General features: G+C 40.4%; 4 protein-coding genes across 8 annotated transcripts; 1 reads left to right on the forward strand and 3 right to left on the reverse strand.

The window, feature by feature from the left end:
- Positions 1 to 1,473: 1,473 nt before the first annotated feature.
- On the reverse strand, positions 1,474 to 11,829 carry tmem147 (transmembrane protein 147). Of its 5 annotated transcripts, XM_025911700.1 has the most exons (9): positions 11,688 to 11,829; positions 11,382 to 11,435; positions 7,331 to 7,433; positions 6,154 to 6,223; positions 5,981 to 6,046; positions 5,710 to 5,846; positions 4,382 to 4,466; positions 4,038 to 4,159; positions 1,474 to 2,298 (listed from the first exon to the last, which is right to left on the reverse strand). In XM_025911700.1, the coding sequence occupies exons 3-9, from the start codon at positions 7,405 to 7,407 to the stop codon at positions 2,178 to 2,180; spliced, it is 678 nt and encodes a 225-aa protein (XP_025767485.1). In that variant the 5' UTR covers positions 7,408 to 7,433; positions 11,382 to 11,435; positions 11,688 to 11,829; the 3' UTR covers positions 1,474 to 2,177. The 5 variants fall into 5 exon arrangements, with proteins under 5 accessions (XP_025767485.1, XP_025767486.1, XP_019220613.1 ...); XM_025911701.1 differs by lacking the exon at positions 11,382 to 11,435 and having other exon boundaries at positions 11,688 to 11,822; XM_019365068.2 differs by lacking the exons at positions 11,382 to 11,435; positions 11,688 to 11,829 and adding an exon at positions 8,102 to 8,443.
- A 309-nt stretch (positions 11,830 to 12,138) lies between these two features.
- LOC106098111 (piggyBac transposable element-derived protein 3) lies at positions 12,139 to 14,018 on the forward strand. Its single transcript, XM_019365066.2, has one exon. The coding sequence runs from the start codon at positions 12,179 to 12,181 to the stop codon at positions 13,904 to 13,906; it is 1,728 nt and encodes a 575-aa protein (XP_019220611.1). The 5' UTR covers positions 12,139 to 12,178; the 3' UTR covers positions 13,907 to 14,018.
- A 5,295-nt stretch (positions 14,019 to 19,313) lies between these two features.
- LOC109204091 (macrophage mannose receptor 1-like) lies at positions 19,314 to 22,054 on the reverse strand. Its single transcript, XM_025911372.1, has 3 exons — positions 21,182 to 22,054; positions 20,456 to 21,074; positions 19,314 to 20,000 (listed from the first exon to the last, which is right to left on the reverse strand). The coding sequence occupies exons 1-3, from the start codon at positions 21,460 to 21,462 to the stop codon at positions 19,800 to 19,802; spliced, it is 1,101 nt and encodes a 366-aa protein (XP_025767157.1). The 5' UTR covers positions 21,463 to 22,054; the 3' UTR covers positions 19,314 to 19,799.
- Positions 22,055 to 26,242: 4,188 nt separating this feature from the next.
- Positions 26,243 to 37,296, reverse strand: gapdhs (glyceraldehyde-3-phosphate dehydrogenase, spermatogenic; the record flags this gene model as incomplete). Its single annotated transcript, NM_001279552.1, is given in 11 exon segments — positions 26,243 to 26,718; positions 26,821 to 26,918; positions 27,011 to 27,173; positions 27,317 to 27,468; positions 27,571 to 27,652; positions 27,770 to 27,888; positions 28,004 to 28,094; positions 29,000 to 29,106; positions 29,352 to 29,448; positions 30,157 to 30,216; positions 37,265 to 37,296. Coding segments are annotated over 10 exon segments (1,008 nt in total). The 3' UTR covers positions 26,243 to 26,648.
- Positions 37,297 to 67,440: the final 30,144 nt, after the last annotated feature.

A 67,440-nucleotide genomic window follows, 5' to 3' on the forward strand; every position in this document is an offset into this window, starting at 1 on the left:
GTACCTTATGACCACAAGTGTATCTTTCTACAAATCCAGTAAATCTTTTCTATAAATCCAGTCAACCAATCATGCAGCTGTGAAGTATTTTAAGCTTTTACTGTTATTATTGTGAGATTGCACTAATGAAAGCTAAAATCAACACGTAAAAATCTTAACTAGAAAACTAGCATGTAAAACACCAAATGATCCATTTACAATATTTAATGAAATCCTTCTAATAGTATAATAAATATTCAGTTCAGGTTTGCAGGTTGACTGGAGCCTATCCCACCTCCATTGGGCGTCAGGAAAGGTGCATCCTGGAAAGATCATCATTCTATAGCAGGGTTAGCACAGAGAGATAGCCACCTATGGGCAACTTAGAATCACCAATTAACCCAACTACACTAACTGGATGTCTTTGGCACGAGAGAGGAAGCCAGAGCATCTGGATAGAACCTATGCAAACAAGGAAGAAAACGTAACACGCTGGATTTCAATCCAGGACCTTCTTCGTGGGAGGAATTGTTGTCCCTTAAACCCAATAAGAAATCAATTATATCTGTAATATATAAACAACTCATGGATTTAGATGTCCATTTGGTGGTTAAATTAGGGCTTGGGAGTGGGAGTTAGGAATAATCTTTTCAGATCAGCAATGGGAGAAAGCAATATCCAATGTCTGTTATAGTACGTCCTGTGCTAGGTTACAACTTATTCAAGGTATTGTACAGGGTTTACTATTCGAAATCTCGTCTGTCCGAGATCTACACACAAGTGGTGGATCAGTGTGAGAGATGTCATGCCACTCCATGTGACCTGAGTCACATGTTCTTTCTGTGCCCAAGACTCCATGACTTCTGGAGTCAGTATTCAGTTAGTCTTTCCCAGACTCTTGGGACCCAGGTCTGCATGAACCCTTTTTTGGCTATTTTCGTGTTTCCAGTTAATACTGGTCTAACTACTCCTACACACCTCAAAATATTAGCCTTTACATCACTTTTGGCTAGACGTTGTATCTTAATCCATTGGAAATCTTCAAAGACACCTTCAGTTTCTTTTTGGTTTCGAGATGTTATGTCGTTTCTTAAATTGCAAAAGATTGGCCTAGCAGCAAAGGCCGAATATATCGTGTCTGGGGCTCCTTTGTCAACTATTGCAAGTCACTGAACGTTTTATCAGCTGATTAATATTATCACCCCCCCCCTTTTTTAAAAATTTTATTATTTTTTTAACGTGGGTGCGGGGAACAGGTTGTATTGTAATTGTAAACGAATAATGTATATTCCTCTTCATAAAAATATTTTTTTAAAAACCCAAAAGTGCCAACCACGGCACCCACCGTGCTGGTCATGAACGAATTCAATTAAAAAGATTTAAAACAGAAAATGAGAGTGAATCTAAAGTGATTTTTGAGCAGAGATGATCAGTTAATGCATGCAAAGCCCAAAGTGTGAATCTCTGAATACAAAAGAAACCTTTATGCTTAGATTGTTGTCTTGAGATAGCTGCAAGTGCTTTATTAAAAAAAAAACAAATTAGGCTGATTGTTAAAGGACAGTTGAGAGAAAGAAGACAATACAAAGACATTTATTTATGTCAAAATCACAGAACCTGTCATTAATTTTACAACAGGCATTTCAGATTTTTTATTTAGACCTTAAGTCTTTTCAATAATTAGAAAAAAATGTCCAAGAATGCATGTTTTTACTACTTTTATACAAACAAAAAGACACATATGTGGGCAAACAAACTACTGATGTCATTTGTTTGTTATATATTAAACTTCTTATGTTGAGCGTTAATGCTGGAAAACATTTAAAACTAAATATGCTGTTAACTAAGTCTCAATTCATTTGATATAAAAGTCACATTTCCATGAAACCAACACAGCTTAGGTAAGCCAATCGTATTACAGAAGCCTTCTGATGTCACCACCGCAGCTCTGCAACTTCAACAGATTGCCTGAAAGCACAGTTTTTAACAATGGGTTCATCACAATAAACTGGGAGAACTGGTAAGTGTTCCAGGCAGACATGCCCAACGATATCAACAGTAGTTTTTCAGCCATCTTGAATGTTGTATGGTGACATCAAGACTGATGTGGTGTCAGCTCCTGATTCAGGACAACCCCGGTCCTATCAGGACCAGAAAGACCGTCAAAGGCTTCAGCCCGGGGGGGGGCTGAGGTTTATTTAGTTGGAGTGAACCAGAGTGACAAAGAGGAAAAGCGAGCACAGAGAGATGGCCCCAGTCAGCACGGCTTTCACCAGCAACACTGTCCAGCTGCCCAACAGGAAGACATGAACGAACAACCTGAAGACAAAACCAGGGAAAATGTGTGTAAGTTTCAAATTAAAAGAGCAAAACAACACTGCTGAGACCATCCATCAAACACACAGAGGGATAACAAGTTTATTCAAAATATTTATTCAAACTCTGACCCCATTTTCTACTCACTCCACTCACACCAACAGAACAAGAAACTATTCTTTGCAAGAGTTTCTAAAGATGCCAAACTGTGAAGTCATTCATTGGAGAATTTAACACTTACATGTTGCGCAACATACAACTTAGCAATTCTTCCAATTACCTGCAAATTATGTCCTTTATATATAAAAATATTAGATCATATGCTTGTCCAGTGTTGTACTGCCATCTTGTGCTTCACAAAGGCTTCTGGTGCCACATTTTCAAATAATTTCTCTTCATTTAAAGTGAATTTAAGTCCACAAATCCTGCAGTTGTACTGCAACATTTTTTTCACGTATTTTAACCAGTAAAAATGATGGAAACAGATCATTTTGATTCCGGAACCATATTTCTATTAGTAATTATGTCTTCAATTTAAAAAAAAAGAAAAAGAAAAGATATTTCTAAATATGTTTTGCTTTGTTTTTAAGTGGAAAACTTAGGAAGCTATGTATAAGTTTGAGAGTGTAGCTCCACTCCAGGCTTTTTTCTTTCAAAAATGTCTCATTATTATAAGAATCCCATCAACTCAACAGCAGATCAATCCCAAAAGCTAATTTCAGACAATAAAGCAGCAGTTTATTGAGTCAAAAATATTTTTTCCTAAAAGCTATTTCAGGTATTTTCTACAGACTTTTTATTTTATGACTTTATGAACATTATTTGTACTAATTTTTAAAATTGATAAATATTATAGGCTTTGTGCTGATGCCTTTCATGAATCCTACACCTCCTAGATTTATATTGTTGGAGCATCATTGGTGGAATAATGCACTTTCACCTAAGGTGGACGTTTGGCTTTGATGTAAAATCAGAGTTACAAATATAACTAGAGTTCTATGAATTCTGGATAACTGCTGCAGGCAATGTGAAACACCTGGACAGTCACTGCACCCAACTGCGTCTCCTGTCATTTTGTCATGACTCTGAGTAACAGTGAACGGTCTGGTGCAGAGAGTTGTGATCGATGAAGCCTTTGGGAGATAAAAAATGAGCTCCAACTGAAGGTTCGAGGCTACTGGCACAGGTGGTAAGCACTGAAGCTAGCTAATGGTAACAATATACACAGTATGCGCTTAAAGGCGAAACGATGAAAAGTAGACGACTGCTGGGTGCTCTTCCCCTGCATCACCCAGGTTGCACATGTGACTTTGAAGTACCTGCATGCACAGAGGTACCAACAGAGACAGTCTGTTGGTACCTCTGTGCATGCACATGATGGACATCCAGGTACTCCAGACGATCTGTTGCATTAAATGAAGCACTGAAGCAAAGAATTTGCATCAAGGATTTTTTTGTAATCGAGTTATTCAAGTTACTCGAATTGTTGTAAGCGTGATCTGATATCTTCCTGTTGGTGTTGTTCCTACATCTTCATAACAATGTTAGTCCAGGATGTATGTGCAACATATTACTGTACATGCAGTAATATTGCTATACCCACACAGGGCTGTTTAAATGTTAAATATATTATTGTAGGTAAAAAATGACTTTAACGTGGTAAAAATACAACAATTCTTATATTGTGTAAGCCTATATAATATAAGAATGGTAACATGAAAGATGAAACATCCAAGACTTACTCCATTAAGAAGGCCTTGTAGACACAGAGAGCCAGCAGCACAGTCACAGGCAGCCTGAAGCTCTTTGGAAGGTCGTATCGTGTAAACATCCATACCACTGATGCCGTAGCAATGTAATGTACCTTAATAATGTACCAGAATAAACACTCATATTACAACAATGACGATAATGCCAATTATAACAGAGAAAAGGAACGCAGGAATGAAGTAGTTTAAAGTTCAAATTTCTCTGAACATGCAAAGAACAAATTGTTTCTACTGTGATGTTTCTGTAAAACCGCTACAAACAAGATGAGTCACCAGTGTGAAAATATTAAAAAGGGAGAAGAGCAGCAGTCACTCACCAAACTAATGTTTGAGTCAAAGCTCATCTGGATGTATTTCCAATCAAACTCAATCCCTCTGGCTCCGACCCACAGTGGAAGACACCTGAAAAGCAGGATAGTGAGTTATGGAACGTGTTTTCCATGTTTCACTCAGTGATGTGATTTAAACCAGGGAATTAAATTAACCAGGCTGATTGTCCTTAACTAGCAATATGATTTTTCATATATACAGTTCTTAATAAACTTTAATAGGCCACCTGTCATGAAAACAAAAGTAAATATTTTAGAAGTCTGTGAGAAACTTAAAACTGAAAGTTACCGTTAATTTTTTAGCATCGACCATTACAGAAACATTTGTTGTTTCATCTTTGCTCGAGTTTTTAAAGCTGGCGTTTATCACTATGCGACTCTATCAGTAATTTCCATCCATCATTTACTATTCCTATCATTTGGAGTGCAGCTAGCAATTTGGTGCTATATAAATAAAACTGAATTAAACTGACAGCATGTTTTTGCTTAAAGAGAAGAAACAGGTATGTTTGTTCCGCCTTTAATGGGAACAGTTTTCTTGCATATTTTTCTTGTACTTTGTACTGAGGGAAAAGTAACAGGAAACTAATAATCAAAAAGCATACTGCAGTAAGATATTCATTAACTGTTGCAACTTCTGTGTGTCCATCATGTTAATGAAGTTATCATTTACATGTTTTCTTATGTACTCTGTTAATATTCAAGGTAAGTAACATTTATTTATAAAGAGCCTTTCACAGACATGTGGCCACAAAGTAAATTTAAAAAATTAAATACTATAAAAAACAATATAAAACAGGTTACTTTAAATATTACTTAAATGTATTTAAAGTTATCAACTTTAAGTATTACTTAAATGTTATGTAGGATGTTTTTTACTGTTGTCTGACTTTAAAACAAACACAAAGAGGGCAGCAGAAAGACAAACTATACCGTAGCATTAATGGTGTCATATACTGTGGACAGTGAATGCATTTCATATCATTTATTTAAGTGGCATCTTTCTAAAAGAAATGAGTCAGGGATTTTAATGACTGAGCTATTTTCCTTCCCCTTAAATCCTCACGTTATCACTGGCTCGATTAAAACCAGTTCCTCTCACAAGAACGGCGCAGCCATGGTTAAGCAACACAGTTTTAGGTCCTCACGTAATGCTGCTTACGCTACAGAAAACGTCTCCTGAGCTTGTTTGAGCTTTTGCAGACTTCACTGTGACAGTACATTAAAGAGCTTGATCGTGTGATCGTACATGCATAATGAGCCCCTGTTGTGTAGATGTGTAGCACATTTTGATAAAATGAGACGTTAGTGCTAACCTCGACATCACGAGCTCTGCTGTTGCCCAGCCCATGGCAGCCACCATGATCTTGTACTCTCCTTTGCCAGCGTTGCGAGACATAACGAGATGGAGGCCTAAAAGGTCTGCAAGGTCCACTGTGGCTTTCATGAATTCCTGAAATGCAAACAAGAACATTACAGCCTAATGCTAAAGCTGGTATTCTGTATGCTTTCCTTTCTCTAATGATATACACATGACAAGAACAATAATCTTCCTTTTTGATGTCGTTACTGTGATTAGACACTCACCCCTACAAAGTCATACGCTCCTACTCCTCCTTCCCACGTGGGAAAAAATGTGGCTAGAAACAGCATCTGAAACCCAAAAAGATAAAGAAGCATTACTTATGTTAAGTTTGTGCTTTTTTTCCTGCCTCAAAAAATATGACACAGATTTTCATAACCACAAAAAAATGTCTCACCTTACAAAGTTGGACAAACAGGTACGTTGCTCCAGCTTGGACACATCTCCAGAAGGCATTGTACTCCGAGCTAAACAGAGAACACATGTATACATTTGTCAAACATAAGGCCCGGGGGCCAGAATAGCCCCAGCAAAAAACTCCAATTGAGCCCACTGAGCAGCTTAGATTATGAACTTATTATGATGTATTTTCACACATTTAACAGCTTTTCAGCTTTTTATGAATTAAAAAAAAAAACAGCTTACCATTCATACTATACAAAAATAACTTGTATAGTATGAATGGTACTATACAGCTCACTTTCATCTTAAGTGGGTTGGACCAGTGAAACTTCCCTTTGTGTCAGTTTAACTACACATTTAACCTCTGAAATAGCTTAATATTTTTTTTAACTGCTTAAATTAAGGAATAAATGTATAATTGTACAGAAAATGTAATGGTAGCTCATAGCCTAGAATACCCTGTAATTCTAAAAGACAAAGTTTTTGTTCATTTACGCTATATAAGAACCAGTCCATTTACATTTACTGTGTCGACTTGCATCTGGCCCTCGTACCATATGTTTGACACCCCGAAATTAACAGACAAACAATTAATTGACAAAGGTTTCTGTTTTTCCACCATCTATTATAAATGTGTTTTTTTTTAAAAAAAAACAAACAATCAATGAGGCCACAGTTTTAAAAATAAAAAACATCTGTGAATTAATGAAACTTATATTATTTATTAAATTTAATCGTAAATAATTGTAATTTTACACATTCACCATGTACTTTCACTGGTCCAGCCTGCTTAAAATCAAAGTGGGCTGAATATAGCACATGATTTAAAATGAATTTGGCATGCCTGAATTAGATGAACAGAGCTTTAATATATCCATGCAGTAATGGTGAGAGAAAGGGTTTACATTATGCCTTTAATGAATATACTATGCACACTATGCAGGTCTAAGAGGATTATGTGGACCCTCTCCAAAAGCTCGAACATTACTAAGAAGATTATTAGCAGGCACTTCCCAGTCTGGCAGCATATGTTACCACAAAGAAGAAGAATATGAAAGAAGGGTCTACGTGAACCCATGGATGAGTGTGTTACTTGTAACTGCATTTAAATCTTATACCGTCAAGCATCACTGACTGATTCACACAGAAAACTGATTCACACAGACACTTACAGGCCACTGCACTTGTAGGTTATAAAGTACGGAAAATAGGCCAGAGCAAAACAGTTCCCAAAGTGAAAAAGTGTCATGATGTCTCGTCACAAAATGCAGCTTCCTGCAGAGAGAGAAAGAGAGAGAATGATAAAAGACTGGGTCTTGGACTGGGGAAACAACTGCATTAGTTTAAACCACTCATTGTGTTAGAAAACAAGAGAAAACATCTCTTTAATTATATATGATACTATAGTGATTTAAAACACGGAAAAGCTGCTCACGCCCGCAGCAGACAAAAAGTTTGAAATAGCTCACTGACGGGTTTGAATTACTATCAGTTACAGTTTAATAATATCTGCTTTATTTGACGTCACTGAGTTTTTGGTTCATCCAGCAACATTTAAACCTGAGCCAGCGTTTACTTCTTTACTGTAAAAGTATTTTAATATCAACTCCTCACTGATGCACTGATCCCAGGAATTTAAAATTTTAAAAATTCAAAAACAGTCTGCCGTCTCTGAGTGAGTCGTTTAGCTTGTGTATTTTATATGAATATTCGCAGAGCTAAGGAGTAGTGTAGGGTCCTCAAGGAAATGAATAACCAGTGCATTAGCTTGCGAAGCTACATCCCCGTTCACCCTGTGCGGACACGCCGCGACATCCAGCTAACAAACCCTCCGGCACCTTCTTTTCCTATGTTGTGATTACGAATCTCATTTCTTTCCTTGTTTTGACGTATCAAGACTTTTTTTAAAAGAGAAAAATAGAACGTTACTGCGTTTTAAGTACCTGACAAGTGACACACCGGGTATCCAGTAGCTCCCTAGCTGAATGACAAACGCAAGTAAGCTTTGCTCCACCTCGAAATGCATCCGACAATGCTCTACTTCCTGTAGGAACCTAACAATTGGTTCCGGGGGCCTGTAGCGTAAAACTATGGACTGTATGTATAAATAATCTGTGGCCCTGCTTCCTTTCTTAACCCTCTGAGTTGTATCCTGACCATTTGTGGCCACTTTGCTTTTCGTCTTTCAACCATTTTTGTTCTGTTAATGCAAATAAAATGAAACTTCCCAAAGGTGTGTATTTCTTTCAGATTTTTTAATTTTCAACATCAGCTCCTTAATAATGTCAATAATATTCACTATACACTAAATTGTTCCTCTTGGCTGTATCGTGGCCATTTGTGGCCAATTGAAACCCATTATAACCACCTTTTTTGATTCCTTGTTACTGACAGTACTATATCATGCTTTCATTCTAAACTCAACACATGAAAATTGTAGTTTTTAATGTTTTTTACCAAATTACATCATTTACCCATTTTTGGCCAAGCAAGCAATTTCATGTAATATTCTGAGTTTTCTATAGGGGTGTTTGATGTCTTACTGCACTCCAATGGACCAAAAGAATGACACAATTTTGATTCAGGTTTGATCTTAAAGATGTTAGACAAAGGTTTGTGTTTGTGCATGAAAAAAAAAGTGCCAGTGTGAAATTGCAGCACAACTTTGCATTTGCAAGAGAGAAAAATAAATTATGTTGCCATACGTCCAAGTTCATTTGAATGTCTCTTGATGCAAGCTATTGAGCTTTGAGCTTCCTGGGGAATTTTAACTTTGATGTTCATAATGAAAGCACCTCTAACTTTGTTCTTTTCATTAAAAAAATGCACACCAAAATATCTACTCTCCCAACAAAAAAAACAGAGAAAGAAGTCACAGGACACTCTGCAAAGTTCAAAGCTGTAGCTGTAGCATAAACAACAACAAATTCTGTCCTGGGGTTTATACAGGTGCAGTCATTTGTAAAGCTATAAATAAACCCAGCAGCAGGATTTAAGGACAGGGGGGGCTTAGCCCCCAAGAGATGCACACGATATGAACGAATGTAGTGAATGAGCACAAAATTTCACAAACAGAAAAAGACTGAGAAATTGCTTTACTACTTTTTTGGACCGATTAAACATCCTAGGCCACCAATTGATCTATTGCTTTATTTCCGTCTGTTTTACAATACAGTACAGCAAGAAAACAGAGGAAATGTGTTTGCTGCATCAATAACAAGAAAAAAACTGAAAATAAAAAAATACATAATTTTTATGGCTGCAATCACCAGTTACTTGGTGGGTGGAAGCATCAAAGAGTAGCGTCCGTTTTTAAGAGTGGCAAATCGGTCAATCACTATGTTGTGACTCAGATGCTGAAGCGTGTCTTTTTCAATAGACATGACTGCAAGTCTGTGAAGTATTTTCTGACCCATTGTTTGACGCAGCCAAATGCATCTGAGTGTTTGCCCTTAAGTGTGTCACACAGCTTGTTTACAGATAAAAGCTTCTGCCAGGTCTAAAGTCTCTTTCTGCAGGAATTTGTGGAGTCCTTCGGTTACAGAAAGAATCAACTGAAACATCAGTAGTGCATAGACTGCTGAGAACTTGTAGAGCTTTGCTCTGGGACCAACAGCTATGGGGGATCCAACTGCAGATAGGCACTCCAAAATGGCTGGCAATGTCTCAAGAACTGCACTGATTGATTGCAACTGACATGCCCAGTGAGTGTTTGAAAGTTGCACAAGCTCAGTTTTTGTCAATCCAAGCTTTGCCTGAGTCTTTATGAACTTATGATGATTGACTAGGGAGGTGCTGAAGAAAGAATACACACACTCCAACAAGCTGAAAAGCTCCACAGCCTCTGGGACAGCCTTGCAAGTATTGCACAAAACCAGGTTGAGTTGATGAGTATAAAAATGCACATAGATAGCCTCAGGATGGAGCCTTCTAAAATGTGCTTGTACACCTCCAGTGGAGCCACTCATAACGGCTGCACCATCATATGTTTGTGCTACACACTTAAGTTCTGCAAGACCATTGTTTTGGATCTGCTGCTGAATCTCATTTGCAATGGACTGGGCATCAAATGATTTTATCTCTGCTAGTGCAAGGAAACGCTCCTTCACTGCCCCCTCTGACACGTACCTGACACAAACAGCTAACTGCTCTGCGTTTTCATTCCTTGCCTTATCTGCCATGATGGCATAGACTTTAGACTTTGTCATTTCAGATACAATGACACTAGTAACTTCCTGGGCACAACAGTCAATCGTGTCATTCTGGGATGTTGGCAAGAAATACTGTGTATTTGATGGGGGGTTATGTTTTTGAAGAAAAGGATCAAACTCCTTTAAAAGCTCCATGCACGTAAAAGCTCCGTTTGGGCTGTCTTCACCTTCATCACTGACCAAACTATCATGTTTGATGTTTTTGCCAAACACTCTACATGGGAAGCAGAAAGCTGCATTCTGGTTGACTGAATATTCTAACCAGTTGTGCTTTTCAAACCAGCTGTGGTTAAATGCTCGCTTCTGTGTACCAAAAGTATCATGTGGATAGCTCCTCAGCTTCACCTGTCTGGGCCCTGTGTCTTTGTCACCTAAATCAAACCCTGTAGTAGAATGAGTTGCTGCAGCTGCTTCATCATTTTCCCTCTCTTGGCCTGTTTGCTCTCCTCTCTCTGTAATAACTTGATCTTCCTCTGCCTCTTGATCCATTTGCTGCAGCTCCTCTGTCTCTCCTTGCTCTTTCTGACTTGAACTTGCCTGTTGACCTTTTTCTCCCTCAGCCTCTCCTTCTGCCTCACCCTACAAGATACATTAAAACATACTGAATTGTAATGTAAATTGCTAATATCATGACTTCTGCTCACGCGCCACAGTAATTTGTTGCTCCCAAATATTTTGAAGTTACAAACATTACATTTTGAGCACGCATGTGACTAAAATGGTTGCAATTTAAAGCCCTGAAAAATATTACTAAATTACTTGAATTGAAGTAATATTAAAATAGAACCCTCAAAAATATGTGAGTCAGGCTAATTTGACTTATATATATATATCTTTGCTCTCTCCACTTTCTAACCTTGACTCTCCTAAATAAAAGCTCAAGTTAAACAGGTGTTATATGTTGTACCATGACTGAAATGTTTCATATTTCATATCCATATTGAGTTCCATAAAATTCTAATCAGACTGTCTGCATCACAAATGACTCCATCCTGTGAAATCTTTGACTCACCTCTCCAGTAGAGGTCTCTCCCCTCTCCCTCTCTGTGCTCCTCTGCCCTGACTCCTACAGGTTAATGGGGATGGAGTGATTATTATTATTTCCACTGATGATAACCATACCTGAATGAGCTCAGCTCCATTTTTCAGAGCTAAAACGAGTGACAGAAATTAACATTATGCTAACAATTTAACTTAGTGCGCTAGCCAGGTTTTTATTTATCAAAATGGGGAGCACCTGGTTCATTAATTACATGGGACTCTCTGCTGTTAGCTGGAGCTAACTAATTGTTACTACCAGCCAGTGATGAACACTTACTTTCTTGCGTATATCCATGATTTCTTGCAGTTTGCAGCATGTACTCTAGTGTGTCCGCGGGTGTAGACGAGCGGAGTGTAAAGTAGCAGTGAAAACGAGGACTGGATTTTCAGTAATGTGGCTGTCCCCTGTGAACAACTGGAACGGATTGGATAACGAAGCACTGACGCTACCTTAACAGTGTAAAGTGAAAGGGACCTGCCGAGTTATCGTCATATTTATGTGAATAGCGAGAGATTTATATTATTATTTTTTAAACTCATATTGCAGCATCTTTATATTGAATTTGTCTGCAAGTTCTGTTAAAAAAATCGAATAAGTTTAAAAAAAAAAAAAAAACCCACCAAATTATTTAGGGGGGCTTAAGAATATTTTAGGGAGGCTTCAGCACCCCTAAAATAGGCCTAACGACGCCACTGCCCAGCAGCTTCAAGATCATTTTTGCTCTGGCAAGATGGTCATATTCACTGCTTCAAGCACTTGACTATGTGATGCACTCAGAAAGCGAAGATGACGAGGAATCCGCTGCATCTGAAGAAGAGGCTGCTTCTTCAGTCTCCTCAGAGAATGACAGCATCACTACCAGTGATGAGGATTACCATCCAGTGCCCGATTCCTCTTCTTCAGCAAGTGAGAATGATACAGAGACAGCAGTCGAGGCAGAGCGGCTAATGGCAGAGACGGTAGGAGAAGCGGCAGACGCCGGGGCGCCGGTGGCTGAGTGGATGTCTCGTTCTGGGAATATTGAGTGGTTTCCCACTGCTGAGGAGACCATGCGCTACAATCCAGTACCCACTGGTATCACTCCAGGGCCCACCCTGTATGCAGTTGCCCGCATTAGCACCCTGAGATCTGCATTTGACCTGTTTGTGACAGAAGAGATCCTTCAGCTGCTGTGCACCCACACAAACCTGCATGGGAGGCGAAAGTGTGAGGATTGGAGGGATGTGGATGATGTGGAGATGAGAGCGTACATTGGGATTTTGATTCTCGCTGGTGTCTACCGCTCAAGGCGTGAAGCATCGCGTGGTTTGTGGGCTGACAAGACCGGACGGGCAATATTCCGTGCTACAATGCCCCTCTACCGCTACGCCCAGATCAGCGCTAACATCCGCTTTGAGAACAAGCTCACCCTCCCGGGACGTTTCAGGAACGATAAGCTTGCTGCATTTCGCGTCCTGTGGGAAAAGTGGGTTGCTCGTCTCCACCTGCTGTTCAATCCAGGAGTTGATGTGTGTGTCGATGAGCAGCTGGTTGGATTCAAAGGTCGGTGTGGATTTCGACAGTATATGCCCAAGAAGCCTACAAAATATGGCATTAAAATCTGGGTGACCTGTGATGTGGCAACCTCCTATGCTTGGAAGATGGAAATTTACACAGGAAAATCACCTGGAAGTTCCCAGGAAGTTAATCAGGGAATGAGAGTTGTGCTACAGCTGACAGAGGGGCTCCAAGGACACACTGTCACTTGTGACAACTTCTTTACATCATTCAGCTTGGCAGAGGAGCTGCTCAGAAGAAAACTAGCTCTGGTTGGCACAATCAGGAGAAACAAACCAGAGCTCCCTCCCCAGCTTGTTCAGCTGAGACAGAGGAAGATTCTTTCATCTCTCTTTGCCTTCACCAAAACAACCATGGCAGTCTCCTACATGCCCAAGCGAGGGAAGAATGTGCTTCTTTTGAGCACAAAGCATAGGGAACCAGCAGTCAGTGATGGGGAAAAGAAGAAGCCAGCAGCAATCCTTGATTACAATAGGTGTAAAGGTGGAGTGGATAACGTAGACAAGGTTGTTGGCACCTACAGTTGTCGGAGGAGAACCGGTCGCTGGCCACTGGCTCTGTTCTACAATCTTCTGGACGTCTCAGCATACAATGCCTTTGTCCTGTGGAAAGCAGTGCATCCTGAGTGGGAGTCCACCAAGACCCACCAACGAAGGGTGTTCCTGGAGGAGCTGGGCCACATGCTGGTGACTCCAGAAATTGCAAGACGGCCTTGTGCCCCACACTCAAAAGCAGCCGCTGCTATTGTTGCTGAGATACAGCAGTCAGAATCAGAATCAGAGTATGACCCACAGCAACACGTTCTCACTCCCTACAAAATGAGGAAAAGGTGCGAACTGTGTATAAACAGAAGAAGAACGGCAACCACTTGCTCCAGCTGTGGAAAGAGTGTCTGCAAAGATCACTCTGCTGTGGTTTGCGTGTCCTGCCTTCCCTGAGTGCGCGCGCACACACACACACACATACACACACACACACACACACACACACACACACACACACACACAGAAAGAGGGTGTATTTTGTACAAACAAGCAATAAAAGGCTGTTTTTGGCATGACTAACAAAGTGCGAGTTTCTTTTATTGGAGTCATTACTCACAGGAATAATACAAAATATTAATATTAATAATAATTATTTTTGTTACTGGCACTGACCTGCAATGATTTAAAAAAAAAAAAGGTTTCGTCATTCAACTGCTGAAAAAATTTGAACTTTATTGCTATTTCCCCCCAAAAAACACAGTAGCAACATATAATTTGACTGGTATTCAAAGGGTATAATTTCTAATTTTGAATTATATTTTGGTTTTCATGACTAGGACTGGTTTTCATTTAAAAAATGAAGTTGGTCTAAGTAGAAAAATGTTTTAATATATATGAATTTTATAGCATTTTGTAAATGTAAACAAGGGGTGGCCATTTTTGGCCACGAACAGTCTGAGAGGGAGTTTTTTTGTTTTTCTGCCACTGCAGAAAAACACAATGTTGCATAAATGTCATTGATGCTGTTAATTATTGCTATGCATCTAACCTTCATCATGGTTAGCAAATAAATCAGATGGCATGTATTATTTAGAAAAAAAAACTGGGATTTTATGATTTTCATAAATAGAGAACTATTTATGAGTTGTTACGATTATGTGCTCTAACTGGTATTTAAAGGGTTAAATTTCAGAATTTTAATGAAATTTTGATTTTCATGAACAGCCCTGATGCTAATCTAAAAAATCATGTAAAAAAAAAAACTGGACATTTTTCTTAATATATATGAAATTTATAGCATTTTGTAAATGTAAACAAGGGGTGGCCATTTTTGGCCACAAACAGTCTGAGAGGGAGTTTTTATGTTTTTGCTCTCTCTGCACTAAAATAACAATGCATTATAATTCAATTCAATTCAATTCAATTTTATTTATATAGTGCCAAATCACAACAAAAGTCGCCTCAAGGCGCTTTATATTGTACAGTAGATAGCACAATAATAAATACAGAGAAAAACTCAACAATCATATGACTCCCTATGAGCAAGCACTTTGGCGACAGTGGGAAGGAAAAACTCCCTTTTAACAGGAAGAAACCTCCGGCAGAACCAGGCCCAGGGAGGGGCGGCCATCTGCTGCGACCGGTTGGGGTGAAAGAAGGAAAACAGGATGAAAGACATGCTGTGGAAGAGAGACAGAGATTAGTAACAGATATGATTCGATGCAGAGAGGTCTATTAACACATAGTGATTGAGAAAGGTGACTGGAAAGGAAAAACTCAGTGCATCATGGGAATCCCTGGCAGTCTACGTCTATTGCAGCATAACTAAGGGAGGATTCAGGGTCACCTGGTCCAGCCCTAACTATATGCTTTAGCAAAAAGGAAAGTTTTAAGCCTAATCTTGAAAGTAGAGATAGTGTCTGTCTCCCGAATCCAAACTGGAAGCTGGTTCCACAGAAAAGGGGCCTGAAAACTGAAGGCTCTCCCTCCCATTCTACTTATAAATACTCTAGGAACAACAAGTAACCCTGCAGTGCGAGAGCGAAGTGCTCTAATAGGGTGATATGGTACTACAAGGTCATTAAGATAAGATGGGGCCTGATTATTTAAGACCTTGTATGTGAGGAGCAGGATTTTGAATTCAATTCTGGATTTAACAGGAAGCCAATGAAGGGAAGCCAAAACAGGAGAAATATGTTCTCTCTTTCTAGTCCCTGTCAGGACTCTTGCTGCAGCATTTTGGATCAGCTGAAGGCTTTTCAGCAAGTTTTTAGGACATCCTGATAATAAAGAATTACAGTAGTCCAGCCTGGAAGTAATAAATGCATGAACTAGTTTTTCAGCATCACTCTGAGACAGGATATTTCTAATTTTAGAGATGTTGCGCAAATGGAAGAAAGCAGTCTTACATATTTGTTTAATATGTGCGTTGAAGGACATGTCCTGGTCAAAAATGACTCCAAGGTTCCTCACAGCATTACTGGAGGCCAAGGTAATCCCATCCAGAGTAAGAATCTGCTTAGATACCATATTTCTAAGATTTTCAGGGCCGAGTACAATAACCTCAGTTTTATCTGAATTAAGGAGCAGAAAGTTAGCGGCCATCCAGGTCTTTATGTCTTTAAGACATTCCTGCAGTTTAACTAATCGGTGTGTGTTATCTGGCTTCATGGATAGATACAGCAGCGTGTCATCTGCATAGCAGTGAAAATTTATGCTATGTCTTCTAATGATGCTGCCTAGGGGAAGCATGTATAATGTAAATAGAATTGGTCCTAGCACTGAACCCTGTGGAACACCATAATTGACCTTAGTGTGTGAAGAGGACTCTCCATTTACATGAACAAATTGGAGTCTATTAGATAGATATGATACAAACCACCGCAGCGCAGTACCTGTAATACCTACAGCATGTTCTAATCACTCTAATAGGATATTATGATCAACAGTATCAAACGCAGCACTGAGGTCTAGCAGGACAAGCACAGAGATGAGTCCACTGTCAGAGGCCATAAGAAGATCATTTGTAACCTTCACCAAAGCTGTTTCTGTGCTGTGATGAGCTCTGAAACCTGACTGAAACTCTTCAAATAAGCCATTCCTCTGCAGATGATCTGTTAGCTGTTTGACAACTACTCTTTCAAGGATTTTTGATATGAAAGGAAGGTTGGAGATTGGCCTATAATTAGCTAAGACAGCTGGGTCTAGAGATGGCTTTTTAAGTAAAGGTTTAACTACAGCCAGCTTGAAGGCCTGTGGTACATAGCCGATTATTAGAGATAGGTTGATCATATTTAAGATTGAAGCATTAATTAATGGCAGGACTTCTTTGAGCAGTTTTGTAGGAATGGGGTCTAAAAGACACGTTGATGGTTTGGAGGAATTAATTATTGAAGTTAACTCAGAAAGATCAGTTGGAGAAAAAGAGTCTAACTTAACATCAATGGTACTAAAAGTAGCTGTAGATAATATTACATCTGTGGGATGATTATTGGTAATTTTTTCTCTAATGATAAAAATTTTATTTGTGAAGAAGTTCATGAAGTCATTACTAGTTAACGTTAAAGGGATTGTTGGCTCAATAGAGCTCTGACTGTTTGTCAGCCTGGCTACAGTGCTGAAGAGAAACCTGGGGTTGTTCTTATTTTCTTCAATCAGTGACGAATAGTAAGATGTTCTGGCTTTGCGGAGGGCTTTCTTATAAAGCAACAAACTATTTCTCCAGGCTAAATGATGATCCTCTAAATTTGTGACACGCCATTTCCTCTCCAGCTTACGAGTTATCTGCTTTAGGCTACGTGTTTGAGAATTATACCACGGAGTCAGGTACTTCGGATTTGAGGCCTTAGTTTTCACAGGAGCTACAGTATCCAGAGTCGTACGTAGTGAGGAGGTAAAATTATTAACAAGATGATCGACCTCTGTTGGAGTAGCGTTCAGATAGCTGCTCTGCTCTATGTTGGTACAGGGCATTGAAGATGATAACAGTGGGTGGATTATATTCTTAAACTTAGTTACAGCACTTTCAGAAAGACATCTACTTTGATAAAGTCTACTCTCCACTGCTGTGTAATCAATTATTGTAAATGTAAATGTTATCAGGAAATGATCAGACAGCAGAGGGTTTTCAGGAAACACTGTTAAATCTTCAGTTTCTATGCCATATGTTAAAACAAGATCTAGAGTGTGATTAAAGTGGTGGGTGGGTTCTTTTACATTTTGGGAGAAGCCAATTGAGTCTAATAACAGATTAAATGCCATGTTGAGGCTGTCATTTTTAGCATCTACATGGATGTTAAAATCACCCACAATAATTATTTTATCTGAGCTGAGCACTAAATCAGATAAAAAGTCTGAGAAATCAGAGAGAAACTCTGTGTAAGGCCCAGGTGGACGATAGATGATAACAAGTAAGACTGGTTTCTGAGTTTTACAGCTGGGTTGGACAAGGCTAAGCATCAGGCTTTCAAATGAATTAAAAGTCTGTCTTGGTCTTTTGTTAATTAATAGGCTGGTGTGAAAAACTGCTGCCAGCACTGCTACTGAATTGCTAGTTCAGTAGCAAAAGTGGAACAAAACAAAGTGGCGCATAGAAGTTCATTCTTTTCTTTTTATCAATGTTGATGTGAATCAATTATATGCCCCAGACTCTACTATTAATAATACAAGAAATTTCAGTAGCAATGCAGTTATATAAAATTGAGAGATTTGAGGTTGTCGTCCAGCTGGTGCAGTGGACAAACAAACTGGTGTTTAAAGGGTTAAAAAATAAAAAAGTAATAATTATTTTATATTTATGGAAAGAACTGAAGTTACTTAAAAGCTTTATGTAGAAAAAATGGCAAAAAACCAAAAATAATAAAAATTACAGACCTAATCTGTAGGTGGCCACTTTTGGCCACGAACAAGCTGAAAGGGTAGTGATTTTGATCAGACTCAGAGGGTTAACCCATATCGCTCATGAATTATCGGATTTTAATATAAGTAAATAAATCTACTTTGTTTTGTTTATTGTATAAAAGGGCGTCAAAATGCAATCCTAGCTTTGTAACACTCACATTTAGAAACTGCTTACGATAAAGACGGCTGAACAATTCTTCATTGGAGCCATGTTTTATTTGCAGTAACAGACACAAAGCATCAGATTTCCTAATTTAGAGTGTAATGGTTCAAAACATGAAGGCCAAAAAAATCGTAAGTGTTAAGAAATCTTAAAAAAAAATCATAATATAATAAATGCAAATAATAATATAATAAATGAATAATGATAATTTATAGATGATGATGGAGTTTATTCCTCAGTAACATACCACTTGGCACATTTTCATTTTAGAAAAATCACTAATTAGATCTTTAAAACTAAATTATCTGGCTTATTGGATTTCAGTGGTGAGAAGTGCAAGCCCTATCTTGGGACATTGCCAACCTCGGGTAGTTTTTCACCAGTTATAACTTAATGAAAGTTATAATAATGGTTAATAATGTAATTACATTTTTTATTGATTATTATGAAAGCTTAAATGATTGTCCAAACTTTTAGATATAGTTCGTATTCATGAAACTGTAATTCTAAAGTAGAGTCAACCTAAAAGCAGAATGTTAAAATGCATTAGATTAAATTTTTTCTAAATGTTATATGATATATTTTAACATGTAGTTGTCCTCTGCTCTGCTTTTCTCTCCACACAGCAGACTTCCCTCACATTTCTTCTCTCCCTCTCTTTTTCTTTTCTGGTGCGATTTTGCTTTAATGGAGGCTTGCAAAGACCCTTCCCACCACTAGAGCCCAGGTGGTAAGTTATACTTCTCTTAATATGTTATTTAATTGCTTAAAACATCAAAATGATGCAATCTGTCTTCAGCAAACAAGAAATATATCAGTACAGACTGAGTATTTTAAAAAACTAAATAATATTCTCACATGTTTTGAGAGCTAGAGTTGTTTGAGATGGTTGTTGAATTGAAATATTTTACTATAACCTCAACAGAGCCAACATTAGGAGCCTGCACCACTGTAGCAGCAGCAAGTCATGATTTCATGGTAATGAAAAATTAATTATAAATGAAAAGCAAGGCAAACCGAGACAATTTATATGTTGGATGCAGAGGTTTAAACACAACAAGTGAAACATCATCTGCACTTCTCATTTCAAAGTATCTACAACCTCAGAGTACACCATTGTTTTCAGAGATCGTTACATAAGTATATTGCATAAAATGTGTTACAATGAAAGGACTAATAATATTAAAATCAAACTTAGAGGTATACACTAATTAAATATATGCTAAAGAACTGATAGAACAAGCATTATTGTAGCATTTGATGTTAAGCTGCCAGTTTCATTGACTATGGGGTTACTTGTATGCAGACAAAGTTTCTTCTTTCTGCGCAGTCCCTGATCATCCACATGCTGTTTGTGTCAAATTTGGACAAAGTCCCACAGTGTTCCCAGTTGGGCGGACAGTCTGGCAGCATATCTTTGGGACCTGGTTTGTCTCCATTTAACCAAAACCATTTTCCTCCCATGAAGCGCAAGCCAATCCAAGCCTGAGAAACACAGGACAAAAATGGGAGAGTCAATCCTGGCTGTGCAAGTGTTGGTAGTTTTCTGGGAAAGCTGAAAAATGCAAATAAACTGGCAAATCAATCATTTACTGACAAAAAGATTTGTATTTGCAAATTAAGCCAGACACAAATGCTGATTACTGAGGCTTTAGTGAAGCTTTTTCTGAAATGAATATTGATCCTTTAAAAAAAAAAAAAAAATATATATATATATATATGTTTTTACATGCACTTCTTTTCTAGAGTATAGATTTTAAACACATTGGACTAGAAGAGACATCTCCACAGCACAGCATGGAATTCAGCACAGCCTTAAAGCACTGAACTAGTAGAAAGAGTAAAGGCACTTGAACGTGAACTCCTCTGGTGTTTAATGCAGAATCTATGAACAAGTGATGCATTTAAAAGAACATCTGTAATTAAAAAATAACTCAAACCTCATCAGTAGTTGCTCTGTAGATCCTGTCTCTGACATAGTTGTACTGAGAGACATCGGTCAGGCTCAGGAGGTCGTACTTACAGCCAGAACATGATGTTTTCATCCTTCTGCAGTGAATCAAGGCATCCTCCCATGTCTTGTTCTCATTCACCACCACCAGGTTGTCAACAAAACAAAAAGGGTAAAACTCTTTAGAGCATGCATAGGCTACCCAGCCTCCGGTAGAAGCAACTACAGAGCCACAGTCTGCAGTGACTGGCTGTCCTGGTGCCCAGTTTCTGTAGCTAGATCCTAAACTACCCGTCCAGTTCCAGGTCTTGCCCCCCACTCGATACAGTCCAATCCAGCCCCCTTTGTCAATATCACCTGAGTTTACCTGGGTGACAGTGGCTAGGTAACCATAGTTTTCCATACAGTACTTTACAGCGTCATACCAACTGAGCATAACACTGTGGTACTGGATTACATCACCTTGGGAACAGTAGACATTATTGATACTTGAACATTGTGCACTGTACCACATGAGGTCATTTCCTACAACTGCACAGTAGTCCTGCTGTGCAGAGGCCCATTTGATGGTACGTGAGAGGTCATCACCTGAGACACCTTTACCGGTTCTGAAATCAACACAACAATCATCTCAAACTCAGCTACTCAGTTTTGTCATATTTATATAGACAGACATGGACATTCACATAAAGGTCATTTCAAAAAAGACACTCACCTTAGATTTATAGACTTCCAGACTGAGTCATCTTCAGGATCTCTGAGTAGACCAATCCAAATGTATGGGATATTCATTTTGCCCAAAAATGGTATCATAACATTCATATTTATCATGTCCCAAGTAACCAAGTCAACATAATTTGTCTGGCAGAATAGTCGTGCTTGTGTCCAGTTCTTTTTCCCCATATAAATTTGTGTGTTACGTTCAATGCTTCCTTCCAAGCCACAGGCAGCAATGAGTACGAGGTATAGTGCCAGTTTAAAGTTGCTTTTTCCCATATCTGTTACTGTTTGGACAACAAGCCACACAGATCAGTTTTCAGAGACCGTATTTGCTATCAGTCAGTTTATGATGTGATCCGTGGCTGCTGAACAGCAATCACCCTGCTTTTATAGCAACCAGCTATGTGATCAGTGCCACCTACACACACCTCAACATCCAGCTGACCAATAGGAACTCTGCACACTTTCAAATACAATTCAAATGGCCCTTAGTCACCTTTGACTTTGTTCTTCAAGATGCTTTCCTCCAAAACTCTAATTTTACTGTGACACTATATGTTTTTAGTTATTTGATAAATGCTAGTTTTATTGATGTTTGTACCAATCTTGCAGGTATTCTAGTGTGATCATTGCATACCAGTGGAGTGGCCTGCATTTGCATGAGTTTTCTGAGGTTTCTCCTGTTTCCCTCACAGTACACAGACAGAAAGGTTAGGTTGATTGAAGGGTCTAAATTGGGATTATATGTGGAAGTGAGAGTATTTTTTTCTGTCTGTCTCTCTGTGATCAGTGATATTTATTCTTTTCTGCCCCCACATTCTACTACCTAATGAATTACCATTTCCCATCTCCAAGAAAGACTGGACTGGCATAGACAGCCTCAATGACTACAGGCCTATAGTCCTCACGTCTGTAATCATGAAGTGTTTCGAGCACATAGTGTCTCTGCACATCAGAGACTGTCTACCCCCCATCCCTCGACCCCCACCAGTTTGCTTACAGACCAAATTGATCCACAGAGAATGCCATTACCATCACCCTTCACAGAGAGCTGAGCCATCTGGAGAGCAGGAAGAGCTACATGAGGATGCTTATCATGGATTGCAGCTCAGCGTTCAACACCATACCACCAGACATCCTCACCACCAAATTGGACCACCTTCAGATCCTCCCTGCCACCGGTCCTGGATCAAAGTTTTGCTTGCAAACCAGCCTAAATCAGTCCAACTCGGCCCCCACCTCTCCCCCCACTGTCACTCAGCACCGAATCCCCTCAGGGCTGCGTTCTCAGCCCTCTACTGTACGTCCTGTACACATATGACTGTACACCAACCCACCTAACCAACGTCATCATCAAGTATGCCGATGACACCACTATGGTTGGACTCTTCTCTGTTGGAGATGAGACAGCGGACAGGGTGGAGAGAACTTGTCCCGCTGGTTCTCATAACCTGAAGCTGAACGTCCTTAAAACAAAAGAACTCATAATGAACTTCATGAGGCACAAACAGGTCCACTCCACTCTCATTATAGAGAGAGAGCGTGCTCTCCTACTGCCTGGGTGTTTGGTACGCAGTGGGCACTATTGAGAACAGGAAGGCTGCTCAAAGGGTAATTAATACCGCCCCAAAAATCTTTGGCTGCCCTCTGCCACCCCTGGAGGCCATCGCCAGATCCTCCTGTCTCAGAAAAACCAGGACCATCAAAGGTGAGCCCCTTGCACCTGACCCACCACCTGTTTGTGTCTCTGAGGCACCAATCCACATCTCCAGACAAACTAACAGCTTCTTCCCCTGGGCCATTCAAACTGTAAACAAACACTAAGTTAAATAAACACACAAAGTACAACCAGCGGAGTAAAAGGCTCTGTTCCTCTGTGTCTTAAAGTTTTAAAGAGATTTTCTACATTCAAATCCAGCCAGTCTCTGCGCTTAGATGGCAAATTAAGGTTAGGTAAATGTCTGAATTTGAATCTTATTTTATGAGACATCCTTGCCTTGACCTCTGTCTCCTTGAAAACTCTTAGTGTTTCAAATGACAAAAGTGCAGCAGCTAAATGAAGATAACAGGAGAAAGTAAAAGAGCAAAGCTATAGACCCACAGCCTCATGGGTTCCAAGATTTAGCAAAACTGTTCAGATATAACTTTAAGTGAAGAAGACTTTTACTTTATTTTTCAAAAACTTTAAAAATGGATCTATTAAAATAGTTGCTTTTGTGCGGCCCCTTTTTTCTGAAATATTCAACAGACTCACGACAAAGACAACTGGCAAACGTGTGCAGGGAAAATCAACCAATGATCATCATGAATTCAGTTCAAGTCAGTTTATATAGCTGATTTAAACACGACAGGCATTCACCAAAGTGCAGCATTCAACACAAATTCCACAAAAACTGGGACATTCTTTAAATTTGAACAAAATGAAAACTAAAAGACTTTCAAATCACATGAGCCAGCATCTTATTCACAACAGAAAGTATGTAACATAACAAATGTTCAAACTGTGAAATTTTGCAATTTTATGCACAAAGTGAACTCATTTCAAATTTGATGCTTGCTACAGGGATCAAAATAGTTGGGACAGGAAAATGTTTTCTGTGATGTAGCATCTCCTCTTCTTTTCAAAACTGTTTCTGCACATCAAGGTTATGAGTTCCTGGAGGTTTGGTGTTGGAATTTGGTCCCATTCTTGCCTGATATAAGTTTCCAGCTGCTGAAGAGTTCATGGCAAAATGTTTAGCATAGTTAGATCCTCAGGTCCCCCAAGGCCTATATTGCTGTGAAGTTTGAAGACGATCCACCCCAAAGATTGTGGGTAATAAACCATGCAAAAATGAAAAATAATATCTTCAAAAGTGTGGACACTTGACTGCTAACAAACAGACAGACAAACAAAATAAGGGAACTGATTACAAACTACCTCTGTTTGGGGGGAGAAAAATGGCAGTAAATTAAAGTTATTCTGAAGCTGAAAAAACAAATGAAAATAAAATGTTTTCTGTTGGGATTTGAAGATTTTTACTGGAGAAAATAGGCAGCTAGAAAATTCATTCTTAAAACCTTAAACCAGACCTCCTTCAGTGCTGGTTAACCTGAAAAAACTGATAAAAATCCACGTTTATCAGGCAGAAGTTCAGAGAAAACGCTGGACTCAGCAGTCAGATAGCTCTCAGTCACATGGTGTGTCTGGTTCACAACAACAACAACAAGAAACGAACAAAAAGAGTCCTTTAACATAAACATTTTCAACAATGCAGATGATTCAGTATTATAGTGTGTCCCCCTCCCCTTTTGTGTTTCCATCGATCATTAAGAATGGCAGTCTACGGCCATGAGATCTAAGAAATTGTCATTTATAAAGTTAGTGCAATATTTTACCATCAGAACTTTTTTGACCTTTAAAGTTGTTATTTTATAAATGAAATGAAATCTCAAGCTTTTGCCCACTTAGCCGTAGCACTAAAGCTGATGGTAAACCAGTTACAATCCTTATGGTCATACGCATCGAATACTCGAAAACTATCTGCGTTTCTGAAGAAGGAATGATGGGAATGATATCCCTCAGACTCAGTCACAGACGTTCACTTTTACTGCCATTGCTGTAGCTGCAAGTGATATGCAGTTGTAATAGTATACACATTCTCATATCACTTCATGATACACACCCATTGATCAACCCATGCTCATGGCACTTGTTGCCCCAACTGACTGTGGTGAAAATATATATGGTTAAACAACAGGCAGCACTGCAGCACAGCTGCAGAGTTTTGCATGTCAGATGCTTTTAAGAGCAATTAAGGTTGCCAAGGCAGCGACAAGCTTAGTTGAAAAATGTTCCTGCATCACAGCAGCATGCAGACTGCTTTTCTGCAGTATTGCAAAAAAAACAGCAGGTGTCCTCAGTGACCATTCCCTATATTTGCATAGCTGACTTCAACTTTAATGTAAAAAATATGCAGTTATTCTCTCATGGCAGCATTAACTCGGTACATCAGAGCTGGCAATGTATTATTAATCTCCCACGTTCTTCACAGTACTTGATTAGTATGTTCAGACTGGCACAGACCACCTGGAGATAAAATGTTAAAATATAATCAAGAAAAGCAAAGTTTCCTATCTCCGTATACAAAACAAATTTTGACATTTACTAGCCAACTTTAGTTTTTATAATTATGACCTACTTTTCCAAATACTGACATATCAATACACACAAAAAAGTGACCAGTTTCCATGGCCACTGTCTTATTAGTTAAGAAGCCCATGTTTACATCTCAGTGTCTGTAGAACAGCTGTTTCTATTCTGCAGCGCATGAGTAGAAACATTTAAGCATGACAATCAAGTCAGGATCAAACTGAGCAGGTTTGAACTTGTGACGCTTCAAAGTTGTAACCTACGATCTAGAGTGGATTTTATCTGCATCCACGATTCTCTCGTGTGAATTAAATCAACTCATATTTTTGTTGTTAAATCTGAATCAAATATGATTTATATCCTTGACTTGTGCACAGTTCATTGAAGAACAAGAGCATCTAAACACATCTGTGTGTGTGCTGGGGGGGTTGTCTTTAAGACACATGCATGAAGATTATCCTGTGGATTAAAACACAGCTGCTTTTGCCAGAACTTTTGAATATGAAGTTGGAGTTCAAAACAAATCGTGATCATTTTCAGTGTGGAACTTTTGTCGAGTGCATCCACCATCCCTCCTTTGCATGTCCATACCCAACGATCACAGTAACAGCTAATTTAAAATGCTGTCATGACCAGGAGTAGTGGCTATGTCATGGATCTTCTTGTTATCATTGTTACAGTAATTCTACTTTTTTACTTTATCTGTGCTAAAGAGCTTTTGCAGTTTTATATGTTTCTTTCCAACGGTTAATGCCATCCATTAGTCTGCCAGTAAGAGGTAAAAATCTGCCAGTATGGCTAAACACAGTCACACACAGTCATTTGCTTACTGTATATCACAGTGTTAATGGTTGCTATTACATATTTCAGTCAAACAAGTTGTATTTTGGTTGATTGGAAGCATAAAACAGGACAACGTGAGGTTTTTCAACTTTTATTTATTCTTCAGCAGAGTTGCAGTAGTTCTGCCTCTCAGCTTCCTCCTTTTACTGGTGATAAAGCCTTTAAACACACCAACAGGGCGATGGATACAGTAGTTACCATAGTACTGAGTCATAACGACACATCTAAGGTGGCAGTGGGAGGTGGAGAGGGGCACACAGACACAAAAATTTCACCAAACGGTCGCCTTGGAATTATAAGAATAAAACAAAACCAGAATAACTCATAAACACTCAAACACACTGCTGCTGCCTACATATACTGTAGTAGAGCTAATGGTTGTGATGCTATGACTATGGGTTGGGCTTGTGTGTAAAAGAGAAGGGTGGAAGTAAAGGATGAATTAATGGTGGTCCCTTTGCTGATTTCCTTGGTGGACAGGAAGTGCCTACTCCTTGGAGTGCATGTACAGCAGCAGGTCGGCAACGCGGTTGCTGTAGCCGTACTCATTATCATACCTGGTTGGAGGAAAGGAGGAAAGGAAAATGAATTAGTCAGTGTGTTTTTTTCAGACTTCCTGTTTTCTATGAGGGGCTGGACGGGACATGTTGAAAACTCACCAGGAAATGAGCTTGACAAAGTTGTCATTGAGGGAGATGCCAGCACCAGCATCAAAGATGGAGGAATGGGTATCACCGATGAAATCAGAGGACACCACCTGGCAAACACAAAGCACACCACGAGAGCATAAAGTAAAGCAAATCACAGATCGCTGATAACAATATTAAACCAGCTGTTTATATAGAATACCTGGTCCTCGGTGTAACCCAGCACTCCTTTCAAGGGTCCCTCGGCGGCCTTCTTGACGGCTTCCTTAATCTCAGCATATGAAGCAGGCTTGGAGAGACGGCATGTCAGATCCACCACTGACACATCGGCCACTGGCACCCTGAATGCCATGCCTGTCAGCTTACTACAGAACGAAGGAGGCAGAGGACAAAAAAGTGATTTCTGCACTTTTTATTAATCAGTCTTCATTTCTTCAACTACTGGCTGAAGTGTTCACACTTTAGCTGAAACTGCATGTGTGTGTGTATGTTTTGTGTGTGTCTTTACCCATTGAGTTCAGGAATGACTTTGCCCACTGCCTTGGCAGCACCAGTGGAAGCTGGAATGATGTTTGCGTGGGCACCACGGCCGTCACGCCAGGCCTTGGCACTGGGACCATCCACTGTCTTCTGTGTGGCTGTGTATGCGTGGACTGTTGTCTACAGATATCACATGACACATTATTAACCCTTAAGACTTAAAATAGAAGATCATAAATATTACATTTGGTTATCATACTGTATAGATTTACTCTTACTTACCATGAGTGCCTCCTCGATGCCAAAGCTATCGTGGATGACTTTGGCCAGGGGGGCCAGGCAGTTGGTGGTGCAGGAGGCATTACTATGAACAGAGCAACAGGCACGATTAGTTATTTTGCAATATACTAGTAGATATGATATTTAGGGTTTCTTTTGAGGTTCTAAAGCTAAATTTAGGTTAACAGTTAAGTGGTGTTACCTGACAATAGTCATGGAGGAGGGGTCGTATTTGTCCTCATTAACTCCCATGACAAACATTGGAGCATCGGGTGAGGGGGCTGACACAACCACACGCTTTGCACCACCCTGGATGTGAGACTGTAATTGGGAGAGAGAGCGCAGGTTAGAAACGTTTCCTGGAATGTGGTTGCGTTTGTCTGTGTTTGTGTGTGTTTGTGTGTGTTTGTGTGCGTTTGTGTGTGTGTGTACTTACAGAGGCCTTCTCAACACTGAGGAAAACTCCAGTGGACTCAACAACATATTTGGCTCCAGAGCTGCCCCAGGGGATTTCAGCTGGCTTCATACTAGAGTTATAGAAGAAACTGCATCAGTCTAAAATCACCTTAAATTTGGCAAGTCTCTGTACATCAGCTTCTTTTGCTTTTGCCTGATTCACGTTACTGTATTTTATCCTAAAAAAACCCCCCTCAAAACAGGAGTATTATTACATACAGCTGGCTAAAGTAGCAACATCCTGTCTCACCCCTTTGAGTTTATCCAAACAGCTCCAATGAGAGTACTAACAGGGACTAGAAACCAAACTAGTTGTTCTCACTGGCTTTTCACATGCAAAATGCTAAATATGCGGCTCATCACATCTTGAAAACCTCATATTATCCCAACAAAGCATATCGCCCTGAGACTCACTTGTGGTTCCTGGAGTTTCTAAAAGTAAAATGGGAGGCAGCGCCTTCAGCTCTAAAGGCCCTCTCCTATGGAACCAGCTCCAAGCTTGGATTTGGGACAGAGACACCCTCCCTATAAGATCAGACTTAAAACTTTCCTTTTTCAAAGGCTCATAACTAGGGCTGGGTCAGGTGACCCTCAATCATCCCTCAGTTGTTGCAGTCATTATATCCTCAAGCTGCTGGGGGGACTTTCCATAGTGAACTGACCACTTCTTCTTCACTTCCCTTTTCTCACTCCCTGTTTCTTTATATGCCACAATTGCAGAGCAGCAACTTTTCTTACAGCCATAGTCAGTGCTTTGTACCGCTCCTGTCTACACTCTTCCCCACTCTCATCACATGCCTGGTCAGAGAAGATTGCTGATGTTCTTCCTCTAATGTCACTGGATGTTTACTTTGAAAAATGAAGCAGCTTTAGATTAAAAAAATCTGAACTGAACTGGAATGTTTTTTCAGCCTGTGTACATCTGCTCTCTGTAGCAGAAAACAGCCACGGGCCAGTTAACGTTGTCGTTACTTACCACTGGAAGACAGAGATGGCTTGGCCATCGACGACAAGTTTGCCATTATCTGCAGACACTTCACCACGGTAACGGCCATGGGTGGAGTCGTACTTGAACATGTAAACCTAGAAGCAGGAGGGATGACAGTGATGACGTTAATATGGGGAGTGCTTCACAAAGAAGCATAAAGACATGTTGTACACCCTCCTGGAATTTTCCGTTTTCAGAAAAAAAAAGAAAACACTGCGAGATTAAGTTTTCTATTAGCACCCAAACAGCATACATCCATTCCTACATGACAACATGTCATGGATTTATACTACACAGCCTGAATAATTTAGATAACTTAGCAGGCAGTAGATTTACTCACCATGTACTGCAGGTCAATGAAGGGGTCATTGATGGCCACAACCTTGATGCCCTTCTGAAGGCAAGCCCTCAGGACCAGGCGGCCAATGCGACCAAATCTGCAGAGACAGAGATGGAGAGATTAGAAATAGTTGCCATGGGAAAACAGTGGGAAACTTCCTCAGGATGTCACAGCACCCATGGGATCAGTCCATGTCCACTGCAGCAACACTTTACAGTTTTAATACAAGGAACTTTCACTACACTCTTATATGTCCATATCATGCTTTTTCAATTACTCAAAAATAGACAGCATGTGTCCCTCATTACAAGCACGTCTGTGAATGTGAGATGTGATATTGGTGAAATGTTACGGTGGATGAAATTATTTCTGAACAAAAAAAGATCATCTGTTTTTTAGTCCTGAAAACAAATATAGCCTCAAACTGTAACCACTATATAATATAATTTGAACGATGGCTAAAGGAAGAGGTGGCTCAATCATGGAGCGTGTTTACTTCTAATAATTTCAATGCCTTGCAAGAATGAAAGAGAACATACTATCACAGTAAACCTTTCAGCATTGAAACAGGCTTTACTGTGCAGTTATGACTTGTTAATAATGAATTTGTTATGGTGTTATGGTGCATTTGCCCTTTGGTTCCTCTTTAATACATCTTTACTAATCACCAATGCTTGCCCAGCTCCAGTTTTTGCTTCAATGATATCCTACTGTAACCACCAGAAATCACTCTTACCCATCTTAATAGTGTGTGTGTGTGTGTGTGTGTGTGTGTGTGTGTGTGTGTGAGGTGTTTCAAACTGACCCATTGATTCCAACACAGAGGTCTGACATGGTGGCTGCTGCTTAGGGAGTGCGGAGTAACCTGGAAGAAAAAGAAAGAAAATTAAATAAATCATCACATTTGAAATGAATTAATTTAAACAATACTGAACATAGAATGACAGAAAATACAAGCAAGTGATCCAACCCCAGATAAGGCAGATAAAAATGCCACCTGTTGTCAACACAGCCAAAAATAGCTGATATATAAAGTTTTTAAAACATCAGAGTCAGGCAGGGTGCAGGCCCAAGAAAATGAAGCAGCTTTAGGCAGGACAGATATATTGTTGGCTTGCAGTGTCAAAATGAATATAATATACCGGAAGTCAAGAAAAAAAATTGTGGCAAGTTAATACACAACCTCACACTCATACAACCACAGGAAATGAGCAGGCAAAACCAAAAAGAAGCACACATGCAATAAATCACAAATCTGTTTGTGCCAAGCTACCCTCTATCATCCATTTCACTTTGAATTTACAGATGTTTTTTGTCTTCCTCTCCTTCTCTCCTCCACGTTTTACATTGATCCTCACACTTGTTTCTGTCCTCTCCACTCAGGAGGCCATGTGGGGTGAAGTGAGGTTACACATTGTTGTATGCAACATCTTAAAAACATTTGAAATGCCCAAGTTTCATCAGCCCCTTCGGTGGTTTCAGCAGTGAGGCAACACTGTAAAAAACTGTAAACTGTCATCTCACAATACCTGGAGGCCCTCTGTGATGCATTAGCACTAAAAGCAAAAACACTAACACCTGTGAAGAACGCTTACGAAGCTGCATGACGTTTTTGAGCCGGGTACGGTGGCTGAAAGCACAGCAGAAGCCAGAAAGTGTGCAAGAGGTGTGACTGTGTTTAATGCCAACAGGGGAAAAATACAGGCTACCAAAAAATGTGTTTTATAGGCAACTGCCGCAGGAGTAGGGAGGTGTTACCTCATGCAGCGACATGTTTCGACAACAATGGGATATAAAGGGAAGGAGAAGGCGGTAGGTATGTGCAGCAAGCAGGGACTTGATATAGAGGAAGCGTGACCTATTTCCCTCTACCTTCCTCTCCCTTTCATACTGGAACACTCTGGTTCCTCCTCACTACACCTCCTTCTCCTCCTCCTAGTCCCACCCTTCTTGTCTTTTCTACCAGCTCTGCTTCCCCTCTCTACCACTTCAGCTCCTTCGCCGTCCTCGCTCTCTCTATATTAAAAACGTTGACTCCTGACAGCCTGATATCATGTCTAGTCTCCCAACTCATGCAACCTCATGTTGGGGGTTAAGGGAGGTTTCCATCACCAACCAATAACACGTTCACAATCAAAGCAGTGCTGGTGATGCTGGTGCTGTGTGTGTGCATCTAAGTGTGTGTGTATGTGCGAGTGGCAGGGCAGGTAGAGTAAGTAAGGGCAATGCGGATTGTCCTTGGAACTGGCTGTTCATCATTTTAGACAACTGTAATCTCCTAATCTGTTTTGTGTGTGAGTGTGTGTGTATGTGAGAGAGAGCGCGTGTGTGTCTACACAAATGTGTGCGTGTCTCTCTGACAAGCAAGTAGGGCAGGTCGTGGATCTGGTGAAATGCATTGTGGGAGCACTTTAAATAGAATAAAGGGAGTGCCAGATTATGATGAATAATCGCTCTCTTTCTTTCATGCAAAAATAACTGTACATGAGACTCTGGATTATTTTCACCTGGATGTATCTGCTGTGGTCTTTAATGCAGAGAGGAGCGGCACCATTTGTTTCCAGTCAGAATCAATTTATTGAACAGCCTGTCAGGCAGTGATGTGATGTGACCTGCGATGGCCTCAGTGGTTTCAGTTATTAGACTTCTTGTCTCCATGTTTGCAGCACCGTCCTCTGAAGGCAGAGCGGCCATTTTGTGTTCTGCTGCTTGCATCCACACACAAGGTCACCAAGAAAGAAAAAAAGATGGAGAGGGGGCGAGAGCGAGGTAGGAGGACCAGTATGACCGCGCAGTTCTCATGTTTCACCTTTTGTGCATTCACAAAACACTGCAGGGCCTCCCCCCCCCACCTCTCTCTGCCCTTGTTGCCTGTTTCACAGTTAATTTCCCTCCTTGATTTTCTCTCTTCTTGCTCTAAGTTTTTCCAACACAGAGCAGCTGCCTTGGGTAACCATAACAAAACAGCCGCTCTCTTACTTTTTAAGAGCAGAACAGGCTTTTATACTGAACTAAAGATAGAAAATGGAATAGCAGAGGCGCTCACAAAGAGACAGATCTCTGCAGGACGGCATGATGGAGCACATACTAAAGACAGGCTCATGTCATGGCAGGCACTTCTGTCATGACACGATGAAGGTCGCTGGTATCAGACTGCATGCATCACTATTTAGTAGTCCATTTGAGGAGCACTATGATAACCAGTAAAACTCTTTGCATCATGCTAATGGTGAGGTATATTACATTACACTTTGTAAGGTTTTCTGCAACACTTACAACACCATAGTTTCACTAAACGTTGCCTAAATTGCACCAGGTTTTTATTGTGCATATCTACCGAGGACATTGCGTTTGAATTTACCGTCAGCCTAGCACTGGTCTGTTATTACCCAAACCCCAAGAGTGCTCACACAGACGCGCCACATCTCACAAAGACAGCACTGTGCAGGGCGGAGAGGTGACACGCTGGTAACTGCAGCTTCTAATCTGCTGATACTCATTAAATTGTTCAAAGAAGGAACATAAGCCTTCTATACTTTTCTGACCATGCATTGCACGCAGATGCACCAAACTGTGTGTTTAGCATTTACGGAAAGACAGACTGACCTGAAGAGTCAATGCAAGACTGGGAAAAGTTTGAGATCTGATCTAAATGTAGGTGAACGAGGCTGCTCCAAGAAATTGGTGGTGAAAATCATTCTGAACAGGTGAAAGGAATAAAAACATGAATGGTATTAAAGCTCAGATCATACTGAATAGCTGGACATTTGGTGCATGCTTGTTGTCCTTCCCTTCTGACCTGCACTTCGAGCTGTTATCCCTCCCTTACTTTTGTTGGCTCCATGAGTTCCACACATTTGCCCTCTGCTCATTCCCACCACCCAAACTAATCATTAAAATTCACCACCCTCCCTCCATCCCTCTATTTGTCACCGCTCTTTTGTCTGTGTAACCCCACCACCACCGACACAGACTCCCCCACCCCCAACCCCCTAGGCTTTGACCTATATTCAGCACTCAAGTTTATGCAGAGGGGGTGCAGAATAGGGGCCCCACCAGTGTTTGCTGTACGTGCACTGGAGGGACTGTTGAGGGAGAGAGATGACTCATAACTATTCGACCAGAAAGAGGACAAAGACGATCGTCTGCAGCAGGTGGAAAAATATAAATTCTCAAAATTGCGAGTGAAAGGAGTAGAGGGGAGCGGAGCATAATGACACAGCATTTCTTTCCTTCTGTGCACATTTTTTACAGCGTCGAGCACCTACGATTGACGAAACAAACACTGATTGTGTTTCTTCAAAATATGTCTCATTTGAACAACATACAGTCTTTGCAGCAGGAACTTGCTACAAACCCTTATATGGACATAAGTTTGAGGTAGCACAGATGTTCTGCTAACAAACGTTGTTCACACACAAAAGATGGAGCTGAAGGAGAGACACAGCTCACTCTATTGACTGCATGAGAGGCAGACTGAAGCTAATTTTCTCGCTCTTTGGTTTGCTTCAGTTTGTGCATTCATTGGAAGGCCTTCCATCGGAAAAATTTGTCAGTGAGTGAGTGAACTCACTGACTCTGACAGTGCTTTTCCTGCCCACTAACTCCCCTGGCTTTCCTCCTTCATTTGCCCTTATTTGCACCCCCTTCCCCCACAGCTATCTATCCCCCTGACACACCCTCGCTCTCTCTCCAGTGGTTTTCCACTGCAGTAGGTTGATTGGCCAGAGGCCAGGCGCACTATCCAATTAGGTAATGTCTTCTGTTCTTGTCCGCTTCTCGATGATTTGCAAAAATCAGACAAGTCGCAGCGAGCTATACTATTATGTTATTATTCTGAGATAATGCCATAAGAATGTTCGTATCACTTTCACTATGCACTGCTGGGCACTATAGAGTTAAAGTTATATGGGAAAAGGCATATTTTGATGATTTAACAATACTATTACTGCAATTTTCATTCTAATAAAGGCTTTTCCCCCCCATTTTACTATTGTATTTTGTTGTTGTAATTAATATACCTATAGCCCCCCCCCTCCTCCCACCGTGAATTTAATAAATGGAAGAGAATGAATGGATGGATGGATCAGCTGTTAGACACACACACACAAACACCACAGGCTGTGTGTCCACATCAACATGCAGGGCCTTCTGTGGACAGGGACAGGCCGATTAGAAGGCCCACTTTTCTATTAGGCATTTAATTAGTGGCAGTCAATTGTGTATTCCTATGACCAGATACACCAGCTTTGATAAGATGAATACAATAAGGCCTATAATGGTTTGGTAATCCACTAAAACTTGTATACAGAGTTTGTGCACACACCGGCTCTCATGAATTAGTAAAGCCTGTGCTGTATCAAACTGCAGAGGACTCAGCAGAAGGACACGTGACTCCCTGATCCCAGTTATGCTGATCACAGACACACACTGCTCACAGCACTAATTTGTGACCCGTATTTAAGTGTTAGTCCCTGTCTTTTGCCTCCTTTTATATCATAAGCTAAGCCACAGCACGTTGGTAAAATGATGCTGTGTTCTCTGCTTGTCTCAAAAAGATGTTGGTTATGGAAAAATCCACATACTATAACATATAATATAACTGTAATATCAATAACAAGTGCTGTGCTGAATAAGCGAGGCAATTTTACGTCCACATGCTCTACTTCCTACATTTTTCAAGAGCTTATTTCCTCAAATTGGGGGCAGTTATGCACAGAGCGCTGAGTCACTCTGGAGTTCCTTCTCGCTCAGACACAACCTAAAAAAGATTGCAGGGTGATAAGACATCTGCAGAGCACAGTCAAGTGGGACACTCACACCAACCTCAGCCTGTAATCCACTAAACTCCTTTGAGTGGAAAACCTGAATTAATCTAGAAACAGCGACTCATAAGTGCTTCAAGAATGACTCAAGGCTACTTGTAAATCTGTGTCATCGCAAAACTAACTTTTAGTAGAGGGGACAACCCACCAACTGCAGGATGTGGTAATTTAATGTGGGTAGGGTTTTACCCACAAGTACCTGGGTCTAAAATGAGTGGTTCAAGGCAGGGAATATTTTCCGGCATGACTAACGTGGCCTGATAGCATTCTTCCTGCAGACAGCATGCGAAAATCAAGCCCACATTTACACCCAACATCAAAGAGGCCACATGAGCCCCTGCTTTTCTACATGTGCCACATCTCAATAATTACATGGTTGAACTTCACCTCAGGATAGCATGTTCTGTGTGTTACAGGCAGAAAATAGCTAAACTCCCTGGCATTAATTTTAAATTCTATATTTCTTTACGCTGTAGAAGAAATAAATCTAAAGGAACAGATCATCATCGGTCATGCACATCACCTGAAGGCCTCTTGACAGCACAGGATGTGACTACAGTGCTTAGCATGACTGCTAAGGATCCTAAGATACTGTGACCTTCAGCGTAGAGCAGTATGAGCTAACGTGTGAGTGCCCCTTCATGGTTGAAATCTCAATAAATGATTTCAGGCTGACAAAGGAGTCTAAGATGAAACATTACTGGCTGATCGGTATCAGCACTGGAGCTCTGGGCCTGCTGTGACCTTCACTAGCCGGAGGGATGACCTTCAACAGTCAACCATGGCTCCATCTGCATGTAGCCTACCACACCTGCATATGAAATCAATCAGCAGCAAAAACACTATTCATCTTAACTAATAACCCAACATCATGGTATTTATTACTACACAAATGATGTATTACTACACAGATACTGACAAACATCACAATTCTCTGTGGAGTTTAAAATAATGAATTCATGCTTGTAATTTCATTATAATTCTCCTGTACTAAACTCATTGGACCTTTTCTATTAGTAACAAACTGAACAATAACTGTATCCTGTATGCTTCTGTGCCATTAAAGGAGAACACAGGCCTCCTAAGCAGAGAACTGCATCAACAGGTCAGTCCAGTCTGGAGTAAACTGCGGCAGAATCATGCGACACTGCGCCGTCAAGAGGGGAGACTTGCAGCCTCCTCCTCTCTGCCATGAAATAAACCATAGCTTATTCATTTTGCCCATTCGCTCATCTCTGAGGCCTCTGCCTCACGTAGGCTGCAGTAACTGCAGGCGCACAGCTCATCTGAGAATGGCGCAACGTCGACAGACTTCATGGTGAAGACAGGAGGAAGCACGTAGCGTCACCTTCATCTACTCATCCTCCACCTTCACCTTCAAGTCCCTACAGCCCAGTGCATCCCTGCGGGACATATTCATTCAAACATCTGCCTCCTAACTCTACTGATCAGTATGCTTCTGAGATAGGCTTCATTTTTCTATTGGGTTACATAACATGGAGACTAATCCACTTCCGCAGATGCAGCACTCCGAGCTGCCAATGTCACGTTACCCGCTGAGACGAATGAATGGAGCAAACTTAATACACGATAATTACGTCATGATAATTTACAGTGCAGTCTAATTGGAATTGTTTTCCGGTTTTTCGGGATTTTTTTCCTTAATTGAAGCCACATTATGTTTAAAAAAAAAAAACGGCGCAGGCAGAACGCATTACACAACAGCCTGCCTCTCTCCAGACTGCAAGGCCACGGCCGCATCCTCTCTTCCTGTACAATACAAGCGTGAATCCTGCCAAAAATGACACATTTAATAAATCATAAACCACCCCTGCAGCACACGTGGGGCCTATTTCCCCTCATTCTGCACCACTTCGACGTTTTATGTGCCCGACTTAATGAATCGTGGATGCAGGGCGATGATAAGCTCACCAGCTTCCGCGAGTCACGTAGCTACATCCTGAAAGAAGGGTGAAACACTGAAAGTAGGGCGGAATTCATTTCTTCCACCTGAATACTTAAAAATGCTTAAAAGTCAGACGTTAGTTGGGTCCTTGCGCTGAAAAGCAAAGCGGTGTAGCGGCTTACCTCACGGATGATGCTTCTTGAGTTGTGTGCGCAGTTCACTGAGACGCCTTCCGCTTTTATACCAGGCACGTGCCTCGGGAAGCCTGGTCGCCCTGGCGACGTGACGTCATGCCATCTTCTGTCAGGACTCCATTCTGAACGCTTACATTGTCACGGTCTCTCCTCGCTGCCATAGTAACGGAGGAACGAATCATCGGTGTGGTTAACATCTTTATTCACAGAGCCTGTTCGCAGGGCAGAATCGAGGGTTGCGTAGAGGATGAAAGGTGATATTCATAAATGCACAGACAGAAAGAGAGAGGCTGGCAGGACGCCAGCGAGGAAATGATGAAGATTTTGATCCTATGTCCCAAGATGCTCAGCGGTTACACGAGGCTGTGATGTAATACAGTGGGGCACATTTGCTTTAATAAAGCTGTTACAAGCTACATATGAACAATTCATGAGCCCGCACTAGCTGGTTTAGATCACAAAAGTGCGATTTAAGCATGCAAAGTAACTGGTAGGCTGGTGACACTCTACGTGTGGGAGGGTAGGATGGAGGGCCAAACGCTTTGTTAGCAGGCCTCTACTGTGCATTGATCTGTAAAGGACTGCAGACTGGCCCTTCCATGTTGGGCAGTTCGTGTGAGAGAGAGCCCATATGGATGTATGCAGCGCTATGTAGGAAGACATGAACATGTCACGTAGCCATACATGAAGACCTGCCGGTATTCTAAACTGGACTAATCGATTATGACGACCAATATGCAATAAAATAAAGTATCCCGCACAATAATAATAATAATAATAAATAGAATTAATAAAACACACACACACACCTATATATGCTAGCTCTATTCTTAATTCTTTTCTTCAGATCACATGTCAGACTAAGAACAAGCCTACGTGAGGCAGGATGCGTGCAGTCATATAAAATGGGAAATCCCTGCAGTGCAGTAGGAGGGACGTTATTTGCACATGCTTCACATCCCCTTTTCGAATTTCGTCATTACAGATTCAGTGTTTGAATTCAGCATCGTACAGCAAGCTGCTCCGTCTAGAGGACATAGTTTAATGAAAGTGACGAATCATAACGAATCTGTAACTTGTTTAGATTTCTCTCACATAGCCTTAGTTACGGTAGAAGGCTATGAAGCATCGGAAACAAATAAGGACTAACAGCGCCATCTATCTATCGATCTATATCTATCTATCTATCTATCATCTATCTATCTATGGTGTTGTTTAAAGTAAAGAGAATTATGAGAATGAATTATGTTAATTAGGGAAATTGTGTTTTTGGTTGCCTTTGCGTGCGTGTGCCTAAAGTATATTACATTTTTAATGAAAGGACTGTTAAGAGAAAGTTAAAGAAATAAAATAAGATACGTAGAAATATACGGTAGTGTATTATAAGCTCAAGTTATTCATTTCAAATTATTCATAAATCAATACCTATTATCCCTACTCCTACATAATGTTTATATACAAAAAATACAATACTATTAATACCATTAATTGGAACAGTAAAGGTGAACCAGTAAAGGTTTCAAGAGTGTTTCTTCCTTCTTTATATTTTGCTCTGAAGCAGCCAGACTTTCTTGTAATTTTTAAAGTGATCTTGAGTAATAATTCTTCAGGCTTTCTGAAGCTGTTGGACATTGGATGATTTCTCATTTTCAGTCCCATCCTTGTACCTGACCATTTTCAGAGGAATGTTTATTTACTTATGTTAAACCACTTAACATTGGCCTGTGAAACATTCGAGCAAGGAACGCATTTTAAATAGTATCTTTAGGCACTTTGTGACAAGCTTGTCACAAAAACACATAATTTAATTGAATCTATACCAAATTACACAAGAACTGGTCTTGTCAAAATTGATGGAATTATGAACACCGAAAAGTATACATTTTCATTTTGATCACCATGTAGTACCATCGGGAAAGAGTCTGATTCTGACTCTAACAGGTTTATCTTTCAGCATGACAATGATCCCAAACACACTGCCAGTGCAGTAAAAGCATATCTGGATAGAAAACCAAATATGGGAACACTATCAGTCATGTATTGGCCTCCCCAGTGCCCAGACCTCAACATTAGTGAAGCACTATGGGATCATATTGATGGAGAACAGAAGAAAAGGTAGGCAACATCAAAAGAATACCTTTGAATGTCCTTCAAAAAGCCTGGAACAGTATTCCTGAAGACTACTTAAAGAAATGACAAGAAAGCTTGTCCAAGAGAATTCAGACTGTGATGAAGACTAAAGGTGGTACGTAAACTGACTTTCAAGCTCATTAGAATTGTACAAACAGTTTTCCCCCCTTAAATACTGCATTTCCATGTATGTTTGCACATATTTCCTGTCTTCTTAGCAATATATAGAAAAATGAGCGGTAGCTTAAAACTTTTGCACAGTACTTGATGTATTTTTCTACCAATATTCACGGGGTTAAAAGACCATAGTCATTTTCATTTGAGTGAAATCTTGCGCCATCCTGAGGCCCACTCGGGACACACAAAATAAACAAAAGCGCCATCTCCTGGAGAAACCCAGATGCTGCATGTGGATGAGTCTTTCTCGGTTGCTTTGGCATATTTCTCAAAACACTTTAAAAGACCTTAGCTTTAAAACTTAATTTACCAAAACAGCCCTTTCATCCAGCACTACAATCTACACAAGACTGTAACCTGCCTAAAACCTTTAATACGCCTGTCAAAGTGAAGGTTTTTGGTCATAGACACCACAATGAATCTTGTGACACGGTGTGGAGCAGTGTGGTCAAAAATGTTTAGATCCCATTTAGTCAGAATGATAGAAAACTAGAAGTATGTTCTTGTCTTCAAATGTAACAAAAATCTTATCTTACATGTATTTACTGAATGCCTACAGCAGGGGTGGGGAACTCCAGTCCTCTAGGTTTTAGATATCACCCTGGGTAAACACACCTGAATGAAATGACTAGTTCATTACCAGACCTCTGGAGAACTTAAAGAAATGTTGGGGAGGTAATTTTGCCATTTAAATCAGCTGTGTTGGATCAAAGACACATCTAAATCCTACAGGACACGAGCCCTTGGGGCATGGAGTTCCCCACCCTTGGCATACGGTATCAGGCTATTAACTGACTGCTAAGCAAATATTCCTGAGATGTTCATTTAAAAAGCAAAAGGTTTTACATTCTACTTTGTAAAGCAAAGGAGCACTCACATTTCTTTTTAACGTGAGGGGTAAATTTCCTGCATTGTCTCACATTAAACAGAAAATGAAAATTTTACAACAGAGAATAAAACAACAATCAGTGCCATTGGTAAAACAATATAAGCTGTGCAGTTGTACATTAGAATAAAAATGATGATAAAAAAACACTGTCCCGCATTCAATCTGTTTGGCTGCAAATTCTCACTCTTTCTTTCAGCAAGTGCATCATTCTGCTTGGATGAGTCTAACTGTTAAACATAATATTCTCCATCTGATTACTTACCTGGTGTCATACTTTGGAGAGGAAAACATTTGCACTGAGATTAAACATAGTCTATTAAATGGACAACAAGGTTAATCACTGTATGCAATGTGCCTAAATATTCATAAAACAAAACATGAGAGATGCTTGCTTTGTTGTTCACAAAACAAAACAAAAATATAGTGAAAGATTGCTGTGACTGAACTAATCACAGAGAGGGATTGTGATGTGCACCTAAAGGTTTTGTCAGTAAATATTGAACCTGTACTAAATTTGGATTTTTTTTGCGTTGCTGTCATGTTAAGCAGCTCTGCTCAAGGTTAGAAAGGTATGAAAGAGTTACAGATGCAACATGAGATACTGAAGTTTGAAACAGAAACAGGATCTGCCGGTGAGCATGTAACTGTAAATGCTGGACTGGATGTTCCCGTCAGTGTATGGAGACCCTTAGAACAAACTCTACATCTTCTTAAGAGCTATTTGTCTTTCAGCCAGCCTGTTTTCTTATTAACCACATCATTGTGTGTTGAGTTAGTAAGGCTCAGTTAGTTCCATAAATGAAGTGTGTCAACTTTATGGGAAATTAAACTTCAACAAACAGCTGTGTTAAATAGCACACTGCTGTACGTGTGACAGCGTGTTGGCACACAGAGTGTTTCCTGTTCAGTTTTTCACTGGCACAACGAGATGACCTGATGAAAACGAGGAGCAGCAGGGTCATTTATTAACAGTAGCACACATTCAGTTTCATGCACCAGGGGGCAAACTTCCCTTTATAGTAACAGTGGCATCTGAAGATCAGTGCTGTTGCTCATTTATATTTGGCTGACACACGAAACACATATAAAATATTGAAGTGTATATATATTTTAGAAATAATAAAGAAACAACACAACAAATTATATAGATACCTGTTATGAAAAGAGCCGTGTTGATGGGATTATGCTAATGAACATTTTTGGGTTTCATAAACTACAATAAAAAGAGGTCTGCGCTGTTTTTGGACTCCACAAACAGAAAATAGGATAAACACTTTACTTTCATCACTTTTTACATTTCAAAAACATTAGGATGGACACTTTTCTTCTTTAACCCTCCCTCTTCATCCAGCTTGATTTCAAATTTGAAAAATCTTTAGCTATAACCGGCTCTGGGCCTCCTTGCAGATCTGTAGCTCGTCTTCAGTGGCTTCCTGTGGCTTTGATGACAAAAAAGGAAAAGCAAAAAACCCCAGATGAATAAGATAGCTTATGCAGTCTGCTGTTTGCACCACTTTTATTTCTTCACATTGCCAAACCCAATACTGGCGTCACTACTCTAGTCTAATCTGAGAGCCAATCAGTCTCTGTTCTGTACATTTTAAAGATCATTGTGCTTCTGTCATTCTGGCTTCCAGACTCTCATTCGTGCAGCCTGCCTTCTCCCTACCTCCACCTCACCGTGGTCCCTCAGAGCCCCATCCAAGCCTCCATCTTCATCTTCTCCACCAGCGTGTAGACTGTGAGGACTCAATTCAATTCAATTCAATTCAATTCAATTCAATTCAATTCAATTCAATTCAATTCAATTCAATTCAATTCAGTTCAATTCAATTCAATTCAATTCTTCATACACCACCAAATCACAACAACACTTGTCTCAAGGTGCTTTGTATTGTAAGGTAAATAACCTACAATAATACAGAGAAAACCCCAACAATCAGATTTGAGCAAGCATTTGGCAACAGTGGGAAGTAGGAACTCCTTTTTAACTTAAATAAACCTTCTTATCCTCTTAATTTTCATAGATCTTAAAAATCATGGATTTAGATACATAAAGATTGTGTTTGTTGCAGAAATTGTATTTTTGATAGTAAAAAACATCAGATACTTCTGATAAAAAGAAAAAAAAGTTTGCAACCACTGCCTTGGAAAGACTAATATATGGCAGTATTAGTGAGGAGGGAGTTACTTGGAGGTAAGAAAACAAAAAAGAAACAAAAAAACCCCCCAAACAGTCTGTACACTTAAAATATATAAATTTAACTGTTCAGTGGGACCTCAAGACCTAATTCAGCAGACATTATATATGCATTAAGCCCCCGTTTTGTTTGTAGTACATAGATTATGTTGTAGCGCAGCCTTATTTGCTGTCATAAAGTCAGCTTTTCTTGGATCGTTTTCATCATTTCTTGCCTCCACACACCATACATTACACATCATAAAAGGAAAGCACCTGTGTGGCAGGACAAAGTATTTATTGATATTTAAACTTCCTTATGTAAACTGTCAGCTGAAACCAGCCACCGGCCAAATGACATATCTTTCATGTACACCTTCCACCACTACCTAACAGGAAATTTAGGTCGGAGCAGAGGTGTGTGGGCGTGTACATGTGCGGATGTGAACATATGAGAATTCAGGCTTTCCTTCATACACAACTCTGAAAAAACAAACCATTTATCATGTTGTAATTTGAAAATAATTTCCACATGTGGCAGTTATGTGAAGGTCTTAACAGCCAGAACATTATGCCTAATTTTCACGTTTACATTACAGCACATACGACCATATCTCGGATAGTTTTTCTTCACTTTCTCAACCTACTGAAAGTGATTTAAGAGAAGTCTAATGCTGTGAGCTCGAACAGTTCAACACACTGAACCCACGGTGCCATTAAAACAACCTCCTGACCCCCTCAGGCAGAGAGCTGGCCCTCTCTGATAATATTTTCATAGGCTGTGAATTATAAGTGTTTAAAAGGGCACTAATCGCAGAGTTACGCTCATGCCAAGAGCTGCTTAGCATCAGTAACCACAGAGTCTGGACGGAGAGTCTAGCGGACCAGATTTTAGCCAAAGTTAAAACATTCATTATAACAATTATTTTTTATAGCATATCTGCCTGTTAAGAAAGCACAGAGTGGAAAATGCAAGAAAGGAAGGAAGACGGGGGATGAAATACAGCAAAGCCTTCTTTAGTCAGATTTAAACCATCCGCACCACTTATATGTGTAACGTGCGCTGGGGACGGTTGCATTTTCAGAATTTTCCAGCCTTTCTAGCAGAGTTCAAGAATGGGGGAAGGAAATGGTGAGGCGTCCTTTGAAGGTCTGGAGAAAGGCAATCATCCTCTGAAAAGTCTACATCATGAGTATCTCCAGAACGGGGTTTAACCTCCAGCTGATCTCCTAAAAGTGCATAAAGTATAGGCATGAATGCACGTTAGTTTACCTCAGGCTGAATATGACTCAAATATGCTGCCTCTAAGTAAGTGAACATAAAAAGACCAAACATTTACACTGCATGCTCTGGATGAGCCTCACTTCACAAAGTGGCCTTGATCTGAGAAGTGAGAAGTAAAGCAAAAGTACAAAATGCTTAAAAACAAAACAGTCAGGACATTTGTCAAATGGGAAGAAGGAAGGAAAGCTTAAAATCCATGGCGGGTTGTCGGTGCATTGGCAGCTTCAAACTGCCCGTCTACCTGCAGAGAGTGTCCTTTGTCAGATGAAGGCAGTGTCAATGAGCCCGTGAGCCACTCTTGCTCCTGATATTGTTGGTCAGTTAGTGAGCCACAGAAGAGGGATGTTCAAACATACAAAAACCTGAAGAGAAACTGAGTGCTAAAAACAATGAAAAGTGTCCACTGCAGCCGCTGTCTTTGCTTTTCATGCTGTATTCTTTGGTGGTTTTTGTGCTTCTCCTGTTCATAGTGACGTCCGCTGTCTCTCCTTACCCTGTTCTGGTCCACTTGTCAGCCAGTCAGCATTCGAGTGACGCCACATCCACATCGAGCAGTGTGCAGTTGGGATTTTGGAGAACTGCGCAGGAGAATGTTTGCTGTGGTTGAAAGCCCCTCTTGAAACTGTACGCTGTCTGCAGGAAAATACTGTCGCAAACAGACACAATTGTGGTTACATAAATTGAGATCTTGGACAGTGATACATGAGAAATGCAAAAATAACAACAGAATATCATGTGCTGAAATTATTTTTACACCCTATAATTGCAAAATGAGCAGTGATCAATCAGTCCACACATCCACACACTTTAAATTCCTACCTTCATAGCTACCTACCTATCTCTCCACTGTCTGCATCTTTTCACTTCCTCTCCCACTCTCCTGTGTTTTCTTTGGCCTGGCACTGAGGATCTGGAAGTGTCACCTCATCACAGCAGAGATTTGTTTCTCTTGGAGGGTGCCGTAGGATATCTGCTAATATGATTTGAAATCCTCAACCTGAAATTGGCAGATTCTTACAAACACTGCTGGCTCTGACACGACTCTGTGAAGTGCAGCATTCTAGTCTATCTGAGAGACAGACTACCTGCAAAAACTACAATCAGACCCAGCGGTCTGTGGGCTGGTGCCAGTTTTAACCTTTCTTTACTTTGGCTGGATCGTACTGTGGAAACAAACAACCTATCAGGCAATCAGGCATGGAGTGAATATGTAGTATTTGAGTATTTAGTACTTGACATTCTAACAGAAACTATGGATCAGCTTAGCACATTGAAAAGAAAATATAAAAGAATCACCAAAATCAGAGATGCACAATATATGTGGTACAGACAACATTATGAATGTGTGAGACAGAAATTCCAGTCTTCTGAAAAATGTAATAATACAGCAAATCAAATTATGCTAAAATAGACTGGAAAGATTTTGTTAGGTCAAGGCCATACAGCGTAGATGAGGTACTAACATAGCCCACGAGATTAGAAAGTGAAGGCATGCAGATGTACCTTAAACTTGCATTCTTCCTAATGACCAGCAGAGGGCGTGCAGGGCTCTGAATGTTAAAGAAATTAGATTACGTAGATGTTTGTGAGAAAATGTGTGTGTGTTTGTGTGGGCAGGGGGCATCTTGTCATCCCCACTCACCCTGCAGGCAGTCCTTTAAGCTCAGGCCCTCTACCAGAGGTCTGGGAGCTTGAGGGTCTGGCAGCATTTTTGCTTTTCCTAGGACTGCGCTCTTCTGGACAGAGATCTCAGATGTTGTTCCTGGGATCTGCTGGAGCCACTCACCCAGTTTGGGGGTCACTGCACCAAGTGCTTCGATTATCACTGTTGCCTGTAGTAATCAAACAATATATTGCCACAACGTGTTAAGCTCTCCTCTCAGCCATTGGCATTTCTCAGGCTTCTTGTGTTCTTTCTTTCTGATTTTGCTTTCACTTGGCATTTCTACATCTGTCACTGCGGTCGTCTTCCTCTGCTTGTCCATCACTACAATGTCAGGTTGGTTACCCATCACCAGCTTGTCCGTCTGTATCTGGAATTCCCACAAGATCTTAGTTCGGTCATTCTCAACCACCCTAGGAGGCGTATTTCATTTTGACTGGACCTGGGACTTCTAGGGCTAACATTCGGCCCATCGCCTAAAGGGTAGTCCACAAACTGAAGGGTGATGTCACTGTGGCTAGTGAGTACAGTCTAAGTAAGTACAGTCTATGGTCCAGTCAAACCTCAACAGAGAAACAGAAGAGTGGTTGATATTTAAAGGGCACTCAAATGACTCCTGTTTATTTTGACAAAATCCTGTATGGGGAAAGTTGGTATATAATGTCCAACATTTTCAGAGAGTTGATGGTTTGCCCTCACTGGTAGGGGCTAGGCTTGATGCTAGGGTAAGAAAGAAAATGGGGCAGATTCTCCTTGGAGCTACTAGCCTGTCCTATCATTTATCTGTAATGCTGTGTTGGCTGGATCAGATTAGACCAAGAGGTGAGGACAGTGATTGAATGGACATGAGTGAAACTTTACTGACATTACCTAAAAGCCTCCAAAAATTCCCCAAAGCTCAGATGCTGGTTTTGGCAACTACTCTGTCTTCAAAGAGCGCATCAGCTAGGGTGAACACTTTGAAATTATAAACAAAGGGCTTGTAGAGTTTGGAAGAAGTGATTTGGCCAGATCTCTTCCAGATCTCTGCAGCCCACTCCACATCTCTGCTTGAGCCTTCAGGCTATATTTGTCAGTACTACCATAACATACCTGAAATGTCCAGCTCAGTGCTCTGCGGTTGAGTTGCATGATGGGTAATGACTGTGCCAGGTTAAAAGAAAGAGTAAAAATCCTAAAAATTCTCACTTTGAGTCTAGCATTGTTAGAAGAGCACCATGCTGAGTATGCTGAGTTCCCTTCACTTTGCACAATTTGACATATGCTTAAATATTTTTTCTTTACTCTCTGATCTTAGTCCTTCTTTAACAATGCATTTCTTGCATTATATTTTATTTCTCTGTTTCTTTATGTCCCCAGTCGTACCTGCCTCATGCATCTTACTGCCAATTTCTCTCATTTTTTCTTTTCCCCTGCTCTTCAGCACATCTGAAGTCAAGGTGATTCAGAAGCAGTTTTCCTCTTTCTAGATGACAGGCTTTGGCAGCGGCAGAAAAGATGGACAGTTTTTGCATAGGTGGTGTGTATATTACAACATCTAACTGGTTTTCCAGCTGGGGAGAAAGTGATGCGCATGCACAACATTAATGTTTTGTGTTACTTTGTTCTGCCGCTTGTTGCGGTTTGAATTCAGCACAAGAGCAAAAGTTCAGTCACATAGTGGTTTGGATAAATGTCAGGGGTAAGGTTTAAAGAACGACGCAGGTTGGTGGAATACCCTCACAAATATTTGTGTATGTGTGCGTGTATAAAACGTGGTATGGCAAGGGTAAGACAACATTCTTGAGATGCAACGTGTCTTCTCTCTTTTGCTCACCTTCTGTCAAAAACATCAGGTGGCTCTCGGGAGAGATGAGCAAAGGCTTTTGGGGAGGAACAGAGAGTCGGGTATAGAGGAAAAAGCACAGAGAGAGTGTGTGTGTGAATGAGACACAGGAAAATGAGTAAACTCTTACCAGAAATCATAATGACTGTTTTTGTGTGACAGCTAACTTTAGACTAAAAGGAACTGGTAGCTCACAAATCTAGAGTAAAAGTGAAAGAGAAAGCCATGCTGACCATAACTAAGTATCATTATTAACAACAACCGAACAGATAAAAACAAATTCTTCAGTATTTGCTTGCAAAAAGCTTTACACACTTTCCCAAGTCCAAATGTGGTAATAGGTAAACAGACTGGAGTCGTAAAAGACTTTTCTACCTCAACAAACAAAGCACAGTTTTGTGTATTGAGGTATTTTACAAATATTACTTTACAAATCATTGTTACTGAAAGGTAATAAAGTAGCCAAGGATATTTATTCAGGAATTTCTAGGGAAATAAATGCAAAATATTGATTTTCTTAACAAGATCACAGCATCTAAATCCTAAGAGTATGCAGAAGTAAGCTTGGTCTCCAAATCCATATCTTTCTATTACTTTTTTCATATTAAAAGACCTTAAAACACACTTGGTGTAAAACTTGGTTTTTCAAGCACAAACTACACACTTTGATAATGATAACTAAAAAGATTAGATTCTTTGACGTAGTTATATATTTCTTATTTTGTGTATTGACTTTATTGCATTTTGAGTCTCTCTGTCACTAACACAATCAGCCAACACTGCATTATATTTTTCAATGTGACTGCAGCCAATTACTCTTCTCACTGCTCATCTATAAAGGTTTCATTTTAAGGTCTTAACCGCGGTAATAAAATGACAGATCTCATTTATTTACAGTTCCTAATGTGCTCAGTAGATTATATACTGTCAATAATAATAAAATAAATAATAATAATAAAATAAAATAAAACACACAATAAGCAGTGAGCTGCTATGAAGCTTTAACAGCTGTTAGTGAAGCTCTTCCCCAGAATGCCCAGCTGTATATATGCAACTCCTGACTTTCAGTCTTTGCTCAGCTCTATACATTTCTTTTTCATTTCCTTCGTCTCTGTTTTAAGCTCTTTGTCTTCTCTTTTCTTTCTGTGTTAGGCCTCTGCTATAAAATATTTTAACACTTGAGCTTTACTCATCTTACGCTCCCCTCTTGTCTCCTCTCGCCTTCTAGCATCAACACCCAGTCCCGCCTGTGACCGTTCCCCTATTGCTCCTCATCTATCCCTCTTCCTTGTCACTATCACATGAACAGTTAGTAAATGTAAAGCATATATAACACATCATCTGTTGGTTGGCCACCCACAAACCATTTTTAGTACATTCTCTCTGTTTTCTAATGCTTACTTTCCTATTTCTTTGTGTTTTTGTCCCGTGTTCCACCTCCTCTTCTTCTCTTTCACCCAATTCTGCCTATTTATTGTTACTGCGTATCTTTCTTCCCTCCCGCCTATATCGCACTTCATCTCTCAGTTTCTCTCAACACCGGTTTCTGTGTGTCTCTGTGAGCACGCCTCTCTGTGTGCTGATGTCATGTGTTTGCCTTGGGCTGCCCCGCACCCTTTGACATATATATGGACCGAAACATGTGATAATGTTTACCCAGACAACTCCTTTAATTGTCTGTTTAAATACAATAATTCACACTTTTAAATTCCAGAGAAGGAAAGATCCAAGAGGGAACTGTACAAGCGAGAGAAAATAAGAGCAATATGTCCTTGAAGCATAACTTTGAAATGAACTGAAGGAGGTCGTATTAATTATTGCTGAATTATTATGCGATTAAACCACGACTAGTTAGTTCCTTCCAGCCATAAACAAAGAAGAAGACTTTTATGAAGAGCTGCAACAAGCTTGGTGTTACCTGAAGATCTACCTCCCGCTCTCCTCTTCCTGTATGCCTTTGTAGCTGTGTCCCATAAGTCTGCACATTAGCAGCGGGATTTAAAACTCTGACACTGAAGGATGCTTCATAGGAACAGCTGCTGGGATTGATCTATGTTAAAGACAGTTTTTTTTGGGGGGGGGGGGCAAACACAGGGGTGTAACTTATTTGTAACAGGTCCCAGGACCTCCTCTCCATCATATTTAGACACACACCTTCTCCTGCCATTAAACATACGAGTCAGTTTGCTTTTGCCATGAGGAAGGTGGACAAGGTTACTGCCTCTGAAATAAGACCTTGACACACCTGCATGAACTTATGCCATAAAGACACCAGCAAACTGACTTCTCCCAGTTAGTTCTCTCGGTCTCTCGGTCTCTCATCCTCGTTCTGTGTCTTCTAGTCTTCTCTCTGTCTCCTCCCTCCGTTCCCTGTATTTAGTCAGTCTGAGTCTGTGTACGTGTGTCCCATTTTGTACGTGTTTTCCTGTGCCTGGTCTCAGTCTGCTTTATTCTGACAGTCCCGTGTGCATTGAGTTTCTGTGTCGAGTCTGGGCTTCTGTCTCAGTGTTTCTTGCTCTTCCTGTTTTATTTTGACAGGCCCTCGTCTTGTGTGTGTTATGTTTAGTTTTGTTTCCCCTGTCGTTACTCTGATCTAGTTCACCTGTGCCTTGTTTCCCTCAGCTGTGTTCTATCTCCCTAATTACCTCGTGAGTGTATTTAGGTCCTCAGTTTCTCATTGCTCTTCATGACATTGCTATAGCAGCTTCCCTCATGCTGTGTGCTCTGTTTTCTAGCTCTCAGTTCATTGTGCTAGTAAAGATTTTGTTTGTAAAGTGCAGAAATAAAGCTGTGCTAAGTTCTGAAGTCTGTCTACGGATTCCTGCATTTGAGTCCTCTCTCTGCCTGCCGCACAAAAGATGTATGATGTTCATCTTTTATTAACAGTGCACATGTGAATAAATACTTTAAAAATTCCACCCCCCTCATCAAACAGATAAATGGACTGGAACTTATGATTTTACTAATTTGAGCATTTAAAGCTCTTTCTACTACAAGTCTCATTCACACTCACATTCAGTGCCCATCACACTCTGATGGATGGATTAGGACAACTTGTAGTCCACTAACTTGCCCAAGGATGCGCCAACAAATGAACAAGAGGAGGTGGGGATAAACCCACCAACCTGACTGGCTGGTCCAGTTTGAATTTAAACAGATAAAATTATGGTTTCTAAAATGACGCAAAATCTTTAAAAATCTTTTCAAGATTAAGCTTTGATAAACTGTTTCTAAAGAAACTTTAAAAATCCAAATCCTGCTATCAGTGTGCGTATCTACAGTCTATCATTCACTGAAGTCGGTGGTAGCCAAGCTCAGACTCATGAAGTTGCCAGCACACAGCCTCGGCCCGCTGAGCCACAGATCACCTTGTTAGTCTTGATTTCCAAACCTGGAAGTTCCATCTGTGTGATTCACTCCAAGGTTGACTGAAGGATCAGGTTGCCCCTCTGGCTTCCTGATGTGTGTGTGTGTGTATCTCTACGGCATGTGTTCACATGTGTGCGCTGAATGAGGGCCAGGTATGGGTTGAGGAGAAGGATTGATGGTCCTGGAGGGACAGAGCAGCTGGAACAGAGAACACCGGATAGACAGACGGACGGATGGAGAGGAACAAGGGAATAAATCAGAGAAGAGAGGACATAAAGGAAGGTGGCTAGCAGTGCCGAGGATGGAAAGAAATGGAGAAAGAAGACAAGAGAGAGAGGAGAGGAGAAATGATGAAGAGGAGGGAGAGGGGATCAGAGAAAAAAGAGATTTGTCGAGACAAACAAACTGCAAATTCTTCAGAAATGATGTGATGTAAGATTTCAGTAATAGTCCAGCAGGCGCAATATGTGCCGTCATTCAAAAATGCCAAGAGACCATAGGAAATATCATATAATACTAATGTATCTGACCACAACCATTCTTGAGTCTGTGCAGACGCAGACAGATACACGCGCACACACACACACACACACACACACACACACACATGCACACACACACACCTCACATCCCTCCCTCCTTCCCTCTTCCTTTCTTTCACTCTCCACTTCTCTTTTCCTCTTTTTACCACATCCCTTACTTTCTCCCTTCCCTTCTGCTGCTAACCCATTCAAGACAGACAGACAAACACACACACACATACACACACACACACACACACACACACACACACACACACACTATATGCCTCCTTCTCCTGACCACATCCCCTCCTCTCTCCTCTCCTCCCAACCTCAGGTCGTGTGGTAATGAGTGTGTGATGGAGCCTCGTGGCTACCAGACTGGCAGAGGTATTTTTAGCACTTCTCGTGGTTTCCATCACTAAATATGCTCCAACTTCATATTTCAAACTTGAAGCTAACCTCAAAGGGGAGAAATAGTTTAAGCTATTAGACGTTGCTGTTAAATGTCTCTGTGAAAATTGTAGATAACTCACCGGTGGGGAGTTAATTGATGACAACTCAAAAAAGAAAAAAAAAGCTACATGAACTTTCATTAAGAAGAAAAAAAAGGCTAAAATTTCACACGACCAAGAGTTATATTATCTCTGTGTTATACTGAGGAGAAATAAGTGAGGAGAAACACACATAAATCAGTCAAAGCAAAGTATTTTCACTATATTACAGCAGTTTTTATTTTAAAAAGCTGCAGAGCATTGAAACAGAGATGATTTCTACCCATCAACATACAGTTATAATACCACACTGTGTATCTTTTGAAACCTGGTGCCTAGATACCTAATGATTAACATCAGCCTGAGTTACACTATTGATTGGACACCAAAAAAACGGGTTAAATTTTGCACTGGTGCAGTTTCATTATTTGACGCTGGGTGTGGAGGACGAAACGCCATGGAAAAATACTGCTATAAATGTGTACTGCACTGTGATACCAGCATCCTTACAGCAACACAAGTACTGTGGACATCAGGGTCTGTCAGGGCCTGGCAAACTGCAAAGGAACCTTGACCAGGGCTGGCTTTAATTTAAAGGTGACATTGTTCCTGACAAATGCCATATGGGTATTGTGTTGCATGCGGTTGTATGCTGCTGGCAAGAAACAAAAGTCCTGACAAAGTGTGCTCTAAAACAAAAAGAAAACATATCAGCAGTTTCCCCGAAGTAATAACTGACCTAAGTCTGCAGTTTGTGCATGCTCACGTGGGCCATTTTTGTTGTAGAAATATTGCTGTCTCAACCACAATTTGTGTTGATAAAAACGCTTGTCATGCATTGCTCACTTTATTTCCATATAGCACAGTCAGCTGCAGTTGCCACTAAACAGTACATTTACTCTAAAATGCTTAGCAGAAATTCCCGTAACAGAGCCAATTTGTTCCCAAAAGGGTCCCAGTAGAAATTTTCCTACCTCTTTTTCCACTTTCAGCTTGTTGTTGTCTGAAACTGTAATCAGCCTGAGCTGGAAAACCTTGCAGATAATCCGGAAAAGTTCATTTATTAAAAAAAAACAACCCAACAACACACACATATATACACAAATTCATTTATGTTTAAAAGAAAATCTGTAAACAAACAGAGATATAAAGTTTTTCATGGTAGGTACCGTAATCTATTTCTGCTTGTGGTGTGCACTGACAATCAGATTACTGGCCAAAGTAATCTGAACATGTGGAAAGACAAAAATAAGAAGACTAATTCCCTCTGACAGCAGAACACGATTATTCCTCTCATCTCAGCAAAGTGCTGAATGAGTTGGCTAATTTCAGATGATCAAACCAAAAGTGATTGGGTTTCATTTAATTGATCTCTCTGATATTATATGTTATACTTAACAACAAAACACAGGAGACGTCTCTGGTAATTCAATTTTAACTGCACCAAGTTCCATTCAACGTTTACCAGCACAAAGCAACAAATATAAAGAGGATTACTCCAGTCTGTCAAATGTTTTTGAATTATTCAAAAGGTAAAATGATTTAAGTATTTAATTCTGCAGGAGACAAAGTTAAGCAAAAGAGATGCTGCAGAAAGCCAAGAATCTACTTTACTCCCTTATGTGACTTTCTGAGGACAGATTATGTGTAGACGTGAACTGTTTTCTAACACACATTAAAGTTTTTCGATTTAAGATTAAGAATGTACAATCTATGGAAATGGAATACTCTGTTATGTGCAAATCCTAATTTATGTTGATCAAAATATTATCATTTGTTCTTCTAGCAAAAAGCGAGCGGCTTCTGATCTGATCGATGGCTCACAGAGGAGCAGGGATCTTATTCTTTCTTTCTTTTGAGCGCTTCCACATTTTTACAGAGTGCTCCGTCTCCTCCATCTTTATTTCTGTTGGCAGGCTCAGCTCATTCTCCCTGAACATCCTTCCTTCTCTCACAAGGAGGTTCATTGTCCTTAGAGGAGAAGGTGGGTTTATGATCCATACAGAGACAAGTGGCAGAAGCACATACCGTAACTTATTGGGACCTGTAATCCCATCACTCCCCATCTGCCAGGGTATGTTTGCACTGTGTGACTGCTGGCTGGGTCAGCCCACTGTAAATTCAGCCTTTACAAAGTGTAAACAGAAGCTGATCTCCACCCTCGGTTCTCTACATGTTTTCACTGTATTCTCATATTTCTAAACATAATCACTTTGATGTTATAATAACATAAGTTTGCAACCATGGCACACAAGGCTGTCGTTCCAAAGCCAAAGCAGTGAAAGCAAAACAGAAGTAAAACAAAAATGACTAGCGGTGATCTCGGTTTTCGGTCTCTTTAGTCATCATCTTCATTTAATGAATCATCACAGGATGTATGTTTTGTGTCACTATTGGAAGCATCTTCCATTTATTACATGTCATCCATCTGTCTTCCCATCATTTCTCCTCCCGACTTGCCTGTTTTGTCATTTAAATCTCCCGATCCTTGGAGTCAGTGGACCATCTGGGAAAAAGACTTCTGAAGACTGTAGTCCGTTCCAGTAAAACCACAGCATCACTTTTTTGATGTACCTGTGTGTTTTTCTTCACTTATTACATGATCATGTTCCATGATAAAAATAGAAAAATAACATAAAATTGTAAGACACGTAAAACCATTCATCAATGAAATGTCAGTTTGCTGCTAGCTTCTATCCAAGCTCATATATCTGGGCGAGGCTCAAGTGCAGCATCATTATTTAGAAATGAAACAGTGGCTCGAAGACAGAAGAACAACCATAACTCTTTAAAGTTCATCATGCAGACAGTTTTTAGGGAGGATTTATGCAAGCTTTTTCCTGATATCATCCAGTTCTGCTGTTCTTTTGCTCTAGGTTGCACAGTGGTTTCACAGATTAGACGTTCCAACAAGATTAGGGTGTTTAAACTGTTTCATATTGTTTGGACAAGATAAGAGGTAACTGGACTTTTTAACACTGATTCCATCAAAGATGTTTTCCTATAAGGAGACTTTAAAGATATTTCAGCCTCAAAGGAAACACAGTCCTGTCACACTGTAAAAATGGTCCAGATGAGATTTGATGGCTGAATACACCACACATTAGATTGGATTAAACAAACCTGATGGCGTGTTTTGTGCTTTGTTACATTGTTGAGATGAGGGCATAAATACTGTGATATGTGTCGATGGTCTTTCTGTGCTTAACTGTGTCTATCCAAATAAACTGCAAATAAAATCACCAAAATCATCCTTATTGATGGATGTCATTAGTATCCTCCCTTCACCCAGGCAGATGGTTGGCCCTTCCTGAGCCTGGTTCTATCTGAGATTTTTTCCTGTTAAAAGGGAGTTTGTCTTTCCCACAGTCGCCAAGCGTTTGCTCATAGTGGGTCGTCTGATTGTTGGATTTCTCTGTATAATTGTGGGGTCTCTTCCTTACAATATTAAAAGCCTTGAGGTGACTGTCGTCGTCATTTGGGACTATATAAATAAAATTTAATTGAATTCAATTGAATTGAAGTAACTGACCAATCAGAGTTATGGCGAGCAGGATCACAAAAGCAACAATCTTCAGCTATTCGTAGAAACATCCACGAAGAATAAACAGCAACAGAAATTTGTCTCACAGAAACCAGACTTCAGACATGTCACACTGAGCTGAAGTGAACAATATAGGAAACAATTACACGCACAGCTTAGGAAACAGAGCTGACTGCTGTGCTATCAGATTATATTTAGTTACTCATGACACGAGCCTGTGATGGTTGTCCTGTATTTTTTCAGCCAGAGCTGCTGCTCTATAGGGAAGCACGGTGCGCTCTGACCTCGCCCTGACCACAAAACCCTGCTGTAACTGACTGGCTAAACTGCTCATGGAAGTGGCTAAAAATCCGTGGCACCCAGATTCCACAGGGCGTATCCTGCACTGCCAGGTCGCTGCTGCTGCTAGTTTGCTATATTTCTTTCCTCACATACAGCACACATGATCTGCTACAAGCTCTTATAGCAAAGCAAGCTTTGCAAAGTAAACATGCTGCTGAGTAATGGACAAGAACACTAGGTCAAATCTTTGGCAGCTGCCGATGTTCTCCTGGATTATAAATTGCTCGTATTCTTGGAGTTCCCAATCCCTGATGTCTTGTGCTCTTAAAATCATTTTTGCCTTGCCTCCTTTGGTGGGCTACTGTAACAGGCATTTTATCATGGGGCTGTATGAATTATGGGTTATCTAGGGAGTGAAATCCTGGTTTCTATTTTTCTCCTTGAGATGTATCGTCTTACTGCATGTATCATCTTTCTTTGAGTCACTTTCAGAACAGGCTCTGTATGTTGGCAGTGCAGGGGGTAAGTGAGTTTTTGCCAGCTTCTGTATGACCCTAAATACATGCCAAAGGAAAAATACAATTGTGCAAATAAAAAGTTATTTCAAATATAATACAATATCGAAAAATCAAAGATATAACACATTCTGTTCATGTTATGTACAACTACACACTGTATTTATCCCCATCATGCACTGTAAAGTTACGTAGACAGAACATTTTAGTGCCTTTAGAGCCACTTTACTCACAAGTCAATCAATCTTCCTTAAAACTGACCAACTCATTAAATCAGATACAGCACTAACCTGAAGCTTTCTTTCTCTCTGGCACAGTTCCTTGACCAAAAAAATACCCTTATTTTGTGTCCATGACAGATTAATATCACACACAGACACACACAAATTTGCACTGAGAGCAAATATCTGGAAGCAAAGTGAACATTCAGAAAATGAGATGCCTCCACACGATGGCCCGAGTCACCAAGCTCTACATGGACACCAGAAATACCAACAGACAGCTGGTCCATGAAAATGTCCTGTAAGATTAATATTACAGCAGAGTGAGGTACACTGAAAATTCTTCACTCATAGCGTGCACTGCTCTGTGGGGCAAATTTCCATCCACACAACTGTGACTGATGCCCATTTTTCCATTCGAGCTGCTGCCAGTGTATAATCCTGTTTGTGTTATAAACAGTGTTGGGTAAGTTACTTTAAATTAGTAACTTAGTTACATTACTAGTTACTTCTCTAAAAAAGTAACTCAGTTACTTCAAGTTACTCGTTACTTTCAAAGTAACTAGTTACTAGGGAAAGTAACTTTGGTTTTACTCAGAATTCTCTTGTTAATGTGTTGCTTCTGTAACTGGATACCCAGCAAGATTGTCAGTCTTCTAGCTTGCTTACTTCCCACAAGTGCACTGTGCCACCTACCAATAGAAAGGAAAAAATAATGTGCACATTTCCACGAGAGAAATCCCACGCCTGGACCGTCGTTGACCGCCGCCATGATTCTAGCCTGCTTTTTACATCCAACACAAAAACTGCAGTCGTGGTGCTTTTGATTGTACTCAGAACTTGGAAATTCTGCCTTCTGAATAGGAAGATGTAGGTAACACCAGACTGCACATGAGCTGCATACAGAGCTGGACTGGGACAAAAAAATCGTCCCAGGCATTTTGACTAGAGACCGGCCCACCATTATAGGAAAAATCATAAAGCCTTTGAATGAAAATAAACACTGTTGTGACAGTGATGTACACTGTTCTGATGGTATATATGTATCAATCTATCAATCGTTTGTTGTAAGACTCAGATAATTATTTTTTTAAAACCGAGACATTTTAAATGAGAATAATAAAGAAAAGTATTTCCTTGTGCCCCCCTTTCCCTGTTAATGCCCTACATGGACCCCTGGCAAAAATTTGCTAGACCCGCCCCTGCACAGTTACCAGCTGTCAGCTACGTAGAAAAGGATGCTGGTGTTATTTGTCTCTCAGAAACAGTTCATAACTTCCCTTCAACTCATCCATGTCACCTAAAAGGTAAACCTGTTTCTCCATCACCTGTTCAGCTCTGATGCTTCAGTAAGGACATCTCCTGGTTTCATCTTCATGTTTCCCTCTCACCAGATAACCAAACCGATATCATGACCAGCAGCTTTACAGCTGTGGCTCCAGCAAACATCAGCTGATACTAGAAATTAATATTAAATACATTCTAACAACAGCTGATCAAGCTTAAACGTGCTGCTGTTGTTTAGCGCGACATCCGCTGGTTTCCTCTTTCTGGCGCAAAGTGGGCGATAAATAAACAAGAGAGAAAAGCCGATCAGCTGATCATTGATCAGTTTCGTGATTGAAGTAGAAACAGGAGAGGGGAGAATGAGAGAAGAAGAGGCAGCTGTGCAGCTTCAGCTTTGTGTCTTTTTCATTGTAGCTGAAGTCCGGGACAAACTGTGTTCCTTTTCACCTCAGTACGAAACGCGTAATATTTTCTCTGAATACGAGACGATTCTGTTTTTTACGGGACGGTTGGCAACTCTAATAATTAACCGTATGAACAAAATAAAGTTCAACATCAGTAACATAGCACCCACACAGCTGTATAGAAACTCCGTCATGCTAGCTAGCACGCAGTACGAAAATGTCAGCATACCGAAAATAAACTCCACCTAAACTTGGTTTATATCTGACTCAGATAGACTGCAGGTCATAACTTCTTACCTGAAGTTCAGTTCACCTGACACGCGGACCGGCGGCCGCTTCGGGTCTCTCCTCTTGCCTCCCTTTTCCTTCATCCACCTGCTGACTTCCACCACTTGCTAATGTTATTGAATCTGTGGAAGCTCCGCGATAGCACCACACGAAGTAACGAGTAACGAGCCTATCTAAATCCCAGTAACGAGTAACGCGTTCCTGGTTTTGGCATAATAACTAGTTACCGTGCTCGTTACCACAATAATAACGTAGTTACTGTAACGCGTTACTTAATAACGCGTTAGTCCCAACACTGGTTATAAACTATAGGCCGAGATACCTTTCTCTAATTTGGGGGATGATGAAGTCTTCACAGAAGTCAAACAATCCCAAGTTTAGTGTTGTTATATTGTTCCAACTACCTTGAAGTTTTTTCTCCTTTTTTTGGAAGAGAAATCATGAGAAATTATCATTTATAGTCAGAACACTAAAGTGGCCATCATACTTAGAGGCGCTTACTAAAGCACACTTTGTTCCTATTAGGTACAAGTGTGGGAACATCTTCTGGTGTGGATTATGAGCCATCAAATACTGAAAGCTTTAAAAAATAAAACTGTGTGCAGAATTGTAGGGGCAAATTGACCTGCAGTTGCAGATAATTGATCTTCCCACAGGGCACTGACCCCCAGACACATAGCCGAAGGGGAGACAGAGCCCAACCCTAAGCTGAACTTGAATTTCATTTTGACCTTTTTCGCCTTCTCATTGAGATGGAGCAATTTCGTCAGGGAGGACTGAGCAAAAATTGCTATGTCCAGATGTGCAAAGCTGATATTATTCAACCTAGTCCCACAGCTGTAATTACTGCAAACAGTGCTCTCTCCAATTTTCTTATAATTAGATAGCAGGTTTTTCTCTGCCTGTAGTGTTTATGCTACTGCATTGCATTGTCTGTAACAACATTCATTTATTTCTGATTTTACAAAGAAGTCATTGTAAGGTAAGATAAATTATATTAATATGATTATTAATATTATTGTTGTTGCTGAATGATGGGTTAGGTTGAGGAACACAGCATCGTGTGTCTCGGCTCAAATCAAACCAGATGCTGGTGTTGGTTTGTATTTAATGTGAACACTATTTGCCTCATAAAGAATAAAACATAAAGCTGATTCATAAACACAGGGTTGGTGAGCTGCTGTCATCTCCCAGCTGCACCACGAACAACAGAATAACAAGTGTCATGTGAAGGCCCCCATGACCTTTACACATGCAGTACCTGTAATCCAGCAGTGTTGTTCGTGTATGAAAAACTTATTAAAAATATCAGAGTTTAAACATGTGTATTGGATTATTTGGTTTTTTGTTTCTCCCCTGTCCTCCACACTGCACTTGGCATTCTTCTGGCTTGCTAAAGTAGTGCAGGTCCTTTTGGTCTGTGCCAAGATTTGTATGAAAGAGGGAGGGACTTCTCGTTGCAATTACCTATTGAATAATAGATTAGAGGGAGCCACTGTCTATATGGGCAGAAGTTGCAGTCTTGTTGTGCTGGCAGTGGTTGTGAGCCGCCCACAATGACTGAGCTGCCAGAGGCTCAGCTGAAGTAGGGTATAGCCTGGAAAAGAGTTATTTCCTTAGTTGTTAAATTTAGTTTTGGATTGTCATTTTCATGTTGAGATTTCCAGTTTGGGTTTTTTTTTGTTTGTTTTTGCTGTTTTGTAGCTTGATTCTTTTTCTTGGGTTTAGTTTTTTCCCTCAGTTCTCCGCCTGTACAGTAAATATGCTGCTCCGATCCACCACTGTGAGGAAAAGAGTCAGAGAGAGAGATACAACAGCTTTAAGTGCCACAACTTGAACGCTTAAAAAAAAATTCTCTGAGGGCATTTTGTAACGTTTGGTTGGCACACAGGATGCATCACTAGCATCTTAACTGCACACACACAGTAGCTTGTGAGCACATTAAGCTGCGGTGTCACCTTTCATCGTGTCCCAGGAGAACGCCTCGCTCAGTGACGCTACAGTAAACAGTGAATTGCTCTGACACTGATGATTTTGTCTTGTCCCTTTTTTATTGGCTCCAGACCAGTACCAGTCAAAGGATATATGCTTTACAAATCCGTGCAGCCGGGGGTTGGATTCGCAGCCAAACGCTGACAGTAGTGAGGAGTGGGATTCATCTGGAACATATTGTTGTTATTATGAGCGGTGGAAACTGTCCAGCTGCCTACAGAAGAAATGTACGGGATCATATGGTCAAAAACCGCAGAGTTGTTACTCTCCACAGTTAAAATCCACTCTCTCCCTATTTTATCCCCCTCTCCGCCCACACACACACACGTGCACACACACACACCAACACACACACAAAGCTGAGATGGCCTTTCTATATAAACAAATAGATGCAAACAAGGACACCCAGCGGGCACATGCACAAATCACCCAAACGCATCGCACACATGCACGCATAATTAATGCTGACATAAATCAGCTGCCCAATTTTTTCTGTTGGAGTGTGGAACCACTTTTTTCCGTAATTCCACAAAATGATCTGCTGTAATTTATGGTGTGTTTTCCACCAAGGGGAGTGATACCGGGTTCTGGGCTGTAAACGCTGCTCTGCCATGTTTATTTTCATTTCATTTTGTTCTGCCTCTACTAACACTTTACCTTGGTGATTTAAGGAGGTTAAGAGTGGTTTTGGAGTGCAACCAGCTGGCAGCCTGTTTGCGTGCATGTATCTTCCAAAGCATTAAGCTACCAGTTCCTCCCCGTGTACTGCTTCGTTTCTCCAATCTGTAGAGCTCTGGTAGCAAAGGTGGGATAGAATAACTTTATCTTCGATGCATGCTGCACCTGTCATCTCAGCATGTATTGTACAATGTAGATATAACTGGCATTTTAATTGATTACAGCAATGTTGAATATTTTGCAAATCACCAGGAGTTATTATCTCTTTCCTATTATTCCTGATGTCTTTGAAACAGGCCTTTTTTGCTCGCTGATGTTGTTGTCTTCTAGACAACAAGACAACAACATCAGCTCTTTGAGAAATAACCTTGAAAACCTTCAGATTAAATAAATTAGTAAATGAGATCTCACACTCAAAAAACAAAAAAACTAAATAGAAGCATTAGTTTGTGGTGACTGAAATATATTAAATCAAAAATAATTTGTTTAGATAATTAATCATTACTGAATGTATACCAGTTAAGTCAATTTAAACTTGACCAGTTTCCATTAAATGTAACACTTTACATTTTATTTACATAATGCAATTGAATAAACATTGTACATGTGATTGCACTGGTTAGGAATTTGAGCAGAATTTTTTTTTTTTTTTTTGCTGGACAACAAAATGTATCTGCCTCTTCCAAAACCATTACAAATGATCAGTAAATCAGTTTTATGATGTCTTAGTGCTACGGTCGGGGTTTAGTTTGGTTCGGGCACAAAAACAACTTGATTATGTTTAGAGAAATGTGATGCTACAGTTTAAAATAAGCACTAATCAAAGTGTTGGAAGGAAGTTTCTTTATAGGAAGCTGCCTAATGCAACCAGCTTTGGCTTACTTTGTCTGAGCATGTGCACGTGTCATTGACTGTAAATAAAAGAAAAGTGAAGCCAGTGCAGAAGTGTCTCGAATCTGCATGCTTTCTAATGATCAGTAAGGGGATACTCCTGAGAAAGTTACCACACTTCTCACTTGATTTACGACGTAAAGACGTTCATAATATATCCATGGTCATAACTGCTTTTCAGTCTTACTGAACACAACACTTTCCATTCAGATTATGGTTTAAAATAGACAATAAAGAAGAGTATGCCTTAGGGCAGGGGTATCAAAAATATAATCAGCCCTGCAAGGGGTCCAATCTGACCATGCATTGTTTGTTTTGTTTATTTTTTTGTTTGTTTGTTTTTGGCGGGGGGGGGGGGGGGGGGGCCACACAGAAGTGATGGTTGCTAAGTAGCAAAACTCTACATTAAGGTTTCTTAATAGCTGCATGAGCTTTTTTAATACACCTCAGGAGTTCATCACCTTTGCAAATGAATCACTCATTGAGTGAAAAAGCTAAAATAACAAGAAATACTACCTCCTGTTGTATAGAGAGTGGGAAGTAGAGTAAAAGGTGTCTTTTACTTTGGATTATGGTTTCAGTGTTATTAATATGCTCGCTCTGTCTCAGGTGTCTTATACTGGTGTTTCGTTTTACTGGCCCATCCCACTTAATACAGTGTTTTATTTCAAGTGGGAAGTCAGAAATTGTGACTACAGTCAATGTTCATATCCTTCCATTAAACTGGAACACCACCTTTATGCAGTGTTTCCTGACAGGTGATGTGTTTAGCACTGAATTCTATATAACCATATTTCATGGAAGAACTTCAAGTCCACTATCAATCAGCCTTTAATTCCAATGTCATTGCTATATATCCTCATGGTATGGTTCAGTGAATCAATATCTTATTCACTCCTGGCATACAGCTTGCTGTCATCCATGTAGAGGAGTTGGCTGACATGTGCTCCATTCCATATTCAGTATCCGTAGTCAGTCTTGCCACTGATCTCACTGAGGGGGTTCACGCCTATGCAGAACAGCAGTGGGGACAGAGCATCTCCTTGGTAAATCCCACACTTGATGGTGACTTGTCCTATAGGCTTGAAGTTGGCCTCGAGTGTTGTTTGTCATATCCCCATTGAGTTCCTGGTGAAGGTTCTTAGGGTCCTGTTGATCTTGTACAGTTCTAGGCATTCCAGGATCCATATGTGGGCCATAGAGTCACAGGCTTTTTTTGTAGTTAATCCAGGCAGTACACAGGTTGGTCAGTCTGGTCTTGCAGTCACGTGCAACATCTCTATCTACCAGTAGCTAGTGTTTCAATCCTCTGGTATTCCTGCCAGTTTCCTTTCTGTGCCCCACTCATGTATTGAGTTCATCTGTTCATCTTAGCTGCTATGGTGCCTGACAGACCTTCCATGTGGTACTGAGTCAGGTTATTGGCCGGTAATTGGATGTTACCTGTCCCTTCTGGGGATCCTTGGGGATCAGGACTGTCCGTCCTTCACTTACCCATTCTGGGTGCCTTTCGTTCCCTAGCAGCTGGAGCATTTTTGCTGCCAGTTGCTTCTCCCATATGCTCTTCCAGTATTCCTGCATCTCCAATTTTGGGGATGTTCTCATATTGTTCCCCTGCCACTAAGAGTATACCTTGCATGGTTCCATGGAATAGAGCTGGTTTATTCTCCTGACTCTGGTGTACTTTTTCAAGCGGCTGGCCAATGCTGTGAGTTTTTTCTTGGCAGTTTCCAGGGTTTGGCCAGGTATGGGCAGCTTATATATAAAAAAAATTCCACTCTCGCCCCGGAGGGCGGAGTACCTTCAAGCTCGGGTCCTCTACTAGAGGCTGGGAGCTTGAGGGTCCTGCACAGAGTCACTGCCCCTAGTGCTCCGATTACCATGAGGACCACTGTTATCTTCACCCTTGGCTGACGATTGCGAAGGGTGAAGGTAACAGTTGGCTGACGACCGCTCCATTTCATAGTTGGTATCTGTAGCCAGTCTTGCCAGTGATCTCACTGAAGGCGTTCAGTCCTATGCGTAACAGCAGTTGGAACAAAGCATCTCCTTCGTAGATCCCACACTTAATGGTGACTTGTGCTATAGGCTTGACGTTGGCCTGTAGTGTTGTTTGCCATATCCCCACTGAGATCCTGATGAAGGCTCTCTTGTACAGTTTTAGGCATTCCAGGATCCATATGTGGGTCATAGAGTCACAGGCTTTCTTGTAGTATATCCAGGCAGGTTGGTCAGTCTGTTCTTGCAGTCTAGGGTGACTGCTAACAGGAGCTGGTGTTTCACCCTTCTTGTACTCCTGCCAATTCTTGGCGCCTTGGAGCCTTACTGTTGTATCTCTCTCTCCTCTCTCCCAGGCTCCATCGGCCTTCCAGCTTTATTGCAGACACTCTGTCTTTCTCTCTCCTGGCTTCTGAAGGCATTTGAGCCTTATCACAGGCTTCCTCTTTCCCATCCTCTGATTGTCTTCCTGTCTTTTCACAGGATCTTGCTCTCTCTACTCTCTCCTAGCCTTCGATGTCCATTTATCCTTATCGCAGGCTTTCTCTCTCCTCTCTAACAGGGTCCAATGGTCTTTGTCCATCTCTCTGGTTCTTGCTCCTGGTATGCTGGCTTCACCTGCCTTTTATCTATGGTATCTAGATGTATATATCCTATGTTATCAGGATTTCTTGATAAATCTTTTTTTAGTAATTCACTGATCACTTTTACTTCTGATGTCATTTATAGTTGTTGATAGTAACACATTTAGAGATCAAACCCAACAGTGTCTCACAGTACTTTAACTTTTTACTTTGCTAACCAAGCCTTTAAGTAGATCTTAGCCCTAGGCCTCTTTTTCCACTGAAAATATAAATGTGTTTTCTTTTAAAGAGGTTCACTAATTTGCCAAAACAACTTACCAGTGATTTTTTTTTAAAAAATTCCTTTTAAGTTAGTGGAGAAAGTATGCACAACTAAAACTAAAGTAACATTATGTCTCATAATATTCTAATAGTTAATATGATACAAGAATGGATCTGTGTCTCAAAAGAATAAGACAACCAGTAGTGATTAAAATGTAAAGATGCCTGCCTTGCAGTACTCTCAGCCCAGAAATAAAAGCCTAAAGGACTATTTCTTAGTTTGACAGGTAGAAGAAAGAGTTCATTAATGTCACACATGCGGTACAATGCCAAATGCCACTCAGCCACTCAGTAATTGTCACTCATCAGTCAGCCAGTCAATCCCTCATTCTGTCAGCTGCATTAGCCAGCTTGTCAGCACCCAACTAGCCCATCAGCTAGTGAGTTAACCAAACAACTGAGATAAAAAAAATAACATGCAACGAGCCAGTCAGTCAAATCAGATCCCATGTAGGTTAAGAATATTTTTCCGAAAGGAAATCAAATTAAGCATGAAATAGAAAGCTGGAGAAACAAAAAGCTGCATGAACCATGTCTGGAGCACAAATGCATGTGAATGTGTGTGTGAGTGAGTGAGTGAGTGAATATAGGAAGATATGTATCTGAGTGTGCGTGTGTATGCAGGCAGATCCTGGAGTTATTTTCTGTAATACCCCCAGTTTCATTTCAGGTTTGGTTTGAGTCCAGGTGGTTGGCTTTAATGTAGTCCAGATGGGAGACACAGAGAGGAGAGTGGCCAGATTTTTCCAGAGTTTCGGGCGAACCAGGGCTTTGCTAATAAAAGCAGAGGAGATTTTCACAGTTCCGCAGACAAAACCTCGCATTCTAATTCTCGAGGGAGAACGGAGAGCGAGCGAGACCGCAATGTTATACTTTGTTTTTATTAAAGGAGGTGATTGACAGCTTGGAGAGAATTTTCCAGCATTAAACCAGGGGTCTTATTGGAGAGGACAGAGCAGAGAGCACAGGGACCTGGCGAAGCAAAGCAACGCTCTGGCAAGCTGCTACTGACTGAAAGCTTGGCTTCTTTTCTGATTCTCTCTTTCATGCCATTTCTTTCTGTCTCTCTTTCTATAGCTGAGCAGAGGGTTGCTATAGTCTGGATGTGCTCCTCCTCGCTGCCACACCCAAACCTGCTCAAAAGTTTTGTTGACCTACTATTTATGATTGTGGAAAAAAAAATCTTTTTGCTTTCTTCTTTTTTTCTGATTAGTCCTGTTTTGGTTTTTATTTCTCATCTTCCACCTAATAACTGTGTCTAGGGTGCTCCGAGTTTTAGTCTGGGGAGAGCAATACGTGGTCACAGTTGGATCTGTACACGCCTGCTTAAAGCTAATAAAACCTAAAGTGCCTCCTGATTCACACAGCCTGTAAAAGGATGAAACGCTTACTACACTTGCAGCCCAGTGTGTGTGCGTGCAACTTAGGCAGCTTAGGGTGTGTCTCAAACTCCCATCTATCTTAATATCCATCTAACCCAGCCCAGATCTAGTAGAAATGTCTGCATAGGTCACCCAGTGTTTCTGTTGGTCAAAAAAACTTAATGCAGGAATGAAGGAAGAGCTAATGAACAGTTAACCGAAATTCGGGCTTTGTTTTGGTTGATAAGATTTTATACATTTACCTGAGATTGTCAGCTGGCAGTGATTTAGCCTGTGCTTGGTTAAGGTTTGGCTCTGTTTTCCAACCCTGACAGCTCAGAATTATTCTGTCAAATGGACACAAATCTACCCTTAACATTATTTTAGTGCAGGCGAAATACACACAATATACAGAGCAATATTAAGGCTATCTGCTTTTGTTGTTACTGTCAAGGTTTAAAGTTTGAAAGTCCATTTGTTAAGTGTTCAGGTGTACCTGGCCTGTCTTTGGTTTGATTTAGTATTTTTCCTTGCAATTATGAGCATATGGGTCTGCACATTTAAATTGCTACCATGAAGCCACAGCACAGCAGCTTGTGTCAGTGTTCCCAGTATGAAAATTAGATCTTAAGCAATTTATCATCAGCCTCTAATGTGATCACGGTTTATTTTCCTTTAATTTCCTGTTTCTTCAGTGGTCTTGTCAAAGTTTTCCTGTGTTACTACTGTCACTGCAGAGGGCCTTTAAGCACCTGGATATCAAACTTACAGTACAGTAAATACATAAACATACTAGTATGTTTTATATGCATCACTCTTTTTCTTTCTCAGTGCCATTTCTAGTTCAGATAGCATTAACACAGCAGTGTTGGTAGCTGAAAGAGAAGAGTGTAAAGTAGGAGTACTGTAACATTGTACTGTAACAATGTTCACAAACACATTAAAAACGTAATTCAATTATTTAGCGCTGGAAACATTTGCTAGAGAAAGATTTCTTTGACGTCTTCTTCCTTATGGATATTGTCCTTTCCCTAGATTTGACCATAGCACGGACTTCATCATTATGTTGTATGTGCGGTAATATAAATAAAATAAATAAATAGTTTAAAAAAGGATACAAAGAGAGAGGAATTAGATGTAATCATGCAGGCTGATGGAAAGACAGCCTGAGACATATCCATATGTGTTTCACTGATGCCAAACACAGTGTTCAACATTTTACACATACAGCTTCACTCCAAATGCTTCCGAAATTCTTTTCAGATG

Source organism: Oreochromis niloticus, linkage group LG11 (assembly GCF_001858045.2).
Source record: "Oreochromis niloticus isolate F11D_XX linkage group LG11, O_niloticus_UMD_NMBU, whole genome shotgun sequence".
In the NCBI taxonomy this organism is placed as follows: domain Eukaryota; kingdom Metazoa; phylum Chordata; class Actinopteri; order Cichliformes; family Cichlidae; genus Oreochromis; species Oreochromis niloticus.

Coding starts and splice junctions, on each gene's coding strand:
- LOC109204091 (XM_025911372.1), bottom strand. CDS start 21,462: ATGGGAAAAAGCAACTTTAAACTGGCACTATACCTCGTACTCATTGCT. Junction 21,075..21,181: donor TGGAAGTCTATAAATCTAAG/GTGAGTGTCTTT, acceptor TGTTGATTTCAG/AACCGGTAAAGGTGTCTCAG. Junction 20,001..20,455: donor ACAGAGCAACTACTGATGAG/GTTTGAGTTATT, acceptor TGTGTTTCTCAG/GCTTGGATTGGCTTGCGCTT.
- tmem147 (XM_025911698.1), bottom strand. Junction 10,949..11,381: donor GAGAGACCTCTACTGGAGAG/GTGAGTCAAAGA, acceptor TGTATCTTGTAG/GGTGAGGCAGAAGGAGAGGC.
- LOC106098111 (XM_019365066.2), top strand. CDS start 12,179: ATGCACTCAGAAAGCGAAGATGACGAGGAATCCGCTGCATCTGAAGAA.